The sequence below is a fragment of the Peromyscus eremicus genome, chromosome 7 (genome assembly GCF_949786415.1).
Source record: "Peromyscus eremicus chromosome 7, PerEre_H2_v1, whole genome shotgun sequence".
Taxonomy (NCBI): domain Eukaryota; kingdom Metazoa; phylum Chordata; class Mammalia; order Rodentia; family Cricetidae; genus Peromyscus; species Peromyscus eremicus.
In genome coordinates, this window is record NC_081422.1 from 114,389,408 (window position 1) to 114,450,912 (window position 61,505).

Sequence of the window (61,505 nt, forward strand, 5' to 3'; positions counted from 1 at the left end):
AAATCAGGTGATTAAAAATAGAGAGAAGATAATTAACACAGTGTGGGAGCCCGTTCTCGGGTTCCTCGTGGCTTTACCCAGCAGGTCCGCATAGAGGATGATTAGGACCACGGGCCTGAGTGCAGGTGTCTGAGATGGTCTGCACTTGGCTGTGCTGGGGGAAGAGGTCTTTTGCTCCACCCCTTGGCGTCTCTATAAAAACCCTGGGGCAGAGATAGTCGGCCCGTTGGAGTAGGTTCCAGGCCCTCTCGAGGCTATCCTTTATTTTCTATCTGTTTATCTCCGCGATATTCTCCGCAATAAATCCTTCTATCTAATATTTCCTGCTGCTCGCACTCAAGAAAACTCTGGGGAACTGTGGGGGTGGTTGGGTAAACGCCCCACAACACAGGTGTTCAGAACCACGGGAACCACTGTTTACAAAGTCAGGGGCACTAGAAGGCTTCGCTGGGCTGCATGTGCCTACCTGACCCACATTTTATAAAAGGGCTTCACGTGTGCTCATCTGTGACTTTGGTGGACCTTGTTTAGCCAGAGGGTCCTACAACCCCAAGAACTCCTGTTCGAATTTAAAAGTGGAAAACAAAAACTAGTTATTTGAAAATGATAATGTGGGGCTGGAGAGATGGTTCAGTGGCTAAGAACACTTGATGGTTGGGTTCCCAGACTCACATGAAGGCTCACAACCATTTGTAACCCCACCAAGGTGGAGAGAGGCAGGGGTCAGAGGTCAGCAACTGTGAGTGGTTGGCCTTAGGCAGCAGAGGAAGATTATCTGACACCTTAAGTTTCAGGTTTGCTCTGCCAGCTGTGTGCAGGTCTGCCCACTGGGTGCAGGAAAGCTGGTGGAGATGATGGCTCTGTGGGGCAGAGGAAGTGCTCAGTTTGGGACTCCATAGATGTGAGATGCCTGTGAGGCACCCAAAGGAAGTCACATTTGCAAGGACAAGGGGAAGCCTGAGAGGGGTCCATGTGAATAGAACTGAAGTGGGGGAGGGGAGGTTCTCTAGGGACAGAAGGAGGACCAAAGTGCCCAAGTGTCAGGGTGGAGCCTTGGAACATTCCCAGGAGAGGAATGCAGGCAGCTCACAGCCTCTGGAGGGTGCGGACACTTCCCCCCAGAGGATCACAGCTCACAGCCTCTGGAGGGTGCGGACACTTCCCCCCAGAGGATCACAGCAGGCCTGATGCTCTCCCTACACCTGCTCCAAAGCAATGCCTTGCTCAGCTTCTGGTCATTCATTGTCTTAGGTTGGCACACAGTCACAGGTTTTATGACAGGGTCATGTCATGATCCTTTGTTTCCACTCACTCCTTCCCAGTGTCCCCCTCCACCCCTAGCTGACTTCCTTTCTTCCTCCTCCTAGTCCCCCACTTCTGCTCACTTTCTCTTTCTTTTTGAGACAGGGTTTCTCTGTGGAGCCCTGGCTGTCCTGGAACTCACTCTGTAGACCAGGCTGGCCTGGGACTCAGAGATCTGCCTGCCTGTGCCTCCTGAGTGCTGGAATCAAAGGCGTCCACCACCACACCTGGCACTTCCTGCTTCCTTATAACAAGTATTCTATTAACCTACTTCCGGCTTCCCTTAGGGTCTCTTCCTCCCCTCTCCTGGTTCCCCTTCTAGCTTTGAGACTGACACACACATACATATACACATATAATTTTAAATCTAGGTTCTGATATGGAAGAATATATGCAATATTGGTCTTTCTGAGCCTGGCTTGTTTCAGTTAACACAATGTCTTCAGTGCCACCCATTTTCTTGAAGATGACATAATTCCATTCTGTAGTACATTTACCATATTCCCTTTAACCATTTAGCTTTTGATGGTCGCCTAGCCTGGTTCTGTTTCCTGGCTAGTGAGTATGTAGCTAGGAGCACAGATATGGAAGTGTCTCTGTTGTGTTAACTGAGAATCCTTCAGGCAGGCACCCAAGAGTGCCCTGGCTGAGTCACAAGGTTCTTCAATTGTTAAATTTTTGAGGAACCACCACACTGATTTCCATGGTGACTGAACAAATTTATGTTCCCACCAATGGTGTAGTAGAATTCCTGTTTCCTCACTAGTGTGTGTTGTCATTTTTATTTTCTGATTTTTTTTAAGTTTTATTTGCTGGAGAGATGGCTCAGAGGTTAAGAGCACTGACTGCTCTTCCAGAGGTCCTGAGTTCAATTCCCAGCAACCACATGGTGGCTCACAACCATCCGTAATGAGATCTGGTGCCCTCTTCTGGCCTGCAGACATAACACTGTATACATAATAAATAAATCTTAAAAAAAAAAAAAATTAAGTTTTATTTATGTGTGTGGGTGGTGCTCACAGAGGCTAGAAAAGGGGTGGGATCCCCTGGAACTGGGGTTAAATCCATTGTGAGCTGCCCGATCTGGTGCTGGGAACTGAATTTGGGTCCTCTGCAAGAGCAGCAAGTGCTCGTCACTCAAGGTTCTATTTCTTAATAATAGTCCTTGTGACTGGGGTGAGATGGAATCAAGGCCTCCTTACTCTGCATTTTCTTGTGGCTAAGGAAGTTGGACACTATTTCGAGTATTTATTGGCCATTTGCAATTCTTCTGAGTTCAAGTCCATCCTGACTTATACAGCAAGTTCCAGGCAGCCAGCATTACAAAGAGCTCTTATCAAAAAAAAAAAAAACAGAAACAAAACAAAAAAAAAAAAACCTGGAGCCGGGCAGTGGTGGCTCACGCCTTTAATCCCAGCACTGGGGAGGCAGAGACAGGCAGATCTCTGTGAGTTCAAGGCCAGCCTGATCTACATAATGAGTTCCAGGACAGCCAGGGCTATGTAGAGACCCTGTGTCAACAAACAAGCAAAATAAAAATCAAAACAAACAAAAGAAATCTTGTCTGAAGATGTTAAGATTTTAAACTGGGTAGGGTGGCTCACACACAAATACACACTCACACACATTTGTATATTTACTTAGTGTGAATTTCCTTAATAGGTATGACTTCCATAGACTAGTGTGTTTGAATACTTGGCCCATAGGGAGTGGCACTATTAGGAGATGTGGCCTTGTTGGGATGGGTGTGGCCTTGTTGGAGGAAGTGTGTCATTGTGGAGGTGGGCTTTGAGGTCTCATATATGCTCAAGCTATGTGCAGTAGTCGGTCTTCCCGGTTGCTTCTTGCGGATCAAGATGTAGAACTCTCAGCTCCTTCTCCAGCACCATGTCTGCCTACACACCTCCATGTCCTACCATGATGATAATGGACTAAACCTCTGAAACCGTAAGCCACTTGATTAAATGTTTTCCTTTATAACAGTTGCTGTGGTCATGGTGTCTCTTCACAGTGATAGAAACCCTAACTAAGACACTTGGCATACGCATATGTGATCACATTTTCATTGGAAACTGTAGATGAACGGTCTTGTTAAATAAGAAACACAGAGCCAATGCAAAGATGAAAGCCCAAGAGGTCAGAGCTAAAAACCTTACCCTTCACTGCTGCTGTTGTCCTCTTCAGCAGGAGAGCTACTTCCTGTCTGTTTGTCCTTTTTATTGACTTTCTCTTCTGCCTTCTCATTGGTTGTAAACCCAACCACATGACCTCCTCGTCACTGCCTGTCTGTACAGACATCCAGGTCTTCTATGGTTGGTATTGAGATTAAAGGCATGTGTCTCCATGCTGGCTGTATCCTTGAACACACAGAGATCCGCCTAGCTCTGCCTCCCAAGAGCTGGGATTAAAGGCGTGTGCCACCAACGCCCAGCTCTGCTATGGCTTGCTATTAGCTCTAACCCCAGGCAACTTTGTTTATTAACATACAAATAAAATCACATTTCAGTACAAATAAAATATCACCATAGGAAACCAGTGGAAACAAGCCTCTTTCCAAACTTACTGGCCATTTATATATTTTTTAATTGGCTGTTGTATGTCATTTACTTTTCTATTTTAGATATTCCTATTTTTCTACAGCTTAACATGACTTCACTCTATATTGTAGTGGGAGCTCTTTGCTATGACATTATTTTTTAGATTTCTTTAGTTATTTATTTTGTCTGGGGGATGGCGATTGCTCATGATGTAACATATATGTGGAGGGTAGAGGACAACTTGCAAGATTTGTTCTCTCCGTCCACCATATGGGTCCTGGGGATGGAATTCAGGTCAAGAGACTTAGCATCACCTTTACCCTGTGAGCCATCTTCCTGGCTCTCCAATCACGTTCTTGCACCTCTAAGCACTGTCTTTTCCCAGCTGCCTCTCAGTGCATCAGTTTTCCTGCTTGGGGGGTGGGGGGAGTCAATTTGATTGGCTTTATGTTCTTGCTTTGATCATATGCTGGAAGAGTTGGTTCCTCCCCAATGATAAAAAAAAAGTTCTGTATTTTCTTAGTACATTGCATTCTTCATTTATGTTTAATCCATTTAAGAATCTATTTTTGGACACAATGAGTGCTAAGATCCTTTCCCAACCAGCCAGCAGTTTCAGTGTTAGTCCTTGGATAACACATCATTCAGCTTCTCCTTCAGGATAGTCTGAACTCCACACCCATTAGTCTGCCATGGCTCAGTCTCTCTTGCTCTTCAGACAGTTTAATAGATTCCTGTATCCAATCCTGTCTAATCACTGTAGCTTTCTAACATGCCTTGATAGCAAGGAAAACACCTGTATTATTTTGTGATCAGAACTTTGAAGGCTTGTGTGTGTGTGTGTGTGTGTGTGTGTGTGCTCGTATTCACGAGTGGAGGTTGAGTGAAGGCAGCGTGCACATGTACGTTCCAGTGTGTATGCTTTCAGAGGATGGGGAAGCACCTTTGAATGACTAGGCTAGTCTTTGAGCTACAGAGATGTTTGTTCAGTCTGAACCTGGAGCAGGTTGTCCTGGGAAATCTGGGAAAACAAAGGAAGAGTTGAAGACACTCGGACTCACAAGGCTCGCAGACTGAGGCAAGCAAAAAGCAAAGCTGACCCAGTTATTTTTAGATGCATTGCAAGGTCCCTGGGTCCAAGAAGCTTTCACAGCTCCCAGCAACTCACTCAGATCTGGGTACAGTGCCAGCTGGGGTGAGTGGACTCCTGTCCCCCTGGATGCATAGGGACTTGAGGTTCTACCATAGGTGTTGTGTTCCAGTGCTCCATAGTGTTCAAAGAAAGTAAGTCTCATAATGTAGCCAAGCACTCCTGCCCAGTGCTGATCCTGCATCAGTCCCACCGCGGGGACCCAGCGCCACCCAACACTGCCTCTTGGGAACACACACACACACACACACTCACCACAGGGCTGAGGCTTGGGCTCTCCTCTCTAGGCTCAGAGGTCTTAAAGCAGGGAATTCCTGTCTTAAGGCTCTCTTGTCTCACAAGGACTTCAGCCCCACTTGCACAGGAGCAAACTGGTAGATCTTTAGGAGAAGGCAGGGAGGCCAAGGACCTTGCCCTTGGCTCTTCCTTCCTGACATACTGAGCAATAGGAGAGGTGGTCCGAGACCTCTACCCCAGTTATCTTTGACTGTCACTTTGACATAAAGTCATTTGAGAAGAAAGCCTCAATCCAGGAATTGCTGAGGTCAGATTGACCTGTGGACATGTTTATTGGGGATTGTCTTGATGTAGGAGGGCCCAGGCCACTATGGGTGGCATCATTCCCTGGGCAGGTTGTCCTAGATTGTATAAGAAAGCTAGCTGAGCATGAGCCTGAGAGACAGCCAGCCAACAGTGTTCCTTCATGATTTCTACTGCAAGATCCTGCTTGAGTTCCTGCCCTGGCTTCCCTCACTGATGGCCTGTGACCTGGAAGTACAAACCACATAAATCCTTTCCTCCCTTAAGTTGGTTTTGTGTTTTATCACGGCAACAGAAAGGGCAATAGACAACCTCCCACTCAGACTTTTTGTTAGGGGCCCTCAGGGCTGGCCCGGAAACGGACTCTGAGGTCCTTTGGATCTCTGTGGTCCCTGAGCTGCACCATTCTGCCATCTGTCCTATTTGACTTTTTCCAAGCTGTTCTTGTCCTGAGTGTTGGCCCAGTGACACTCCGGATGGGGAAGAACATCTCTCTGTCACCACTGAGGAAGTCCTTGAGTATTAACACCACCTATGAGCTACCATGTGAGAGGGTGTCTGCATTGCTCTGTGCTCCCCAATGTGCGCCCAAGTGACCCAGGGACCCATCTGCCTACTCACTATTCTAGGTGCTCTGCTCTAATCCACACCCCCCCCCCATATGCAGAAAGATTGGACAGGGCTGCAAGAAATCATGTGTGCTCTCAGAATGGCTTGTCCTGCCCTACTTGGCCCTTGGTCCTATTTTTCCCTCCAAAAAGGTTTGACAGGAAAACTAGAAAAACAGAGTTACTTTGTAGCAAGTATGGAGGCCCAAGAGTGACCTAGCACCAGAAGGCAGGAATAAGTAGAAGACCAGCCTTGGCTACATAGGGAAGCCTTGTCTCAAAACAACACACAAAAATGAGGCTGTTGGTGCAGTGGGAAGGGGCTTGGACCTGCCTAGGCTCAGTGTGCTGGGCTCTGCTGACTCCCCATGGGAGACCTTGATTTGGGGGATGTGGGGATGTGGGGTGGCTTGGGAGAGAGGGCTGGGGAATCTGTGGGTGGTATGTGGAGTGAGTAGAAAATTTCTTAGTAAAGAAAAATGAAAAAAAACATACAAAAACGGTGCTGGAGAAATGATCATCAGTTAAGAGCACTGGTTACTCTTCCAGAAGACCTAGGTTCAATACTCAGCACCCACATGGTAGCTCACAACTACCTATGACTCCTGTTCGAGAGGATCTGAAATCCCATGAGTACCTGCACACACAGTACCCATAAACTCATGCAGGCAACCACACAAATAAGCATAATAAAAAAACCTCTTTTTTTTTTTTTTTTTTTTTGGTTTTTCGAGACAGGGTTTCTCTGTGTAGCTTTGCTCCTTTCCTGGGACTCACTTGGTAGTCCAGGATGGCCTCGAACTCACAGAGATCCGCCTGGCTCTGCCTCCCGAGTGCTGGGATTAAAGGCGTGTGCCACCACCGCCCGGCCAAAAAAACTCTTCTTTAAAAAGGCTGTTTGTCTTGACAGTTGGAGGACTGGGAAAGGGTACTTCACTCCCTCTCAGGGCCCCTTGGGATGCGGGGCAAGGTCACATCACCTCCTCTTCTGTCTTGGGCTCAGGGGACTGCCCAGAGAGTTAGAAGCTAAAGATGTGGAGAGGTATCTGGCCGGGTCCTGGGGGGACACTGTGATAATAAACACTGTCAGTTTAATAGCATCTAGCATCACCTAGGAGACAAACCCAGCATGTCTGAGACTGGTTTTCCAGACTGGGCTAACTGGTGTGGGAAGACCCACCCTGAATGAGGGTGGCACCAATGCCTTAGGCTGGGGTCCTGATCTAAATAAAAAGGGGGAAGTGAGCTGGGCACCAGCATTCATCTCTCTGGAATCTGACTGCAGATGCCATGTGACCAGCTGCTCAAGCTCCTGCCGACGCGCTCTCCCCGCGGTAATGGATGGTACCCTACAGCCGTGAGTCACCTTTTCTTCAAGTTGCTTGTCAGGTATTCTGTCTTAGCAACGCGGGTAGTAACTAATACAGGGGCTGGCAAGGATTGGTTGTCCCCCACGTGGCGCTGACCCCCTCCATCCTCTTCCAGGGCCAGCTAGGGTGAAGTGAGAGGGAGGAGCCAGGGAAGGTGAAGAGGTCCTGGCCTCAGCGCAGAGGCGGTCCCCGCAGACTGCGCCACCCACGCCGCCTCGCCCCGCCTCCCGGACTCCCCGTAATTCCCGCACCCTGGAGGCGCCGCCGCCTTTCAGCGACCCGCAGCGAGCGAGCGCAGCGCGCAGGTGAGGTCTGGACCCGTAGGTGGTGGGATGGAGCAGGCTGCGGACGGCAGGGAGCAGGGAGGGAATGACTGGCCATCGCTTCCCGCAGCAGAGGGCCACAGGCAAGGAGACGAAACCCGGGGAGCTAGGCACTGTCATCTGGCTGGGAGGGGACACCGCATCACGGAGCACTCCAAGACCTGCAGATACGGGGGACCCGCCAACTCCCGGGTCCCCACACTGATTCCCAGGACCTGACAGCTGTCTGCTGGTATTCCGCTCCGGGAGCTGGAGACACCGCGCAGATCTTTAAGGGGTGACTGCATGCTGGCAGTCACCAGCACACCCCAATGCGAACCGGCTTTGCTGGTGTGCTTTGAGGTACAGCCCAGCCCGAGTCTGGTGAATGTTCCGAGGAGGAGGGTTTGTGGTGCCCCTGTGCTGTTCACAGGTGGAGCGACCTACAGGAGAAAAGAAAAAGAAAAAACACACACACGCTCCTTTGTGGTTTTATTTTCAAAACTGCTCTCTAGTTAAAGTTTTAGCATATCCACTCTTACAGCTTTACATTTGAGGAGAGGACGCTGGGGTTGAGGGTCCAGTTTCCATTGGTCCCTGGAGCTCTGGGTTTGAGTGCACTGTTCCCAAAGAGGCTCGATTTAGAGGAGCTGATGTGCGTTGGATATTAATGCCTGCAAGTTAGTTTTTGTACTTCTAAAGTCAGGGGCTGACCACACTCTTCTTCTGTATTCTTTCCCCCTCAGCCGGGAGAGAAGATGTTTACCGTGATGACCCGCCAGCCGTGTGAACAAGCAGGTAAGTGTCAGTCACTGGATGGCCAGCGTGACTTTGTCAGATCCCGGGAGAATCCCAGCTTTGGTTCGCAGCTCTTCATCCATACCTCCTGTGAATGGCTGTTTATCATTGTTTCTAGACGCCGTGGCTCACCTAGGTTTCACCCTTGGCATTCTTCAGATAAAGTCATGCTTTCCACAAAGCCACACGAAACAAGGGCTAACACAAATGTTGGCTTAAATGGTTTTTCCTGTTTGTATAATCCATTATTTTGGCTCTTGTGGTTTCCTTACCTAGCTATGTGTAAGGTGTGTGCTATGTATTGTTGACTTGGGGATGAAAACGGATAGAGTTGCATCTGGCACAGGGCTTGCTACACCCTCCATTCTTTGGGGTCAGTGATATGATAGGCTGCACAGGAATCCCTCCCCCTCCCGGGTGGGTCAGTCAGTCTGTCTGTCTGTCTGTCTGTCCCCCCTTCCCCCTCTTTCCCCCTCCCACACACTCCTAAGCCTGCCCAGCCTGGCTCCTTGGCTCCCCCTACCTCCTCTCCAGGCTCAGGTAGGCACCAGCAATTAACAGTGTTTGCCCAGCCCTAACTACTGCACAGCTCTAGGCTGTATTTCTTCATGAATGAGACCTAGCCTAGTCTGTTCACTTTGTAATAAGCTTTTTTGCTGGGTAAGTGTTTGCTGAAGGTAATCATAGCTTTTCACTTGGAAAGTGCTGAAGCCCCAAGGATTCTGGAGGCCAGCCCATGGTTGTGGTCAGGAGAATGCTTACATTTCACACACCCCTCCCCTGGAAGAGGTTCCCTTAGCTATGCCCTAAACTGCTGATTCTCGACTTCCAAAAGGGTATGACTTGAGGACATAAAGACTAATTTATATGAAATACTTTGGAAAGAGCAGTTGTGCTACAGGAGATGGTTTATATTGCATCGAACATGTCTCCCAAAATACATTGGAATTTTAACACACATACTGTAACATTCCACATACAAGCTAATTGGTTACATTCTTTCCTACGGAAGATTAAACTTGGCAGAGTAACTCTACTATGTCTTGTTGGGAAAAAAAAAATCCCTTAAACCCCTGTTACTGACACTGATGAGGTTTGAAAGTAGGAGTGAGTTCATCTCTGTGGATTCACTTGTTTCTGTCTGGCTGGGTAGGTTTTATCCAGAGCACAGAGGAGTGATTCAGGACCCCTTCTGATGCTCTGAGGTTCAAGGCCGCAGAGCTAGGTTCTCCTCCAGATTTATGATGGGTGCCTCCACAATGAGTAACTTACCCATAAGTCACCTCACATTTGTGGATTAAGTGGAGTGGGTTTCCAGAAGTGCAGTTTGGTCAGGTGGTGGGCATGTTTGAGCTTTGGTAAATACTGACAAATTGTCTTCCATGGATACCATACCAGCTACACTCCCGACAAGGGAGAGGAGGAAGGGATTAGGTGGCCACCTTTGACATCAGGAAGTGTCTATGACTTGTCTATATTGACAAGCAGGAGTTCCCCATCCCCACCCCTGTTCTCCAAGCCGCAAGCAAGGTAATGCAATTGGATATGGGCTGCAACTAATTTGATTAAGGTGGTGCATGCAGCCTTTGTTTTCTTCCAGGAAAAATCTAGAAATAAAGAGGAAGTAAATCATAGTCTGGGAACGTTCTGGAATAGGGCAGAATACACCCATGGCTGTTGAGGGGGTGGGGTGATGGAATTGAAATTGTAGCATCCTCATCCTACACAGCAACCACAGGGCCAACTGAGGGACCAAACGCTTGAAATATGACGGAGGAATTATTTATTTTAATTAATTTGCACTTAAGCAGCCAATTTCAAGAGAAATATTGATATTGTCTCATCTTCTATAATTATATCGTATTTCAGCCATTGGGCACCATTTGTATTTATGCCTTAGTATTTTACCAAGACTTTTTTTGTCCTGGAACTCGCTTTGCAAACCAGGCTGGCCTTGAACTCAGAGATTCACCTGCCTCTGCCTCCCAAGTACTACGATTAAAGGTGTGCACCACCACTGCCCTATTATTTAGTCAAGGTTTGGTTTGTTTGTTTTTCTAAAGTACAGGGTCTCAGGCAGCCCAGGCTGACTTTGAACTTTCTGCATAGCTAAGGCTGGACTTGAACTACTGATTCTTCTGACTCTGGGCCCTCTGCTTTTGGAGTACTATGATTATAGGCCTGTAGTTTCAAGCCTAGCCAACTTCAATGTTTTAATTAACTAGGTGTTATATTTTTTACACTACATATAATTGGTATAGAGAGAAATGGTTAGATTTTCATTGTACTCCCGAATTGGGTAGTCTCACCTTCTGAACGCACATGTTTTAGGATTGTGTATACAATTCTTTCATGTTTGTTTGAGACAGAATCTCCCTGTGTAGCCCTGGCTGTCCTGGAACTCTCTATGTAGACCAAGCAGGCCTTGAACTCACAGAGATCTTGCCTCTGCCTATTGAATGCTGGGTGCCACCAGGCCTGGCATGTATGCAATTATTAAGAATTACAGAATTCGCTGGGCGGCGGTGGTGCATGCCTTTCATCCCAGAACTTGGGAGGCAGAGCCAAGCGGATCTCTGTGAGGCCAGCCTGGTCTACAGAGCAAGATCCAGGACACCAAAACTACACGGAGAAACCCTGTCTCAAGAAAACAAAACAAAACAAAACAGAGAGAGAGAGAATTACAGAATTCAAAAGGTGAATTGTACAGAAGAAGCTAGTTCGATTGATTTTCAAGTTTGTCCCCAAAGGATTTTGAAGGGCTTGGTGAGTTTTGACAAATACAGGCACCCCACACCCCATAGTCCTGTGCACATGGAGAGCAAGTCCACCACTGCAGAAACGCCCATGTTTCCTTCCCATGAGCCCCCTGCCCCAACCCTTCAGGAGACCACTCTTCCCTATGTGTTCCCGCCTCACTTTATAGCTTTGTATAAATGAAATCATTTCCATTTGCTAAGATCCACAGTTCTAATTCCTTTCACTGAGATTAAGCAAAGAATCATATCATGTTTTAGTAGAAAACCCAGATTTTTTTTTTTTTTTCTGAGACAGGGTTTCTCTGTGTAGCCCTGGGTGTCCTGGAACTAGCTCTGTAGACCAGGCTGGTCTTGAACTCACAGAGATCCACCTGCCTCTGCCTCCTGAGTGCTGGGATTAAAGGCGTGCACCACCACTGCCCAATTGAAAACCCAGATTTTCAATCTGCATTTAAAATTTTCATTTTACATTTACATATTTATTTACCTGTGTGAGTGTGTGTGTGTGTGTGTGTGTGTGTGTGTGTGTGTGTGTGTCCTGTATATAGAGGTCAAAGAACAGCTTTTGGGTGTTGGAACTCAGGTCACCATGTTTGGCTTCCCACTGCAGGCTTCAGGGCCCTCTCCCGGACTCCAGCCATCGTCACCTTGGTAGTCTTGCTTGTGAGCGTCGTGGTGCTTGTGACACTCACACTCATCCAGATCCATCACCCTCAGGTCCTCCCTCCAGGGCTGAAGGTAAGCCAGAATGGGCCACAGCATCAGCCATCCTAAAACCATAACTTAAAGGAAAACTCTCTTTCCCTGCCTCCAGCTGGAGAAAGCAATATGAGACCCATCGAGAAGGGGGTGCTGGGCTTGTGATGTTCGAGGTGCAGATTGAGGAGTGACACTTTTTCCAGGGACTGGGTGGCCTTGCTTTGACTTCTACTATAGGATACAAAGATAGAATGTGTACCCAAGAATTGCATGTGTATAGTGCCTGCTCTTACTAGTCAATCAGTTTCTGGAAAGCATGCAATCTGATCATGAGTGAACAGCGGGGAGACATGGGCTCCTGGTTTTAAGTGTTGAGAAGTCTCTTTGAGCCGTATTTGTGCCATTTCTCTTGTCTAAGACATGTGTATGGCCCCTCCAGTCCCATCAGGACTTTGTATATAGGTCCAGTGACCTCTCTGAGTTCATCCCCAAATGGCCTGGTGCTTGATTGCTGGCCTTCACTCTGGGGAGATGGCTGGTAGGGTAGGGGGTGGGCCTTGAAATGAAGAGTGATGAGGAGTGATGATTCAGGGAGCCCTGCAGTCATTTTGGGAATCAGTCAGCAAACATTTTATGTAATACCCCAAACGGTAATATTTTAGGCTCTGAAGGCCACTTAGTGTCTCTGCTGCATGCTGTTGTTAGGTTTGGGGATCATTAAAAATGTACGAAGTCTTCTTAGCTGGAAGAGGCTCCATTAGGGAGCAAAGTCACTCAGCTGGGTTATTTGACTCTCCTTTAGTAGTTACACTTGGTCTCATGTCTTTTCTCCATCTTCTGCCACCAGCAACTGCTCAAGGCTGTATTTGGAGCAGACAGATTCAAAACATAAGGAAGTAATATTACCTGGGGTTCCATGAGCAGCCTTGCCTGGTATTTGGATGGGTTGGAGTAAGATCTTTTCATTGTGGTGGTTTTTTGTTATTTTTGTTTGTTTGTTGAGATAGGGTCTCTACACAGCCTTGGCTGTCCTGGAACTCACTATGTAGACCAGGCTGGCCTAGAACTCACAGAGATCCACCTGTCTCTGCCTCCCTAGTGCTGGAATTAAAGGTGTGGAATATTTTACTTAAGAATCTCAGTGGTCGCCAGGTGGTGGTGGAACATACCTTTAATCCCAGCACTCGAGGGGCAAAGGCAGGCAAATATCTGTGGATTCAAGGACAGCCTGGTCTGCAAAGTGAGTTCCAGGACAGTCAGAGTTGTTAACACAGAGAAACCATGTTTTGAAAAACAAAACAACAATAAAAAAATCTCGGTGGCTGGAGAGAGAGTTCAGTGATAAAAAGGGCTTCCTGCTCTTGCAGAAGACCTGAGCTCAGTTCCCAGAGCCCATGTTGAGCCACCTACTACCTCCTGTAACTTCAGGAGATCTGATGCCCTCTTCTGGCCTGCAGGGGTACCTGTACTTACATGCACATACCCACACACAGATATACACATATACATGTAATTAAAAATAAAATAAAATGTTTAAAAGAAATCTCAGTCCTTATGAAGAATGTAAAGGGGAAAAAATGTTTAACCTATGATGAGAGAAAAGCAAATGGTCCTGCCCAAGGCATCAGCTGAGGCAAGAGAAGCTGTTTTTCCATGGCTCTGCCTTTTTCTACAAACTATGAAAAGTCAGGACTGCAACAAAGATCATACCTTGTCTTCACACTTCTTATACTGCTGCTTGTTCGAGTGAGCACCACCTCACACAGGGCAATTTGTCTTTCTTAACCCTCGTGCCAACTGTGGAGGTGGCAGTGCCAACACTGGCTGACCACCATTTTGCAAAGAGACAGACATTTGTCTAGTGAGTCGCAAGACCAGACCGGAACTGAAATCAGCCCTCCCTTCCCACGGCTAGGCTCTCTTCCCTCCTCCTGCTTCCCCTGACCCTGAATGGAGTCCAGGAGGAGAATCTCTGTGGGAGCTGCCCTGGTTTGCTTTCTGTTGCCATGATAACGGAACCATAACCAAAAGCAGCATGGGGGTAGGAGTGGTATTTCAGTTTACAGTCTATCCTAAAGGGAAATCAGGGCAGGAGCTCAAGGCAGCCCTCGGACATCAAGAAAACAACCAAGAATCAAGAAAATGGTCAATAGACATGCCCACAGACTGGTCTGATGGAGGCAGTTCCTCCGCTGAGGTTCCTTCTTCTCAGATGGCGCCAGCTTGAGTCAAGTTGACAACCAATCCAACCAGCACAGGAGCACGGGGAGCAAGAAGGGGCGGGGCGCCCTGATGCAGGAAGCCCTGTCGAGCTGGGGGATGTGGGGGATGGGAGGGAGGACCGGGACCACCTTGGAATGCTGTAACTGTAGCCACATACCTGGGCCCCACATTTCAAAGGGACCAGCTCTAACTTGACTTCATGTTAGTATCTCTCCACAGGACATGCCTACCCTGAGCCTGTGCTCCCCTTTCTAGAATGTGCTGTGGTGCCTGGATCCTTAAGTCAGGGTCTCTTAACTGCTGGTCTGAGAGGTGGCCTCAAGGTGGCTGCTTGTAGGAGTTAGAGCTAAAACTTCCTGTCAGCTAGTGACAGGGCGCTATTGTGACATTGTGGGGTGGTTTGAAAGAAAATGGCCCCCAAAGGGTGTGACACTATTAGGAGGTGTGGCCTTGTTGGTAGGTGTGGTCTTGCTGGAGGAAGTGTGTTACTGTGGAGATGGGCTTTGAGGTCTCATATTATCTCAAACCACGCCCAGTGAGACAGATCACTTCCTGTTGCTTGCAAGCCAAGATATAGGACTGCATGCCACCATGTCACACTATGATGATAATAGACTAAACCTCTGAAGATATAAGCCACCCCAGCTATAGTTTCTCTGTAAGAGTTGTCCTGGTCATGGTGTCTCTTTACAGCAATAGAAACCCTAATTGAGACAGACGTCATGGTACAGTATTCATTACTGTACTCATTATGCATGTGTTTGTGGTGATGCTGTTGCCAGCAAACCCACGGTGCTGCCAGCTGAGTAAAAGGACAGCGTGATGCATGCTAGCACTAACAGAGGACTGTCGCTGGCTTGCATAGTGTCACACTGCACTAACAGAGGACTGTCGCTGGCTTGCGTAGTGTCACACTGCACTAACAGAGGACTGTCGCTGGCTTGCATAGTGTCACACTGCACTAACAGAGGGCTGTCGCTGGCTTGCATAGTGTCACACTGTACTTTATATTCTTATGGAGCGTGTCATTACTATTTACTGAACAGCTGGTAAGATTGCATATACCTATAATCCCAGCACTCACAAGCCAAGCTGGCCTGGGCTACATATTGTCAGAGAGAGAGAGAGAGAGAGAGAGAGAGAGAGAGAGAGAGAGAGAGAGATTCTTTTGGAATAGCTGCTGGCCCTGGCCACAGTCGCAGGGCACAGGAAGTTGCCTGGTTTGGATGGTCCATTTTGCTTGAGTGGGCGGATGAAATGTGAGAAGAGACAGATGCTCTGGGCAGAAGCAGGGCAGATGACTGACAGCTGGCAGAGAGAGCCCCACATGCAGCTTTGCTTAGGTTTGAGAGACCTCTGTGTTTCAGTTTTCCATGGTATGGCAGGGTAGGGCAGAGTGCTGCAGGGGTGCAGCTGAATGACTGTAAGGGCCCTATAGCTTTGGTGGTGTTTATGTTTTCATGCCACAAGCCCTGTTTTGCTTCCGTGCAGCTGGCTGTGGGCTATGAGGCACAGCTTCACCTGTGCCCGAAGTGTTTGTTGCCCCCATGAAAGGGTATGACACCTGCTCTTAAATCCAGCCTTGACTTGCCTGACCTTGACTGATGCAAGTTTAAGAGCAGAAGCATTAAAGAAAAACTCAATCAAGGGTCAGCAGTGTCCCCAGTTCCTTGCATGACTGGTCTGACCTGCTTGGCAAGCTTGAAGAGTAAACGTGATGTCATCACTCTTGGTTTTTTTCACCCAGGCCCCCCACCTGCTTTATTACCACAAATTCCCAAATCTTCCCTTTGAGAGTTTTCTCACCCTCCCTCTCTCCCATCATGGCCATCCATGTTTGAGGTTTCTCTGTCTGTTCCCAATACCCTAGTGCCACTCCCCTGTTTTAGCCACTGGTTGTCACCGTTGAAGAGGGTCCTGAAGAGTCTTAAGGGTTCAGGGATTGACTTCCCCTCAGAGCTGCTCGGCCACGGCCACGTTAGTTGGCCAAGTAGAAGATCACAGGCTTCTTAGTTCCCATGCCCATGCTCTACTGATGTTCTCTGAAGTACAGTCACTGAGCAGGCTGGGTGAAAGTCATCCCCCCTAGCCCTCAGGGAGCCTTGCCCAGTCTCCTAGATTTCTGGTACCATGCTATTCTGATTTTGAGGCAGCAAGAAGTGTATAAGTGTTTCCTCCCAACACAGGCTGGTTTACCTTGCCCGGAGCCAGCTTTGCTCCTGGAGTGTAGTCTGAAGGATCTTCTATCCAAACAAAGGCAGTATTTGATCACAGCACATTAGGCCTGTTACTCCACAGTTGTCTCATCAAACTTGATTTCCTGGGACTCCGTGACGCCTGGGGACTCTGAGTACCGACGGGTCTGAGAGTTGCTGCGGCTTAATCCTCAGTCTGTTCTCATGTCAAATAGGATGATTAATACTAGCCGTATGAAGGCAATAAGGCTTACTGAAATACCAGGTAAAGTTAGTTCCTAGGGTACATCTGCTCAGAAGTCTGTTACTGTCCCCTCCTCTGAGAGTGCTAGTAACAAATCTAAGACGGCTGACCTCACGACCCGTGACCCTCACGACCCGTGACCTGTCACCTGTACTTTTGCTTTCAGCAGAAGACCACGCAGTATTCAAATGTTGACCACCGGCTTCATTATGAAAGACTGTTCCAGCTAGGCTTTGGTAGTCCACGCCTTTCATCCTAGCACTTAGCAGGCAGAGGCAGATCTCTGAGTTGAGACTAGCCTAGCCTGGTCTACAGAGCGAGTTACAGGATGGCCAGGGCTACACAGAGAAACTGTCTTGAAAAAAACAAACAGAAAAACAAAACAAAAGAAGAAAAAGTAGAAGACTGTTCTCTGTTCTTTCTTTGTTTGTTTGTTGAGATAGGTTTCTCTGTGTAGTTTTGGCTGGTCTGGAACTTACTCTGTAGACCAGACTGCCTTCAAACTCACAATGATCGGCCTGCCTCCTGTCTCCCAAGTGCTGGAGTTGAGGGCATATATTGCCATGCCTTGAGGAACACACTGGATGTGTCACCAGAACCACATTCAAGCCATGCTTCCTTTTTGACAGCACACTGCCCATAAATAACCCATCACCTCCTAGTTCCCACCCCCTTATCATCAGAGCATCCACAGTGGGTCCAGTGATTTAAGCAAATAATCTCTAAATATGGGTTAAAATATTTTTTTCCACTTTGCGAATGTGGGCACCTGGGGAGATGGCTGGGGGGGTGGGAGGGGTGCTGCACAAGGGTGAAGACGAAGTACAGTGGCATCTGCCCCAGTTCTAGCCCTGGGAGGTGGAGATGGCCAGCTAGTCTTGGCAGTTGGTGAGTGTCAGGTACAATGAGAAACCTTAGCCCTAAAGACAAGGTGGAGCTGCTGGAGAGAGAGCTCAGCACTTAAGAGCACGGGCTGTTCTTCCAAAGGGTTCTGTTCAATCCCAGCACCCACATGGCAGCTCACAGCCATCTGTGACTCAGGGAATCTGATGCCCTCTTTTGACTTCCTGTGTGTACCACGTACCAGGCATGCACATGGTACACACAGACATACAGGCAAAACACCCATACACATAAAATAAAAATAAATAGATCTTAAAAAAATAAGGTGAAGAGTAATAGAGTAAGACCCCCAATGTCAGCCTCTGGCCACCACATATGTTCACCATCAACACTTACTGTACACACACATGCACAGACACCACATATGCCAATGAGGTGGGTCGGTGTTAGACGCGGAGCTGGGTCCTGTTCCCCCACCAGCAGGTGCTGGGGAGTCCAGACACTGTTAGAAGCCCAGTACCAGTTGGAGTTACAAAGAGTGGATACTCTACCTTCCTTCCAATCTCATCCTAGGATCAGTCCTGAGGCGTCACACTCTGGGAATGCATGCTTCCTTTTTGAAGGTTTGAAAACAGACTTGGGGAACGGCAGATTCCTCTCAGTCTCTCCGAACTCTTTTTTTTTCCCCCTGTGGGTTGGCACCAGGCATGGCAGGGCCAGTGACAGGGGTGGTGATCAGTTCCTCTGTAGGGGGAGGGGGAGAAATCAGGCTGATCCTCCAGAGGCCTTGGCCTCTTCAGTGCCTGGCTGCAGTTTCTACCTGCCCTTTAATCTCACTGGGAGTCTCTGCCTGGGACAGATCTGAACAAAGCCAGCCTTGTTTGCCACGGGAATGTCCTGTCAGGATCCCTATCAGATTCATCAGGCTGAAGGGCTGAGGTTAAGGAGCTGTCCGTGAGCCAACACCACTGATTTTCTAGTTCAGTAGACTAGAGAGGTGTGACCCAGGAGCTGGGGCTCATGACAGAAGAGACCTGGAATGCTCCTGCAGGCCTAGACCAGAGAGGTGCTTATGTCAATCATTCTGTAGTTCACAAAAGACATGATGAACTATTCAAATTGGTTTACTGAAGGGAGGATTCCATGGAGACTTGTTAAGGAAGACCATTAAACACATAAATCCTGTGTACAAATGTACAGTATAATCCCACGCTGATTTAGAAACGTAACTGGGGTGGAGAGATGGACTGGCTAAAAGCACTGGCTGCTCTTGCAGAGGACTTTGGTTCAGTTCCTAGCATCCACATGGTGGCTCACACCATCTGTAACTCCACCTTCAGGGGACCTGACACCCTTTTCTGGTCTCCATGGGCACTAGGTGTGCGTGTGGTGCACATACATGCAGGCAAATACTCATATATAAAAATAATCTTTAATATATATATATACATATATACATAACTGTAGCTAGGCATGGTGGCACCCCTGTGCAATCCTGGCACAGAGGAGGCTAAGGCAAGAGAGTTAAGAGTTTTTCTTTTTTTTCTTTTTTGGTTTTTCGAGACAGGGTTTCTCTGTGTAGCTTTGGAGCCTGTCCTGGAACTCACTCTGTAGCCTGGGCTGGGCTCGAACTCACAGAGATCCGCCTGCCTCTGCCTCCTGAGTGCTGGGATCAAAGGCGTGCGCCACCACCTCCCGGGGGATGTGCAACATCCTGTCTGGGACCCAGCTTCATCTTCTCCCATAGGTCAAGAAAAGCTAGACTAAAAGTCAAGAAATAGGAGGAAGGCTGCCCCCTGAAGCCCCCTGGGTGCCCCAGCTGACTCTGGCCTTAGGCCAGCATCCCTAGTTCCACACCTAACATGCATTGATAGTCCAGTTTGGTCTGGGTTGAGTGGCTGGGCTTGCAGGTATAGCTCCCTGGTGCCAGCCCACTTGCTCACACCCGTGTTACCACAGGGGGAGCAGCTGCCAATATTACATTGCTCTTTTGCCCTTAATCGTGTGTACTTCTCCTTCGGAGGGCTGATGGGAATCCTAACATGGCTCTTCCTTGTGTGAAGTTCCTATGGTGTCTTCCCACAATTTCTTTTGGTTGTTTATCTCCACAGTAAGCCTGGACATTCACTGAGACCCAGTGTTATCCCTGGGTCTGGATGGAGCCGGGATCTGGGTGCTCAGCTACTGTTTACCACCTCCTTCACATTCGCTTCTCAAAGTCATCTACATATTAGAATTACATGGGGAGGAGTTACTGTGCCTATTCTTAGAAATTCAGACTTAATTGGTCTGGTGTGGAGCCTCAGCACTGGGCATTTTAAGCTCCCTCCCTCCCCAGGGGAGTCCCAAGCACGACCAAGACTGAGAGCCTACCCACCTCATCTCATCCCTTCCCCAGAGTCCAGGGAGCTGCAGCTGGAGACAAATAGTTCTCTCGTCTTGATCTGCCCCTACCTAAATGAAGCATGTGCATTAATATGGCCAGGGTTCTCTGTAGGTGGAAGTTTCCTGTCCCAACCACCTGCTCCCCATTCTGGCAGCTGCTTCCCAAGTACTTGGCTCAGAATCTTAATTAAGAATATTACTTATAAATGCTCGACCAATAGCAATGGCTTATTACTAACTAGCTCTTATGCTTAAATTAACCCATAAAATTCTATGTTTAGCCATGTGACTTGGTACCTTTTCTCAGTACAACATTCTCATCTTCCTCTGTGTCTGGCTGGTGACTCCTGACTCCGCCCTTCCTCTTCCCAGAATTCCCCTAGTCTGCTCATCCCACCTATACTTCCTGCCTGGCTACTGGCCAGTCAGCATTTTATTAAACTAATTCTAGTGACAAATCTTTACAGTGTGCAAGAGAATCATTCCACAGCAGTTCCCCCTTCTGCTATTTTACTAAATGGACATAGTATCAAGCTGCCTTCAAAATACATCTGCGCTCATAGGTGAGCACAGCTCTCAATCCTTCTCTGGGAAGCTTCTTTTTGTGGTGGACAGCTATTAATACAGAGGTCCACAGCTGGTCAGAGTAAAGAGAATGAGTAACCACAGAGTACTCAGCCCTAAATGAGACATCTGTATCAAACCCCTTCCCAATATAGCTCAGGAAACATTGCAGAAGAGGGGGTGGAAGATTGTAAGAGCCAGAGACGGGGAGGAGCACTGCAGAGAAGTGATGTCCTCTGGGCACATCAGAGCCATTGCACTCACAAGCTCACGGTGGCACAGCACACGACACGTACAAGCTGGTCAACATCCAACATAGATGAAGGGAAGGTTCCAGGGGCTCCACCCTAGCTGAGGAGCTATGGGCAGGTGACAACTGCCGGGAAGAGAGAGAGGGTCAGTTTTCTTAGTTAGTGGCCTCTGGCAGGATGCCTGTGGTGCAGTAGATGTCCCTATACCTACACACAAGGATGGTACTGGACTCAGTGGTCTATGAAAAGACAGAATTACGGGGTGGGGGCATAATGAGGAAAAGCTGGAGAGGGAATTAGGAGTTGATATGACCAAAATAATTTCATGCATGTATGAAATTCTCCAAGAATAAATTGACATCTGAGTGCTCGTCTCAGTGGTCCACAGTGAGATGAGCACTCGGAAGGGCCCAGCCTGCTTCCAACTCTTTTCCTCTTCCCTTCAGTATGGAATTGTGCTGGATGCTGGTTCTTCCAGAACCACTGTCTACGTGTATCAGTGGCCAGCAGAAAAGGAGAATAACACAGGAGTGGTCAGCCAAACCTTCAAATGCAATGTGAAAGGTAAAGGGGGCAGGGAGGCCTGGGCTGGGGGTCAGGAGAGCCTGAAGTACCATGTTGCTGCCCATCTGTGGAGCCAGCTTGGCTTAGTCCCTTCCATCCCAGCCCTCCACCTTGGGGGGATGTGAGGGGCAGTGAATGGGCTGAGATTTCCCCGCTGCAGCGTTCTCCTAGGTGATGATGGGAATCATGAAACTTGTGTGTGAGAAATAAAGGGCCTGCTCCATGCGATAAGAGCAGTAAGCAAGGGTTCAACATTTTCTTGTGCAAATTTTCCAGCTCCCAGTTTGCATGGGATGATGTGAGAAAGCCAGGTGGTACGTGCTTGTAGAGTAGGCAGTGCTGTAGGAGAGGAATACACACAGCACATACACCAAGACAGACAGACAACACACATACACACACACACACACACACACACACACACACACACACACACACACGTATGCTGGGAAACAGGCCACTCAGGGTGACTTTCCCATAGCAGCCAGAGCTACAGACACTTAAACGGAGACCACCAACAGAGGCAAGGGTTGATACCCACTGAGGATGCCCTGAGGGTCTAGACCTCTGGGATGTGCTTGGGTTCACCATCCCTGTGGCTGGCCACCACTCTGAGAAAACAGAAACCCAAATTAGTGCTGGAGAAGCCACGTGTCCTCGAGGGTGTGACAGCTGCCGGACTTCTAGTATGTCATTTCAGCTGGAGTTTGCGGTCTCTGATCCCTCAAGAGTATATATGGATTCCTGAGGCAACATCAATCCAAAGAAAGATGGTTCATTTTTGGGTGTTCTGAGGGTTCTGTGAATCCATCTTGGCCCTTAGTCACAGATAGCATCCAGACTGCCAAGAACTCCTTCCAAGGGGCAGCTAGTCCGTGAGGGTGCAGAGGTGTGCACGTAGCAGAGGTGTGCACGTACACATGACTATGGCAGCCAGAGGACTCCCTTGGCTATCAGCCCTCAAGTACCATCCACCTAGGGTTTTTAATTTTTCTTTTATTCTCTTCCTCTATCTCTCTTTCCCTTTCTTCCTTCCTTCCTCCCTCTCTCTTTCCTGTCTTTCTTTCTTTCTTTCTTTCTTTCTTTTTTTTTTTTTTTTTTTTTTTTTTTGAGGTAGGATCTCCCACTGAGTCCAGTACCATCCTCCTTGTGTAGATCTACTGCACCACAGGCATCCTGCCAGGGGCCACTCACTTAAGTCTCCCCCCCACTCACCCCCCCCACCCCCCCCACCCCCGCGCCCCGCGCCCCACGCTGGGATTACAAGCACATACCATCACACCCGCCCAGCTTTTTACTTGAGTTCTGGAGGACAGAACTCAGGTGCTTGTGTTTACATTGCAAGTACTTTATCACCGAACCATCTCCCCATCCCCCAACTTTTTATTTAAAAGTCTATTTTACTGTTGTTTGTTCTAAGGAAAGCTAGTGAGTTCTGACTGCTTGCTCTTCAGGATCTGGAATCTCCAGCTATGAGAATAATCCCCAAGATGCCCCCAAGGCCTTTGAGGAGTGCATGTTAAAGGTCAAGGAACAGGTCCCGGAGCACCTCCATGGATCCACCCGCATTTACCTGGGAGCCACAGCTGGGATGCGCTTGCTGAGGTAAGGACTAAAGGCACAAAGCAGCCCATGTGACCAAAACAGCCAAGCATGTCACTGTTTCTGGGAGCAAGCCCAAGAGAAAAAAGCCCATATTCTGCTGTAAGTGTAGGCTTTGATGGCTGGGAAACTTTTAGCTATTATTTTCATAGCAAGAAAGAAATACTTCTAAAATTGGGTTCCTTCTCTGTGGTGATTTTACCAAGAAGTCTAGAAAAGGTCAGATTGGCATGACATCTGATCACCGGGTATCCTGTACTTCCTTGGAGAATAGTTATTGTTTTTGGCATGGGTAAACAGTCAGTTAAATTCTGTGGTAAGCTCAGCCCTTAGCCACGTAGGCTCTACCCTGTGCAGAATGTTCCAGAGACCTTTGTAAGCTAATGCAATGTCTAGTCCTCACCCAGGGCAAAGCCTTTGGAGTTTTTATGGAACAAACATCTCATTCCATCCACTGTTCCTGCTGAGCTGTAGAACATGACATTGATCCTAGGGACATATAATATTTGTGTGTGTGTGTGTGTGTGTGTGTGTGTGTGTGTGTGTGTGTGTAAAATCTTTGTTTTGTTAAGATAGGGTTTCACACTGTTGTCCATGTTAGTCTGCAACTTACTATGTAGCCCAGGCTGTCCTTGAACTTATAGCTATCCTCCTGCCTCTGCAAATTATAGGTCACCATGAGTCACCATGCCAAGTTTAATGTCTTTTTTGTTTTTGTTTTTGCTTTGTTTTGTTTTCCTGAGGTGGGCATTGAACCCAGGACCTCGCACATGCTAGGCAAGTGCTCTACCAGTGAGCTACATCTCCAGCTGTCTCCATTTCTTCATTGTAGTAGTACTTTGACCTTGAAATAGAATTTTTAAAATAACTCCAGAAAAAAAAAAAAAGGAATGTAATCTGTCCAGGGTACAAGCTGCTCAGGGTGTTGGAAGTAAGGTCCCCTGCTCATGATCCCAGCAGGAGAAAGGACCAGGCAAGCCTGGCACTTTAACACCATCACGTAAAGAACCCCAGAGCATCTGCTGCTGGGTAGGACCTTTCTGGATGTTTCTTTATCCTTACCATTGCCTAAAGCAACCAGGCCTTTTCCTCCTTCCCTCACTGAGCAACCAAGCACCCAGCTTCCTTTCCCCACTAACAAAGGGAGAGTTACCTCTATGTGAGCTTTCTCTAGAGCAGCGGTTCTCAACCTTCCTAAAGCTGCGACCCTTTAATATAGTTCATGTTGTGGTGACCCCAACCATAAAATTATTTTCGTTGCTACTTCCTAACTGTAATTTTCTACTGTTATGAATCATAATGTAAATATCTGATATGCAGGATATCTGATATGTGACCCATGTGAAAGAGTTATTTGACCCCCCCAAAGGGTCACGACCCACAGGTTGAGAACTACTGCTCTGTAAGATAACATGGCAGAAAGGAACTATGATGACATTGTGCCTGGATAACCTGGTGTTACTCTGCTGTCAAGCCTCTGAGGGTCACATGCTGGTGTTAGGGACATGAAGACATTCATGTCCCTTCCTGGTGAAACTCTTTCAAGGAATACAAAGGCTGAGCCTTTCCCTTCCCCTTCCATTCTAAGCTCATGTTTTTTTTTGGATAAATGAGGCTCCTTTCTATGATGCCCCCAGAGATTGTAGGTCACTGCAGTGCCCTCTCCGGTCTTACGTCCTCCACTGACCTGAGCCAGAGCAAAACAGATAAGAAGTCTTTCTGAGGGCTGGAGAGATGGCTCAAAGGTTAAGAGCACTGATTGCTTTTCCAAAGGTCCTGAGTTCAATGTTGCAACCACATGGTGGCTCACAACCATCTGTAATGAGATCTGGTGCCCTCTTCTGGCCTGCAGGGATACGTGCAGACAGAACACTGTATACACAATAAATAAATAAATAGACAGATAAATAGATAAATAAATAAATAAATAACTAAAAAGGAGTCTTTCTGATTGCCTACCTCCTGGCAGAAGGACCAGCTGGGGCAGGGGAGGGCAATGACAAACGGGGCTTCCACCAGAAGCTATTCTCCTACCTGGCAGTCCTGCAGGTAACCAAGTGCACCCCACCTCCCAGCCGCCCTGGGAGAGCTATCTACTGAATGGGCTGGGAGTTGATGGGAAACCCACCCTGCCTCGATGCTCAGTCTCTTGTGTTCTGTGCCTTGCATAGGTTGCAGAATGAGACAGCAGCTCATGAAGTCCTTGAGAGCATCCAAAGCTACTTCAAGTCCCAGCCTTTTGATTTTAGGGGTGCTCAAATCATTTCTGGGCAAGAGGAAGGGGTGTATGGATGGATTACAGCCAACTATATAATGGGAAATTTCCTGGAGGTGTGTGGAAAGAAATGCATGGTTTCTTATCTCACCATTTACCCTGTCCCTGTGGGTGATAGCTGAGGTGGAGGTCCTTGCTCGGGGCATTCCTTCCAGGTAATGCAATGGGAAGCACTCAGGGACACCAGCTCAGGAAGGCATTTACATACTGAACCAAATGCGTGGATGAGGCGAGAAGTCACATCACTTTGCCGGTCATAAGAAATTTGGGAGGGATCTAAACTGAACCCTGGGCTTCGGATGTTTAGAAGGGTAGCTTGAGGATGACCCTTCCAGGAGGCTTATAATCCCCTGGAGATTAGAGTCCTCAATCTTTGTCTAGAATCCCCAGGGAGGAGTCTTCATTATACCCCTGGCCTCCTTACTGTCCCCTCCCTGCAGAGGACGTTGAGACCACATCCCAGACTAGACTTTTGATTCCCCCACAAGTATATTTTGAATTTTCAAATTAATTGGCATGATTAATCTTTGGGAAATCTCACGAGACTCCACCCTGAAAGGCCATAGACACAGGGGACACATTTCCCTGCAGGTGTGTGGGGCAGCACACAACCAGGCCCTCTATGTGACACACAGCTTGTGAGCTGCATGCATTTGTGTTACTGATTTAGCTTATGATCCCTCACATATGAGGAGAGCGCCCGCCCTGAGTGCTGCCACCTTTCCTAGCAGCAGGACTTGGAGCTTGGGTGGAGAGCCCTGCGAGTGGAGACCGTGTCTTCGCCTTTTCTTCTCATTTCCTTTCCCCACCGTGCAGAGGAACCTGTGGCACATGTGGGTTCACCCGCACGGAGTAGACACCACAGGAGCCTTGGATTTAGGAGGCGCCTCCACCCAGATATCCTTTGTGTCAGAAGAAAAGATGGAGCCGAATGCCAGTGACACGGTGCAGGTGTCCTTATATGGCTACACGTACACGCTCTACACACACAGTTTCCAGTGTTATGGCCGGAACGAAGCAGAGAAGAAGTTCCTGGCGATTCTTCTGCAGGTACTGAGTGGGAGGTCGGAGGTCTGCCTTGAGTGTCTATCCTCACTCCAGTCTGTAGAGTAGATAGAAATAACATCATAGTCTCATGGGATCCTGGGTCTCTTCTCCCTTCTTCTCTTCCTGTCTCCCTTTCCTCCTCTGTTGGATTAACCACTTGCAGCAAATGTAAGAAAAACTAGGGAGGATTGGACTTCAGTGATAGCTCAGTTGGGGAAGAGCCTGTTGTGAAAGCGTAAGGACAGGAGTTGGATTCCCTGGACAGGCACAGCCAGGTGTGCTGGTGCACATCTTTAATCCCAGCGCTTATGAAGTAGAGGCAGGAGAATCTCTGTTAGTTCAAGGCTAGTCCAGTCTACATAGTGAGCTCCAGGCCAGCCAAGCCTACATAATGAGAGAAGGCCAGCATGGTGATGTGGGTGCTCTGGGGCAGAGGCAGGCAGATCCCTTGGGCTTGCTGCCCAGCCAGTCTGTCCTACTGGGCCAGTTCCAGACCAGTGAGAGAACCTGTTTCAAAAAGCAAGGTGTGGAGTGGAAAGATGGCTCAACAGTTGGAGGATGGGCTGCTCTTCCAGAAGACAGGAGTTCAGTTCCCAGCACCCATGTGGTGGTCACAACCACCTACAATTCCAGTTCCAAGGGATTGCACACTCTCTTCTGGCTTCTGTGAGCACCCAGATGCTCACATGTGCATGTGTACATATGCATACAAACACACACACACACAATAAATACTTAAAAAGCCTAGGTGGAGAGGCACATACTTTTGATCAGAGCATTCATGAGGCAGAGGCAGGTGGATCTCTGTGAATTTGAGGCCAGCCTGGTCTACATAGTGATTCCAAGCAAATCAGGGTTACATAGTGAGATCCTTTCTCAAAATAATAATAAAAATAAACAACAACAACAACAACAATAATAATAACAACAACAACAATAAACAACTTACTAAAAGAAATGAAAACCAAGTGGATGGCACTGGAGGAACAACACCTAACATTGACCTCTGGCCTCCACAGGTGTGTGCACATATATGCACCTGTGAGACACACACACACACACACACACACACACACACACACACACACACACCAGGTCTTCAAGCTTGAGCAGCAAACACTTTACTGACTGAGCCATCCATCTCCCTGCCCTCCCAAATTGTTTTAAAATAAATCTTTATAAATTTTATTATCAGCCAACGTTTGATTCACCTGCCTGTTTTATACATGTATATACCAGGTCACCTGAGAAGGTTCTTAGGATTCCCGCTCTCTGGCAGCAGTGTGCACTGTGCCTCTCTTTTGGCATTGCAGGGTAGTGGTGGGGAGAATCTTCCAGAAGGAAGCTGTTCCGTCTCACACTTCCCCGTTGTCCCTCCAGAACTCTCCCACTGGAACCAATATCAGCAACCCCTGCTACCCTCGGGGTTACAGCACCACCTTTGACTTGGGCCACGTGTTCGGCAGCCTGTGCACTGAGAAGCAGAGGCCGGAGAGCTACAGCCCCAGTGACAAGGTCACCTTCACAGGAACAGGAGACCCATGGCTGTGCAGGAAGAGAGTGGCTTCTGTGTTTGACTTCAAAGCTTGCCAGGAGCAAGATGCTTGTTCCTTTGATGGCGTTTACCAGCCCAAGGTTCAAGGATCATTTGTGGTGAGACCAAAGACCAGTTGGCAGGTGGGGGGCCTCTGCACCCCCGGGGAGTGCCCCCTCCCTCCCTTTCCTTCCTCTGCCCTGCCGTCTTTATTCCCTCCCCAGATAGCTCCATAGCACACTCCTCTGTCCTGCTCACAGGCATTCGCGGGGTTCTATTACACGGCCAGTGCACTAAACCTCTCCGGAAGCTTCTCCCTTCCCTCCTTCAACAGCAGCAGCTGGGAGTTCTGCAGACACACTTGGATGGAGGTCAGTATCAGAAAAGAGAGTGAGTGAGCATCAGGACAAACAGTGTTGCAGAATGTGTGTGTGTGTGTGTGTGTGTGTGTGTGTGTGTGTGTGTGTGTGTGTGAACATGTATGGGTGCATATATTTATGGATGTGTTTCTTTATGTATATGCATGTGATTACCCCTCTAGTGGTGGTGGGACCTGAGAGAATGGAGCTGATAAATCAGGTGGACTAGCCAACTTTATTCAGAGCATCGGAATAATTTGTACTCCGAGGGTTAGGAAAAGTCACCTGAGTAAAGTGTACAATCACAAAGACAAGCCACATGTGGCAAAAACATGTTTTTCCATAGAGGCATGTAAATAAATAACAACGGCCAGTTGTGATGAATAACATGAAATAAACTCACTCCTCTCCACTACACCTGGTGGGGAGCATGAAAACAAGTTCCAAAAACAATTCTGTGTTCTGAAGACACTGAGGTCACAAGACTCTTGTCTGGTTTTCTTGGAGTCTCCTTATGAGCACTCAGAATTCCCTCCACACGACTCCATTCTTGGACAGTGTTCTGTAATGCATCCACGGATATATATGTGATACATAGGTGAGCATGTGTGTACCTATGCATTTATGTGTGTCTATGTGCGTATGTGCATATTGTGTGTTCAAGGTTAGCATGGGCTATATGACACCCTATCTGAAAATAAAAAATGAAAGAGAACAGCATGGTAGGTTGAAGCTGCACGTGGTGTAGATAACCTCCGTGACCTTTGGATTATGGGCAACACTGGCTCCATATTTTGGTTCTTGTGCAATCCTGTTATTTGTCATTTCCATGGAATTCCCAGTGATGGGTTCCGAAACACTGCTGTCACCCTCCAGTGCTCCCACATGCACACTTTGGGATTCACCTGCCCGCTGCCCTCTCAGGTGTCTCTACCTCCTTTCCAGCTCCCGTCCCTGCTTCCCAGGTTTGACGAGGTGTACGCCCGGTCCTACTGCTTCTCAGCCCACTACATCTACCACCTGCTCGTGAACGGATACAAATTCACGGAGGAGACTTGGCCTAAGATACACTTTGAGAAGGAAGTAAGTCAAAGCACAAACCCTTTTCTCTTTTTCCTTGCCATAGAAAGGTTTATATGCATGGATGTAGAAGAGAGGTCAAAGGTTAAAGGATGACCTAATCTTGCTGGTCACCTGTGAACACCCCAGGAAAAGAAGTGAAAGAATATGTAGCCCAGCCTGGTCTGGAGCTTACTATGTAAGTACTAGGATTAAAGATGTACACCTGCACTCCTGGCTTATAATTTGTTTTATAACAGAATAGTTAAGTGCTCTCTGTTATACAAAAGACAATGTAAAATACAGCATTGAGGGCATGAGGGGCTCACATTAGCTCCTTCTCATTAAATAAGAATTTTCTCTTTAAAGTAACCTGAAGTCACTGTGTTTACAGACAAAACTTAGGCCTTCTTGTCTCGGTAATAGAATGATGGTAATTGGCAGATGATAGATGATAGGTAGATTAGATGGATGATAGATTGGATGGGTGGGTGGATAGTAAAATGGTAGGTGATAGATGATACAGATAGTTGAAAGATAACTGGACAGAGGTGGACAAATACATTAGACACATGGATACATAGATGATAGCTAGATAGCTGGACAGATGTTGCCTAGTGACTAAGATGTTTAGGAAGTGGAAACTCAGCTGTTTCAGGCAGGACTTGCCATGTGAATCTGTCTGGTCACAACTGTGTTCCCCAGTTCCCATAGGATGTTCTCAGTTCAGGAATAGTTAGAATAAAGCCTGCAGGATGTCTGGAGCCGTTCTGTCCAGTACCAGCTCTGGCAAAATTAGATTAATCCAATCAATATCCTGAATTAAGCCTGGGACTGTCTATTTTCATGTAAGTTAAATTGAGTCATCTAAAAAAAAAAACAAAAAAAATATGAGGATGTCTGGAGGTGTGGACTGTTGGTGGCCTATGTGCTGAGTCCTTTCCTAGCAAGTGCAATCATCTGCCAAGCACATTTTAGAATGGAGATCTCTGCGCTGAGGAGACATTCTTGGTTTAAATTTCCTTCCAGGGGCTGGCCAGATGGCTCAGTTGGTAAAGGCACTTCCCAGTGAGCTCTATGACCTGAGTCAGTCCCCAAAACACATATTGGAGAAAACAACTGACTCCTGCAAGTTATTGTCTGACCTCCACACAGGTGCTGTTTCATTGTTTCATGTATGTTCAAACACACACACACACACTGGAAATGTTTAAAATTTTACTTTCCTTTAATCAAAAAAAAAAAAAATTCACTCTTGGCCAAGGGGTTATCTATTTACAGTCTAGTTTCTTGAGACAGGATCTCCCTATATAACCTTGGCTAGCCTGGAATTCATATAGACCAGCCTGGCCTTGAACTCCCAAAGATCAGCCAGTCTCTGCCCCCTGAGTGCTGGGATGCTGAGATGCTGCCACACAGGGCATGGTGTGTGTGTGTGTGTGTGTGTGTGTGTGTGTGTGTGTATGTGTGTGTGTGAGAGAGAGAGAGAGAGAGAGAGAGATGGGTGATAAGAATGTTACATATAAGAACCCCCTGAAAACAGGGGTTGGGGATTTAGCTCAGTGGTAGAGTGCTTGCCTAGCAAGCACAAGGCCCTGGGTGGTTCGGTCCTCAGCTCCGGAAAAAGAAAAAAAAAAATGTAAACAGCCAGGTGGTGGTTTAGTCCTAGCACTTTAGTCCTAGCACTCAGGGAGGCAGAGGCAGATCTCTGTGAGTTCTATAAAGTGAGTTCCAGGACAGCCGTGACTATACAGAGAAATCCTGTCTTGATAAACTAAAAAGAGAGAGAGAGAGAGAGAGAGAGAGAGAGAGAGAGAGAGAGAGAGAGAGAGAAAGAAAAGGGAACATACCGGATTTCCTACACAAGCACTGAATACATTTTAAAGACAATAGTCAAATAAGAATAGAATAGACCCAGGAGATACTACAAAAATATAGAAAGCAAGAATGAACAATTTTTAGGAAAAAAAAGTAACACTCAAGAAAAAAGAAGAGCCAGGTATTAGTGCCTGTGAGCCTGTGAACCTGTGAGCCTGTGACTCTGACCCTGTGAACCTGTGACCCTGTGAAACTGTAAGCCTGTGAGCCTGTGAGTCTGTGAGTCTATGAGTCTGTGACCCTGTGAAACTGTAAGCCTGTGAGCCTGTGAGCCTGTGAGCCTGTGACCCTGTGAACCTGTGAAACTGTGGAACTGTAAGCCTGTGAGCCTGTGAGCCTGTGAGCCTGGCACTTGGAAAGTGGAGGAAGGAAGATCTAGAGTTCAAGGCCAGCCTGAACTACATGAGACGCTGTATCAGAAAAAAAAAAAAAAGAAGAAGAAGTTTAGGAGATGGCTCAGTTTAAGTGCTTGTCACACACGCATGAGGCCCTGAATTCGATCCCCAGAATCTATGTTAGAAAAAGTCAGGCATGGTAGTGTGCCTGTGGTCCCAGTTCTGGGGAAGCAGAGCCACAAGGGTCCCTTGGCTTGCTGGCAGTCCAGCCCAATCCAGCCCATTGAGCCCCAGGGCCCATTGAGAAACCCTGTCTTAAAAGGTAAGGTGGACAGCTCCTTAGGAACACCAGAGGTTGACCTCTGGCCTCTATACACACACACAGCTGTGCACATGCATACTTGTCTCCCCAAAAATTAATTAAAAAAATAAGAAAAATCTATCCATCCAGCCCCAGGATAGAAAACACACTACCTGATAGCAGCTGGGGACGGAGTTGGTAGGATACAGTATTTAGCACAGACAAGGAGTCTCATCTTGTCAAATAAAACACAGATACCATGTTTAAATGTGTGTGTGTGTGTGTGTGTGTGTGTGTGTACATGAGTGCAGGTGCTGGAGCATGAAGGGCTGTTGGGGCCCCACGGTGTGGGTACTGGAACTGAACTTGTGTCCTCTGCAACAGCAGTCTGCACTCAACCGTTTACCCACCCCGCCTCCCGCCGCCCCCCCCCCCCCCCCACACACATACCATCTGAGGCAAGAAAGGAGAAAAATGAATTCAGGGAAGTAGCACTAATGGAGATCGTTAAAGCAGGACATTAGAAGTCAAAATCATCAACATCATCAGTCACAAGGCTTAGCCTGGGCTATGGCTCAGTTGGTAGAATGTCATCTAACATACATTGTACCTGGGTAGAACCCTAGCTTCCTCAGTACCCCACAAAACCAGGCTTGGTTTTACACCCCTAGGCCCCAGCACTCGGGTGGCAGGAGATGAGGAGTTCAAGGTCATCCCAGCTACAAAGTGTGTTTGAGGTCAGCCTGGGAAGCTAAGATTACCAGTTCAGTTATGAGACAGACATGGTCAGATATTTAAAACTCAACAAGCCAGGCTGCTTCTCTGGTTATTGCTTGGGGTCATTGTAGCAAGAACAAAGGGGGTGGTTTGGAAAGGGATTCTGACATGTGCTGAAGATCTGTAACATCCTGTGCTAGCCAGGCTTGGTGTCAAACACCTATAATCCAGTACTGGGGAGGTGGGAGCATGGGGACTGGGCGTTCAAGGTCATCTCTGCTACATAGTAAATTCAGGACCAGCCTGTATCTCATGATAATATACAAATTAAAAGTTTAAGAAATAGAGCTGAAGAGATGGCCCAGTGGTTAAGAGCACTGACTGCTCTTCCAGAGGACCCAGGTTCAATTTCCCAGCACCCACATATAGCTAGAGTTTTCCTGCCTGGCCCACAGTCAGGACAAATCTCTGTCACCCACCAGTCCCACAGCCGCTCAGACTCAACCAAGTAAACACAGAGACTTATATTGCTTACAAACTGTATGGCCGTGGTAGGCTTCTTGTTATCTAGTCCTTATATCTTAAATTAACACATTTCTATTAGTCTATAAGTTGCCATGTGGCTCATGGCTTACGGGTAACTTACATCTCACTTGTCATGGCGGTGGCTGGCAGTGTCTCTCCCACTCAGCCTTCCACTTCCCAGAATTCTCCTCTCTCCTTGTCCCGCCTATACTTCCTGCCTGGCCACTGGCCAATCAGTGTTTTATTTATACAGAACGATATCCACAGTACCCACATGGCAGCTCACAACTGTCTATAACTCCAAGATCTGACACCCTCACACAGACACACATGAAGGCAAATGCCAATGTACATAAAATAAAAATAAAGTTGTTAAAAAATAATATACAAATTGAAAGTTTAAAAATTTTTTTAATATCAAGCAAAGGGCCAGTGAAATGGCTCGGTGGATAGAGGCACTTGCCTCCAGGACTAACTAAGTTGATCCCACTCTAGGATACACATGGTGGGAGGAGAGAATCTATGATCTTTACATGCATGCTGTGGCATGCATATGTCCACATGATGACACACACACACACAAAGTAGAAGTATAATATGAATAAATGAATAACAGGCAAATACTACCCACAGAGGAAACCAGTGCTGTCATTTAGTATCTAGCTAAACAATTTTGAAGAAGAGCATCACTTGAGATTAAGAGTACAGATGATAAATTTGGTTCACTATCAAGATTGCAAACTCAAAATATGGAGATGCCTAAAAAAAACAGCCTCAAAATGTGATAGTAAAAAAGCAGATAGAAGACCAGATGTGGTGGTGTTTACCTTTAATCCCAGTACTCGGGAGGCAGACAGGAGGGTCTCTGTGAGTTTGAGGCCAGCCTGGTCTACAGAGTGAGTTCCAGGCTGGGAGGAGTCACCTAATGAGACCCTGTATTTAAAAAGAGGCAGAGGAAAGGGAGGAGAGGGGAGGGGAGGGAAGGGGAGGGGAGGGGAAGGAAGAGAAAGGAAGGGAAATGGACCTACCAGAAGAAATGAACACAGTGGGCTTCTCATTTGGGGGGCATGCTGTTCCTAGGAATCAATCTTGGGTTGAGTAAAGGCCTTCTAACCCTTTCCTTCCTTAACCACAAACGGCCTGTCTCCCTTCAGTATGGGGATGCTCTCACTGCTGGGACTGTGCCTCAGCTTAGCTGGGCTTGTAGGGAACTCAGTTTTCTGATTGTCTGCAGTACTGAAGGGGGGACCCAAATTCTTTGTGGCTGTGGTGCAGTATCGGAACATAGGCAAACCCTTGACTTCTTAGACCATAGTTCTCTTCAGAGTGCCCCATGGGGCTAACAGTAGTGTAGGCTGGAACCAGCCTGCAGCTCTGCCTGAGAACTGAGCCATTGCTCTCCTCAACAGGTGGGGAACAGCAGCATTGCCTGGTCCCTAGGCTACATGCTCAGCTTGACCAACCAGATCCCAGCTGGAAGTACGCTGATCCGCCTACCCATACAGCCACCGGTTTTTATGGGAGTCCTGGCCTTCTTCACGGCCATTGCCTTGCTGTGCCTGGCATTTCTTTTGTATCTGTGTTCAGCATTCAGGACAAAGGGACGATCTGAGAATGCCTTCGACCAAGCAGTGGATTCTGATTGAGCCTTCCAAGCAGCAACTGGAGCCTGAGGCTGCCTATAACCCTCCAGAATGACACCAGGCAGTGTAAGCAAAGTGGCTGCCACTTGGACCTGCTCCATGGTTAAATGCCAAGGTCATGTGCCTCTCAGCTACTGGTTCCTGCCAGAACACCTCCTAGGAGCCCCTCAACTACCCAGTGAGAGTTGCCCTGGCAACCCCTCCCCACCTGATTGTTTGTCCACTGGGAATCAAGGAGACACAGGCAGTCAAGGTCAGGGTCTTCACTCCATAGGAAGTTGAAAATATAATCATTTAATGTGGACGAACTGACCACAGGGCTCAGTTTCCAGTTTCTCTCCCTCACTATTCTTCCTAGCAAGGCACCCATGAAGGCTCTGACTGGGACATCTCACCCATGCTGTCCTGTAGATCCTTTCTAAGACCTTCTTGTCTTTTAGTTTTGAGTCCAGCCCCAGCTCAAGCCACTGATACTTTCTTTTAGCAATCCCATAAGCATTAAGCTCCCTAACTGGTAGGATGTATCATTTAGTGGGGAAGATGATAGTGTAGAGTCTCAAGTAGCCCAGGCTAGCCTCCAACTCACTATGTAGCCAAGGATGACCTTGAACTTCTGATCTCCTCCTGAGCACTGCAGTTATGGATATGAGTCACTACACTCAGTTTATGGGGTGCTGGGGCTAGAACCCAGGGCTCCATGCATGCTAGGCAAGTGTTCTACTAACTGAGCTGGATCCCTAGCCTCAGAAGACTCTGGAGCTCAGGACACATGGAAGTCCCTAACACAGTAGCTGTTCTCATCGTGGAATTCGCACTTGGGACTCTGGTCATGAGATTGCTATTCGGTGTGCATCCTCCTCCTTATGTAATTGTCACACTGCTGTGCCCTCTTCTAAATCACACCCAGTCGGCTGCACTGACCCGGCAGGCTCTTGCTCCAGGCTGCCTGTCCACTACCATCATGGCATATGTTTCCCCACCACCCTCACATGTACTCAATCCTGCCCTAAGACACCCCAGTCTGGAATTTCTGACCAATTACTTACCCCAATTACAGTTCTCCCTGAGCAGCCACTACACATCTTGATTTGGGGGGAAACTAAAGGCAGTCTTGGGAATATTCACCTCCAAAGTGGGATAAGAAAGGGCTTGAGCAAGTCCATTTGCTACAAGCTACAGATCAACGCTGTTTCGTATGGCTGGTTGTGGACACCATATGGAATAAACTCTTATTTTTATTTTGTAATGTGTATTTGTTAAATATAGATGCCCTTTCTCCTAAGGAGATAGGATGGTATTTTTAAAAAGAAGAAAGAGTCTCACTATGTAGCTCTGTCTCTGCCTCCTCGGTGCTGGGATTCTATGTTTTATTTTTTATTGACTAACTTGAGTTCTGGGTACTGAACACAGCTCTTCAAGCTTGCATGTCTTTTACTGACTAACTGGCCATCTCCCCTGCCCTTGTTTTGGTTTTGAGACAGGGTCTTGATGCATAAATGAGAAATAAAAATAGGGGCTGGAGAGATGGCTCATTGGTTAAGAGCACTGGCTGCTCTTCTAGTGGACCTGGGTTCAGTTCCCCACACCAATATGGCAGCTCACAACTGTCTGTGTCTCTAGTCCCCCGGGGTCTGGTTCCCTCTTCTAGGCTCCTCCAGCACTGAATGCATGTGATACACAGCCAGACATGCAAACCAAATGCCATATACATAGAAGTTAATAAATAAAAAACCTTTTTTAAAAAAAAGATTTATTTATTATGTATATAGTATTCTGCCTGCAGGCCAGAAGAGGGCACCAGATCCCATTATAGATGGTTGTGAGCAGCCATGTGGTTGCTGGGAATTGAACTCAGGACCTCTGGAAGAACAGCCAGTGCTCTTAACCTCTGAGACATCTCTCCAGCCTGACATTTTTTTAAGATTTATTTTACTTTTATTTAAAAGTTTTTTTTATGGGCTGGAGGGATGGCTCAGAGGTTAAGAGCACTGACTGCTCTTCCAAAGGTCCTGAGTTCAATTCCCAGTAACCACATGATGGCTCACAATCATCTATAATGGGATCTGGTGCCCTTTTCTGGCATGTAGGCATACATGCAGGCAGAACACTATGCATAATAAATAAATCTTTAAAAAAAAGAATGTCAAATATTTTTATTTTACTTGCCAATCTCTGACTTCTAGAAGCCTCCCAGCTTATTAATTTAAAAACAAACACGTGTCTAATAAAACCAGAACATTCTCTGTGCTTACTTCAAAAAGCACTGAGTGTTCAGGATCATGGTTAAATAACAAGTTCGTAGTTGTGTAGGTAAGAAAGCCAGCTGAGTGTCTCTCCTCTTGCCAAAGACATGTCTCCTTTGATATGCCTGTTTCTTACACCTGTGAGTGAGCTCTTTCAGATAGATAACCCTCACTCAGCTGTGTTCCACACGTGTTATATACACCACAGATATCTCAACCCTGCTTGTGTCTACGCACTGATAAAGCCACACCTGTCCCATACCCATACACTGTCCCAGCTATCCGAACTCTCATGGCCCCTACATCTGTGCTCCTCGTACAGATACCCAGACCCTGTGCCATACCCCCAAATGTCTACCACCCAGACACACACACACACACACACACACACACACACACACACTACCACCATTGCTCACACTGAGGTACTGTTTTTCACACATTCACACCTGATCTCAACTCAGACCTGTGCACATTGGTACAGCCCAGCCTGTTGCTCCCGCCTCAGCCTCTGGAATAGCTGGGATTGCAAGTGTGCACCACCACACTCAGCGTGCAAACAGCTTTGAAATTTCACAGTGGAAAAGAGGTTAGAGGCTAATCTAGCCAATACCACACAGCCAGAGGGGCAGAGGGAAGAACTGACTGAGCCAGCCTGCAGTGTGCGTGGGGCGGAGGACAGAACTACTGAGCCAGGCGCGGTGTGTGCGGGGCAGTGGGAAGAATTACTGAGGCAGCCTGTGGTGTGTGCGGGGCAGTGGGCAGAACTAACTGAGCCAGCCCACTGCATGTCCAGCTGGCTGGGCCATGGAGCCCAGGGATTCATCAGCCTCACACTCAACCCCCAGCACTGGGATCACAAGTCTATGATGCCTGGCTCGCTCGCTCTCTCTCTCTCTCTCTCTCTCTCTCTCTCTCTCTCTCTCTCTCTCCCTCCCTCCCTCCCTCCCTCCCTCCCTCCCTCCCTCCCTCCCTCTCTCTCTCTCTCTCTCTCTCTCTCTCTCTCTCTCTCTCGGGTTCCAGGAGTTGAACTCAGGTCCTCATGCTCATGTGGCAAGCACATTCCCAACTAAGTCACCTCCCCAGCCTGCCAGCCTGTGTTTTGGTTTTGAGAAAGTTGCCATGCAGCCCTGCTGGTACTTGCTGTACATCGCAGCCCAGTCTCAAACTCTTGGCACTTTCTACCCCAGCCTCCTGCATGCTGGGATGACAGCCGTGCACCCACCGCCACACACAGCTTATACACAATAGTTTTGCTTTGTAAAAAGAGAACTTGAGATTTCACCTAAAGCTTTCTTCCAAAATTTTTACACTCTAATAATAAAAATCAAGGAACTCTAAAGGGCCACTTGTGTTTGTTTTGTTTTTTTAAATATGAAGTCTTTTGGGTTTTTTTAAGATTTATTTATTATATATATACAGTATTCTGCCTGCATGTGTCCCTGCAGGCCAGAAGAGGGCACCAGATCTCATTACAGGTGGTTGTGAGCTACCATGTGGTTGCTGAGACTTGAACTCAAGAAGACCTTTGGAAGAGCAGTGGGTGCTCTTAACCACTGAGCCATCTCTCCAGCCCCATAAATAAATAAATCTTAAAAAAAATAAAATAAAATAAAAAAGAACAACACATGAGAGCCGGGTGGTGGTGGCGCACGCTTTTAATCCCAGGCAGATCTCTGTGAGTTCGAGGCCAGCCTGGTCTACAGAGCGAGATCCAGGACAAGCACCAAAACTACACAGAGAAATCCTGTCTGGAAAAACAAAACAAAACAAACAAACAAAAAAACCACACACGCATGTTTTCTTATGAATCAACTGTGACTGGCTTTAAATGCAATAATTTGGGCAGTGTTTGAGGTTTGAACCCAGGTTTTCGTGTATCTCTCTTACCACTGAGTCACATTCCTAATCCACCTGCTGCTTTTTTCCAGCTTCATCTCTCAACCCTCCTGCAGGAAAGCTTCCCAGGACCCAGTTCTCCTAACAATCCAGGTTCTGTATGCTCTGTCTACACCAGACTACAGGGTCAGGACAGCCACTGTGAGCAGATAACAGAACTCAAAACAAGCTTCTGGGTGCATTGGAGCTAGCCCAGTCAAGTCCCGTCAGTCTTCCGGAGCACCTCTCTGACCCCCACCCTCTCCCCTGCCCTCTGGGTATGACAAACAGGCCCAGGCCCAGGATGGAGAGGGCCTTGTGCATGCGTTGCAGGGTGGCAGGATTCTCAGTCACTCTTGCCTGTAATATTCTTCCCTCAGCTCTCTGCCCTGCCCTGCCAGAAAGCTTTCCCTGGGATTTCTCACACAGCACCACTTCACTCTCCAGTCTTGTTCTCAAGATGAGGGTTCTTCAGAGGGGCTGGAGAGATGGCTCAGTGGTTACTATTCTTTCTGCTCTTGCAGAGGACCTACAGAGCAGCTCATCACCTTCTATAAAACTCCAGTTCCAAGGCATGTGATGCCCTCTTCTGGCCTCTGCAGGTACTACGTTTGTTTGCACTTAGTGCTCAGAAATACATGCAAACAATCATATACATAAAATAAAATAACAATTAAGGAATTGTCTGAAATGGGACTTGTTAGGGCTGCAGAGATGACTCCGAAGCTGAGTGCTTTCTTGATGCTCTTGCAGAGAATTAGTTTACTTTTCAGGTCCAATTACTTGTACCTCTAGCCTTAGGGGATTGGATGGATACTCCAAGGTGTATCTCAGGCCTCCAAGGTGACCTCCCCCACCCCACGTTAGTACAAAGTAGGTAAAGTGCTTGATATCCATAAAGGCCTGAATTTGAATCCCCATCACACACATGAAGAGTTACTATTGGTGGACTGAGTGGCCATGCTCATGCCAGAGAGGTGGAGGTAAGTGCATTTCTGGGGCTCAGTGGCCAGCTAGCAGAACTGGCAAACCGGGTTCAGTGAGACACTCTGTCTCCGAAAATGGAGTGAAGAACGACTGAGGGAGGTACCCAGTGTACTGTTTTGTTTTTGTCCACTTGACACAAGCTAGGACCATCGGAAGAGAGAGCCAAGTCTGTGGAACATTTTCTTAATCAGTGTTAATTCGGGAGGGCCCAGCTCACTGGGACTGCTTCACCTCTGGACAGGTGGTCCTGGGGTGTGTGAGAAAGCAGACTGAGCAAGCCAGGATGATGTTGTGTTCCTCTACAACATCTGCTTCAGTTCTGGCCTCCAGGTTCCTGCCCTGGCTTCCCTTCAAGGTGGACTGTAAGGTGTCAGCCAAATAAACCCTTTCCTCCTCTAGCTGTGTTAATTCCACCGGCCGAGAAAAAGACCGCTACCACATTTTAAAGCCAAATCTGAAGCAAGCTTTAATTCAATACTGGCCAGGTTGATGGGAGTCTCTAGCCAGGTTCATCTCTGGGTTGCCAGAAAATGGCCACGAGTCATGCCTTGCAGAGGCTTAAAAAGGCCACTGTGTTTTCCATCAGGTCCAATCAGGGGCAAGCACATATCCTGACATATCCGCCTACATACACATGTGATCAAGCACATCTGCGGTAGTTGAGTCAAACAAATCTGTTTAGGGGAGTAAAAACATGTGGTTTGTTATCTCCCATAAACAATAGCCTCCAGCATTTCAGGAAGGGTCTGTCCTTTGACAAGGGACTTACATGTTACAGGCATTTTTCTTTATGGAGCTCTTAGGTACAGTAATTAAAATGTAAAATGTAACTTTGGCTCTTAACAGTTGCTTTTGGTCACGTGTTTTCTCACCACACTAGAAAGCAAACTGGGGCACTCTGCACTGACCTCTACCTTCCAGGTGCACAGATGGATGTGCACAGCTGTTCATGATAAGTACACATCTTTTAAAGGAGAGCAGTCAGGGCAGGGTAACTTTGGGTTCACTTCTGGCACAGGCTTTTTTTTCTCTTTGAGGCTTCAAATATTTCCTCCATGCGCAGCAAGTAGGAAATCTGGGGTACACCCCCAGAGCAGCCGTTGGCAGAAGCTTTGGGGCATCAGGCCTGTGATAAGCTGGGCAGGGTGCCTGCTGTCTTCTACCTGGACCTCTTCAACAAGCAAGGCATGGGACCAGATAACAAGGACAGCTGCTGAAATCTCCTGAGCGCTCCCAGGGGTTCCCTTGTAGTAGGTGCCAGCCCCGCCAGCCTTTCTTTCTTTCTTTCTTTCTTTTCTTTTCTTTCTTTCTTTCTTTCTTTCTTTCTTTCTTTCTTTCTTTCTTTCCTCTTTCCTTTCTTTCTTTCTTTTTCTTTCTTTCTCTCTCTCTCTCTCTCTCTCTCTCTCCCTTCCTTCCTTTCTTTTTTTTTAAATTTTTATTTATGTGCATGTGTGGTTGGAGGCCAGAGGCGTCAGATCCTCTGGGGTTGGAGGTGGGCTATCTGATGTGGATACTGGGAACGGAATTCCACTAAGCCATCTCTCCAGCCCCTCGCCTGCCTTTTGATGGGCATCGGGCAGAGGTCCAAGGAACCAGAGCTTGGTGGCCACCATCTTGACTCCCGGTGTAAACTTCATATGCTCTTCCTTACAGTGACTGCGCATGCTCTGTCTGGCTAGCTGGTTCCAGAGGGCTGTAGCTGGTGTCTTGATTACTGTCTCACTGTAGTGCAGCCGTTTGCAACCTGTAGGTCTTGGGGTCTGGGTTGAATATCAGATTTCTTGCATATCAGATATTTACATTATGATTCATAAGGTTCTCAACCTTCTTAATGCTGTAGTCCTTTAATACAGTTCCTCACGTTGTGGTGATTCCCAACCATAACATTATTTTTGTTGCTACTTCATAACTGTAATTTTGCTACTGTTATGAATCGTAATGTAAATATCTGTGTTTTCCGATGGTGACCCTTGTGAAAGAGTCTTTCAGTCTCAATGAGGTTGTGACCCACAGGTTCAGAACTGTTGCACTAGAGCAAAGGTGAGAGGTACTTGGAAAAAGTTACCTTGTCAATGAAACAGAGCTTGGAAGAAATCTGAAGCAGACTGATGCTTCTTGGCAAAGGTCTTGAGACATCCCTTCAAGGATGTGCTCTGGTCTTTCTTGAAGGAAAAAAAACAAAATATTAAAACAGCAGAGGGTGTCCGGGTGAAACGATGGAGGGCCTTGGACTCCAGGCTCTGCTGTCCCTGCTGTAGGCCAGTGGGTAGAAGAGAACACTGAACGGATGAGAACAGAGTGACATAACCCAACTGCATCATCATGGAAAAGTCCTGTAAACTGAAGGATTTCCCCAGTGTTTCCCAAAGTGTGTTCACTATACCAATGGATGTCACCATCTCGGCCCTCCCCTCCTGAGTTTCATTCTCTGGTTACAGTAGGGTCAGGGAACTCTCATTAAGAAGAAAAAGGTTTTTTCTCTTCAAAAAATTTTTTTTAAGTTAATACACACTTGGAGAAAAAAGGACACAACTACCACGGGGAGATCTTTGTCTGCACAAAGTAAACCCTCCTGTATCGTACTGGTGGGATGAAGGGACAGCATGACCAGAAGCCTGCTACCTCCACGGAGAAACAAGACTGACACTAGTTTGTTTTGTTATTTTGCTTGCTCGTTCCCACATGTGTGCACCTGCACGCTCAGTTGTTAGCTGTAAAAGCCAGCAGTTGCCGACAGGCATCTTCTTCATTGCTTTCCACTTATTTGTTGAGACAAGGTCTGTTGTGGGACTTAGTGTGTCATGCTTCTTTTACAAATCTTACCCTCACACAGCATACATAAATAAATGCAAAAGGAACAACATGAAAGGGTGGAGGGGGACGATTTCTTCCCAAATGACCCAGCCTAAGATTTGTAAAAGAAGCATGACACACTAAGATCTGGAGATCTGGGATTCTGGGCCCCAACCACCGCCGCCTTGTGTTCCCAGCGTCCCGTATTTTTGTTTTTTAAAACAGGGTCTCACTATATAGCCCTGGTTGGCACAGAACTCAGTTTGCAGAGGAAACTGGCCTGGAATTGTTTCTGCCTCTGCCTTCCGAGTACTGGCATTAAGGGCGTGTATATATATCACTCGGCTGATTTTATATAAGAAAAGTGGCCGGGCGGTGGTGGCACACGCCTTTAATCCCAGCACTCGGGAGGTAGAGGCAGGCGGATCTCCGTGCGTTCGAGGCCAGCCTGGACTACAGAGCGAGATCCAGGAAAGGCGCAAAGCTACACAGAGAAACCCTGTCTCGAAAAACCAAAGAAGTGGGGTGCGAACAGTTTGAATAGAAAGCACAGGCCCTATGTCCTTCCTGTCCCTAAAGTTCTCAGGGGTGACCGTCCTGTCATGCCAGCATTTGGGCCTGCCTAGACTATATAGAGTAGAAGGCCAACACTGAGAGACCTTGTCTCAAACCAAACCAAACAAACAAAAAAGGAAAACTAGAATGCCAACTTCACTGCACGTGTCCGAGAAGATGCAACCGGAATGGAGACGCCACCGCCATGTTTTTACCCACCGAGCATGCGCAAACGCACGCACGTCTCCCTCGACCAATCGGTGGCTACGTTAGACGTCGGGGCGGAGCTTCCGCCGACACATGCGCACGACCGGGCGGGGCCTCTTCCTTCTCGCTGAACGCCGCCAACATGGTGAGTGTGTCTGCCGAGCGCTCCGAGCACGGCTGTCCTGGCGCTCGTCCTCCGCTCCGGGCAGGCGAGCCGCGGCGTGGGGTGGCTCCGCGTGACCCAGGCCGCGCGCGGGGAGGCGGCGGGGCGTGGAATCCAGCCCCTGGGGAGCGCGGCTCGCGGTCGCGTGGAGGGCCCCGCCGGGCGCCTGGGCCACGCGTGCGCAGTGGCGGGGAGTTGCCGGGCCCGAGGCTCCGCGGAGGCGGCGCTGCTGCGGCCTCGGCCTTTTTAAAACTCAGAAAAAAGTGATCCGGAGAGTGGGTCAAACTCGATCAATGAGTTTATCACACGGACATTAAAAGGGACGTAGAAGGCGGGAGAGTTTCGAGGATGGGTAAGAGCGAATCCGGGGAACTTGTATGGTGGGAAAGTGGCTACAGGATGTTTTAGGCCGAGAAGAAAGGCTGCTTATTAAGTGCAGATCCGGCCTCTGGGTGGCTCTGAGCCTTACGTTGCCGGTAAGCAGCGGACTTGGAATCTTTAAAGCCAACCCCTTTTCTTCCTGTTTTAGGTGTTCAGGCGCTTCGTGGAGGTTGGCCGGGTGGCCTACGTGTCCTTTGGGCCTCATGCAGGAAAGCTGGTCGCGATTGTAGATGTTATTGACCAGAACAGGGTAGGTGTGAGAAAGTGTTTCACGACTTTTTATTTAACGTGGCAGTAAGTTGGACGGCATGGTAGATCGCCCTCGGGTGGGGTTCTTTAGGCTAAACCTTTACCTTTGAGGAAACACTGGACACAGGGGTCTGAAAGCACAGATTAGAGTTAGCTCATCTTAGATAACCCCTCACCAGATCAACTAGGAAGATGTTTTAGTCATGACCAAAGTGCAGGCGAGCTTAAATGAGGTAACTGTAAAAGGAGTTCAGAGGGGCTAGAGCTGAATCTCTGTTGGTAGAGTGCTTGCTCGAGACCCTGGAGTTGATTCCCAGCCCTGAAGTTGTTAGGTGTGGTGGCTTCTGAAGTCTTAGCCTCTGGGAGGTGGAGGTAGGGGAACCAAGAGCTTGCCATCAGCTTGGGCTACCTGTTATAGTTTGGGGCCATCTTGACTTTGAGGCGCCCATCTGAGATCCTTGGTTTTGTATTCTAGGCTTTAGTGGATGGACCTTGCACTCGGGTGAGGAGGCAGGCCATGCCTTTCAAGTGCATGCAGCTCACTGACTTCATCCTCAAGTTCCCACACAGGTAACACCCTGCTCTGTCTATTTTTCCCTTTGAGAATATACAGACAATACAGAAGGTTCGGAACCAGCTCAGAAAATGGAATTTACATTTAGCAAACAGACCTTAATTACTTAAAATCACCCAGTCATTTTACCATCGTGGGAGTTGTCCATATTTGCTTTCTTTCCTTTCCTCTGTTTTCACAAAGCTCAATGAGAATGCCTACTCTTGTTCCCAGAGTCACTTTGCTGTGTTATTACTGCTGTTGGCAGAACAGAATTGTACCTGTGGCTCCATTCATGCTGGGCAAGCACCACATTGGCCTGTGGTGTTTTTAATTTGTATGCTTTTGGTGTTAAGGTAGTTTTCTGCTGTGTATAGCCCAGACTTGGCAGTCTTCTGCCTTGGCCTCCCTTGGTGATGGAGGTAGTGTGTGCTACAATGCCCTGCCTGACAGTGCAGAAATCTTGCCAGTGATTTGATGGACTTGTGGTGTGCCAGTTACTAAGTATTTGACATAAGAAATGAAGGCAACAGAACTGGGTTTTTGGGGAGGGGGTGGAGAAATGTAAATTAGAACCCTGTCCTGCCTTGCTGTGTGGTTGGTGCACAGAAACATCCTCTGTAGTGTGCCACAACAGTAGATCAGCAGTGTGGTTTGGGAGGCAAGTGCAGTTCAGGGTGGGGGTAGTTACAGTCACCATACACTGGAGTGATTACAGGGGAGTCTAAGGGGTAACAGCAGTGATAGAGTTTTGGTGGGTAAGAAACTTGGCCAAGTTAATGTACACAATATAAACAGGTGTAAGGAGCAGCTTTTGTTCATTACAAAAAGACATGGTTTTATGCACATGTACTATGTTTTATGTACTATGTTAAGTAGTAAGGTGTTCAGAGGTGATTTTTCCTGTCTTGGAAATTTTTTTGGACGTTGTCTAGTGTGCCTATGTGTTATGAAGATGGCTAAAGTTGGGTGTGACAGGAGGGCGGTGTTGTCCTTGGGTTTGTAGCTATGGAGCTGATTCATTAATATGTACGTGGACTTGCTCTTTGTAGTGCCCGTCAGAAGTATGTACGAAAGGCTTGGGAGAAGGCAGATATCAATGCAAAATGGGCAGCCACAAGATGGGCCAAGAAGATTGATGCCAGAGAAAGGGTAATAGCATAAAGCTTTTGAGTTCTGGAGGGTTGGGTGAATGCTGATGAATGACAGGAGAGATCATCTTTTTTTTTTAAACAGAAAGCCAAGATGACAGATTTTGATCGTTTCAAAGTCATGAAGGCAAAGAAAATGGTGAGTTTTTAGATGTACATTTGTGTTCTGTATAGGGTATAAGGAGACAGTGGCCAGTCCCTGTTTGATGGTGCTTTGTGCAGTTGAATTTCACAGTTCCTGAAATTGTCAGTTGGGGCCAGCAAGAGAGCTCAGTGGGTAGAACTGCTCAGGGGAAGGGCGCTGGCCTATGACCTGGCTTTGAGTGTGGGGACTGCGTGGTGGAAGGAGAGAACTGGTCCACAGAATTGTCCTTACGTCATGCACACACAATAAAGACTGTAAAATAGTATATTTAAATTTAGTTGTGTGGAAGAAGCATTTTAATTCTTTTCTAAACAATGTGCATAAAGCAGGTTGTGTGTGTGCCTGCCCTGAGTGCTCTCACTTGTCCGTCCCCCCCCCCCCCCCCCAGAGGAACAGAATAATCAAGACTGAAGTGAAGAAACTTCAAAGAGCTGCTCTCCTGAAAGCTTCTCCCAAAAAAGCACCTGTTGCTAAGGCTGCCATTGCTGCAGCTGCAGCGGCGGCAGCAGCAGCAGCTAAAGTTCCGGCCAAGAAGGCGACAGGACCAGGCAAGAAGGCTGGGGCCCAGAAGGCTGCCGGCCAGAAGGCTGCCGGCCAGAAGGCAGCTCCTCCTGCTAAAGGTCAGAAGGCTCAGAAGACTCCAGCCCAGAAAGCACCTTCAAAGGCAGCTGGCAAGAAAGCATGAAACTGTGCAAAGGAATAAAGGTTCTTTTTGACATGTTGGCAGATCTCGTGTGGACTCAAAACTTGTCGCTGAGTGGGTATTAGAAGACAGGTTGATGGGGTGTAAATAAGATCAGTTAAACTCACTCTACCCAGGCCTTAATAGCATACAACCACAGTCACACTGAACCTGTATGCACAGGTACCATGACAGAACAGTGTGGCTGTCCCTTGTGCATATAAATTATTTCTCACAAACAGGTGGAATTCCATCAGTTTGAGTCAGTCTAGTAAGATTCGTGAGAGCTAGTGGGGCTGGGTAGAGTTCTTTTCCTGTCTTGTTTGGGGGGGATGGGTGGGAGGGTTCTTTTCATTGCAGGATTTTGATAATTTTGGAGTGTAAAATAAGCTTGCATATTTCTAGGAAAGTTGCTGATTGGAGGGAAGCTTGATCATTGTAAAAGCAGGACATGGAATCTAGAAAAGCATCTGTAGAAAGTCATTTGTAAGAGAAGTGGGTAGGTCATTTGTAGAATTATTTACAGCAGGCTGGGGGGCTTTTCAGTCTGTTCTCCAGTGTTTATACCTAGGCAGAGTGGGGTACTGGAATACAAGTTGTAAATGACTTGGGGTAAGAGGGTAGTTCTGCCATTTTAAGCAGCTTTTGAAGGCTCTGGTTCCACTGCATGAGGTGGCAGATTCCCCTAGGAAATGGTGCAATTTGGAGCAGTTTGAGTAGCCTTTTAAGAAAGGGGCGTGAGCCTGGTGGTGGTGCACACCTTTAATTCCCAGTGCTCAGGCAGGCAGATCTCTTGGGTTTGAGGCCAGCCTGGTCTACAGAGTGAGTTTCAGGACAGTTTGTTTTCAAGACAGGGTTTCTCTGTGGAGCCGTGGATGTCTGGAACTTACCCTATTTACTAGGCTGGCCTCAACTCAGATATTCACCTGCAGGGATTAGAGGTGTGCATCATCACTGCCCAGCTGAAACCCCATCTTGCAAAGCCAAAGGAAAGAAAAAGGGTATAAGCTAGACAGAGGCAGGAAGACCACACTGAGACTTAGCATCTTATAAAAGCTGGCAGTTGGGTTTAGCCAGCTCTGATTGGCTTTCAGATGGGAAAGATCATGAAGATGCTCCCGTCTAGGCACTTTGGAGTAGACATTGGGGCTAGCTGCTAATCAGGACGGTTGATGGCCTAGAGAAAAGACGAGCTCAATTCGTTGGATCCTATATGAGTGTATGTGTCTCTAGGGTTGACGATTATGGGGAGAAAGGAGTTAGAACATGGATAGAAAGTAGAATTGAGATTAGTGCTATGATTCTCCAGTCTCAGCCATCTGAGCACACCCCACCGAATTGAGTAGAAAAAACACAAATCTGGCTGAAATGGTACCCTCTTCAGAGCTTGCAGGCAGGGAGGTATAGTGGATAACTAACTCCATGGAGTTGCCTTAATAAATCCCCACAATAGGGAAGGGGTCCCTCTGTGAAGGGTTGTGGGAAAGTGGACAACACGGAACCGTAATCTCCAGCTGTGCCATTACTGGATTCCTGATTCACACACTGAGGGTGGGGACGGGATGTGTATTGCTTTCAACTACTAAATGATTTGTTACAAAGGAGCAGGTTGATTCCTGCACCAGAGCAGATACCTACATATACTCAGGCTGGCTTCTCTGGCTGTTTGCAGGAGGGGCCAGTTCTTTACTGCATTGATCCTGGTGGCTAGGAATTTAGCACCTCAGACGGTTTAGTAGAATAACCTGAGGTCAAGGCAGGTGGGATGAGTGGTCGTGGAGAAGAGGTGCCTGGGAGCAAGCAGTTTCAAAAGCAGGTCTTTAGTGATTTGTTGTCAGGGTCATGAAGATTGGGTTGAGTATTAAGGATTTCTTAACCTTGGGACTGCAGTGGACCATATAACTTTCAGAAAATGGGCTCACACTTGGTTTGCTTTTCTGGCTTCCAACTTGAGCTCTAGCAGACATCTGCCTTAGCCTTCAGCATAGGCTCTCAACCACCACACATGCTTTTTCCTTGAACATAAAATAGTATACTTGAGGAAGGGTTTTGTGTAGCCTAGCCATGAACTCCTCATTCCTACCTAGGCCTTTGAAGTTCTGGCATTACAGCTGTATACCACCATGCCCAGTGAGAAATAAACTCTAATTTTCTGCTTTATAATTTCTACTACTTTACCATTTTAAAGAAAGGTTTATTTTTCATGCATATGAATGTTTTGTTTGTGTGTGTGTGTACTTCATTCCTTTCTGGTGTCCCTGGAAGCCAGAAAAGGGCGTTGGGTTTCCTGGAACAGGAGTTATGGATGGTTGTGAGCCACCATGTGGGTGCTGGAATTGAACGCTGGTCCTTTGCAAGAGCAGGTACAAGAATTGACTCCAGGTTAGTAGTTAGTAGCAGTTAGTGCTACTAACTGCTGAGCCATTTCTCCAACCCCATCATTAAAATACTTTTTGAAATTAACGTATCTGTGTGGGTATGTGCTCATGAGTGCAGTGCCAGGCAGTCCAGAAGAGGGCGTCAGATTTGCGGGAGCTGAATTGAGCCTTCTGGACTCAGGTGCTGGGATCCTTTCCTGCCACATCAACTAAGAAACTGCACTGATGGTCCAATTTTTATTTGTAGAAGTGTGGGTCCCCCCCCCCCCAATGTTGCTATTTAAAATTGGTGCCAGAAGCCGGGCGGCGGTGGCGCACGTCTTTAATCCCAGCACTCAGGAGGCAGAGCCAGGCGGATCTCTGTGAGTTCGAGGCCGGCCTGGGCTACCAAGTGAGTTCCAGGAAAGGCGCAAAGCTACACAGAGAAACCCTATCTCGAAAAACCAAAAATAATAATAATAATAATAATAAAAATAAAAAAGTAAAATAAAATAAAATAAAATTGGTGCCAGAGAAATAGCTTGAGCGAATTTGTATAATTTATGTGCAGAGCCTCCTGCAAAGGTGTGCCACTTGCTGTCCCAGTGCGCATGCGCCCAGATGTCTCAACACCTACCCCTCAGACCTTCCCAGTGCACACGCTTCGGAGCCCGAGGGGCGTGTTAGCCCTCTCAAGTGCGCACGCGCTCAGGCACACAGCAACCAGTCTACTCCGCCAGAACGTCAGGTGGTGGGGCCACGGTACCACCGAGATGAGGCCTCCGGGCGGCCTAGAGAGGCCTGCGTGCGCTCGCGCTTCCGGGTTGGTGGTGTGGCGGGCTCTGGGGTGTAGAGGGTTCCGGCGAGTTGATCGTCAGTTTACTGCTGGAGGTACCCGGTCACGGTGGGACCTTCTGTGCTCCCAGCCTGCCACAAGCGGACCGTCTTATGTGAGTTCCCCCGCGCCCCGGGGTGGAACTGGGCCCTGGGGGCGCTCCCGCCAACGGCGCTCCCAGGACGCGGGGCGTCATTCCAGGGTTCCTTAAAGTCTCCCTGTGCTGTCAGACCCACGTGCCCTGTGAGCGCACTGCAAACCCTGCAGAGTGGAGACCCGGTAGCCCTGCGTGGGGGACAGGAAGGCTCTTGGGTGGGGGTGTCACGGTGGGAATTATGGAGCCCGAGCATCACAGGCTTCAGTGAAACAGGGAAGGGTCCCCAGCACCCCGCTGTTCTCTCGGCTTCTAAGGTCTCGCTTATCCAAAGCCGGAAGACAGAGTGCAAGAGCCAGGGACACCAGTCATGCTTCAAACCGCTTGGCCTCAGGTGAGTTAGCGTCCTTTCTCCTCAGACTGGCTGTCAGTTATCCGAAAGCCTGAAGGGTTCCTTTGACCAGGCTGTATGTAGCCTATGTAAATATGTGATGGAGGAAATACGTGTCGGGAGTGATAAGGCTCACGTTGCAGATACTAGTGGAGGAAAGGATACCCACGCCTATACATCCCTGAGTGTGGAAGCTCAGATCGTGTCTGCAACGAGAGTCACTTGCTGAAGTTGGAAGTTCTTCACTGAGCTGGTTGTGGTTCCGTCGCCAGTAGGGTATGCTGAAGAGGCGGAAACAGGAATGTCAGGAGTTGGGAGCCAGCCTGGGTTGCACCTTTGTGTTAGAGAGATGTTTAAGAGTACTCCCTGCTCTTCAGAGGAATAAGTTTGGTTCCAAAATCCCTGCTGGGCATTTCAAGTCACCTGTAAGGCCAGCCGTTTCCAGGCGAGCTGATGCCCTCTTCTGGTGTGTGGGAGTACTGCACGTGTATGACAGACCCCATCACTCATCCATCCATAAAAAACACAAAACCTTATTGAAGAGTTTGCTTCATCCATTGTGGATGTGTCCTCAATAGACCAATGTTCTGTGTGTGTGCGTTTTCTTTTAACTTTTCCCCCCCACACTCATTTGTGTGTGTATACATGTGTGTGTGCCACAGAGGGTGTGTGGAGGTCAGATGACAACCTCCAGGAGTCAATTCTTGTACCATGCGGGTTCAAAGGAGCGAACCTAGGTAGTCAAGCTTGGCAGCAAGTACCTTTACCCACTGAGCCCTCTGGGGGAGGAGAGGGGCTCAGGAAGATGGAATTGGCTGGGAGCGAGGTTTGTTGTGACCTGTGGATGCTCTCTACACTTTGAATGTTGAGTCTACTTTTTGGGTTTTTGTCATGCCGTGTTCACAGCTGAGGCTGCAATGAAGTCATTACAACATGTGGGAAAACCTTGGGCTTATTACGTGTTTGATTTAATATTAACTTTTTGGTCACCGAATTCAGGAAACGTTTGCTGTTGCTGTTTTGTGACTCAGATTTAGTTGTGTGACACCATTGGGGTCAGACCCACAGTTATAAAGCTGTTGTCCCAAGGAAGCAGAACACACATACTTTTTTGAAGAGAGCGGGTTTTCTCGAAAGGCAGGAAAATGCCGTTTGCAAAGCACTGGCTTTTCTGATGTCATTTGTGCTCCACAGTGGTGGGTCTGGGGAATCTGAAAAGAAGCTAGGGGACAAACAAATGAGGTTGAGTTCCTGCATGGTAGTGGGTGGAGTCAGGGTAGTGATAGCCAACTGTAATCAATCCTATAGAAGAACAGCGGCAGCTTTGGTTACAGGGCATGAACAGATCAAGGTGGTACTGATCAGGAAGCTTACTTCCTGCTGGCTGGTTTCCTTGGTACCAGAAGGTACTATGTAGGATGCTTGGGGTAGGGGGTGTGGTCATCAACAGTCTTACCCAGTTGTGAGCTACAGTAATGATCAGCATGGCAAGATATGCCCATGTCTGCAACAGTGGTGTGATGGTATGGGGGGTGAGGGATGGGTGGTGGTGGTAACCAACTGCTTTCTGATTGGCTGTAAGGGTTGCTCCACAGGAGGAAACACATGCCTAGTACCACATACCTGGCCACAGACCCAGGGAATGAACCTCACCAGAGAGTGAAACTGCCCTCTAAATGTATATATCTCTGCCCACAGATTAGTGCAGCACTCAGACTGTATATGAGGAAGTACTTTGTGAGGTAGTGGTGGTGAGTGCAGGAGTTCACAACTGGTCAAAGCTCAGCTTTGGGACATCCAGCTTGCACTCAGGATTCAGGGACCATCACGGAAGATGTGGAAAGATTGTAAGAACCAGAGGTCAGGGGGAACCAGGGTGAAACCCTCTTTTGGACATGACAGGGCCACCTTAGTGGTGAACCCGTGACAGCTTTAGTGACCCACACAAGACCTGCACAAGATCTCCAGCCAATCAGCCATCTAGCGTGGAGGAGGGAGGCGCTCATGAGCTCCCTGACCCCTAGCTGAGGACCTATGAACAGATGGTGCTTTCTGGGGTAGGGAGTATCAGTTTCTTCAAGGGTGTGGCCCCGATAATCAACCACACCGTGAACACATGAGCAGCACAGATCTGATTTGGAGGGAAATACACAAACATGATAGGACATTGGGTTGAGGTAGGGGTGAAGAGTGGGTCTAGGAGGAGTTAGGGGAGGATTGAGGAGGGAATATGATCAAAATACATGGTATGCATTGCTGGTGGCCATGTCAGGAGCAGCAGATGGCAGTTGACTTCAGGGTGCCCAGCCCACTAGGGGGTGAATCCCTGATGGGTGAATCTCAGATAGGCAAGGCCCGAGACCACAGACTCCAGAATGCCTTTTGCTTCTGCTGTGCCTTTTCTCTGGTATCTGGTATGGTGTGAATGGGTGTGGGGGGATCTGCCATCTTTCTCTGGAATCTGGTATGGTGTGAATGGGTGTGGGGAGATCCCCACTGCCTTTAATGGAACTTGTTTATCTCATGGAAACATCTCATTCTACTGGGACTTTTTACCTGTGGATTATTATGAAGATTACTTCTTCCTAAGCTATACTGTCTAATTAATAATAATGTTAGTTTAAATAGAGTTTTGATAATTAAAAGTAAAACAAGCAAGTGTCATACAGCTAGAACACATGAGTTTCTACTGAGGAGCCACACAGACTGTGGCTTAGGTTAACGATTAAGAAAAACAATTGAGTTCCAGTAGTCCAGCTAGCTTAAATTCTTTTAATCTTAATGTTGGGTGTTCACAGATTTCAGAGTGCAGCATAGCTGAAACAAAGCTTTGAAAATAACTTAAAGTTAAACTAAGATGTTTTTGTCAAATAGCTGTGAGGTGAAAAACCCAAGAAGACAATCTAAAGTTTTAGAAAGGCGTGTAGTTGAGTGTGGGACTCTTTTTCCAAGACAGAATTTCTCCCTGTATTTTTGGTGCCTGTCCTGGATCTTGCTCTGTAGACCAGCCTGGCCTTGAACTCACAAAGATCCGCCTGGCTCTGCCTCCTGAGTGCTGGGATTAAAGGCGTCTGCCACCACCGCCCTGTGAGTGAGGAACTCATTAAGATCAGGGAACAAGAACAAAGCAGCCTGATTATCGTTAGCTGATATGCCTTTCTTGCTAGGATGGGTTGATGACCAAAGGCGATGATTAATTCCTTATACCCATTTCTGCCCTCAATTTCCTGATATAAAAAACTATTGATGAGTGGTATGCACCCTAAAGATTTAAAGTAGAGCTGATTGATTGTTTTTCATGTATAAAAATTTAGGTTTGTGATTCCTCTAAGATTCCTTATAAGATTACCTTTCAAGACACGTAATAAAGTGATTGGTCCTTTCTTTATAACTGCAAAACATAGCCTGCAAGTAAAAAAATATCTTGCTTGCTTACACACTGTTAATCTGTAACAAGTTGCTTGGGTATGAATATACATGAGTTCTTGGGATAATTTGTTTTTCACCTGTAATGCATAAAATGTTTAATCATGTAAGGGGTATGGAAAACATGCTGTTTTTTACTTGTATTCATTGTAATCATTCACTTGAAAACCAGAATGTAGCCACATTGTGATTTCTATATTGCCTGAAAGAGTTTGCTGAGGTGTATAAGGTGTCATAAAGAGTTAAATGAGTTAAAGAAAAACATCAAGGCTGGGCGGTGGTGGCGCACGCCTTTAATCCCAGCGCTCGGGAGGCAGAGCCAGGCGGATCTCTGTGAGTTCGAGGCCAGCCTGGACTACCAAGTTGAGTTTCAGGAAAGGCGCAAAGCTACACAGAGAAACCCTGTCTCAAAAAACCGGAAAAAAAAAAAAAGAAAGAAAAACATCAATAACAAGAGAGAAGGAAAATATCAAGAATGATAGACTAGCCGGCGCTGGTGGCGCATGTCTTTAATCCCAGCACTTGGGAAGCAGAGCCAGGTGGATCCCTGTGAGTTCAAGGCCAGCCTGGTCTACATTGTGAGTTCCAGGACAGCCAGGGCTACACAGAGAAGTCCTGCCTCGAAAAACCAAAAGAAAAGAGAGAGAGAGAGAGAGAGAGAGAGAGAGAGAGAGAGAGAGAGAGAGAATAAGGAAGAATATAGATAGAGTTAGAAGGAAAACATCAAGAATGAGAGAAGGAAATCACCAGGAAAATAAAGAATAAAAAATGCAAAAGAAGAATAAAGAAAAGATCTGAAGGAAACCATCAAGAGAGTGTGTCTTTTTCCCTAATCCCCTCAGATTAAAAAGAAGTCATAGTAAATGCCAACTCTGTGGATTCCCTTTGAGCCCTGAGTTGCTGGAGGCTGGTCCTCTAGCAACAAGAAGGCATGTATGAAATTCTCAAAGTATTAATAAAAAATTTATTTTACATAAGAAACACCAGGTAGCTAGGCGGTGGTGGCACACACCTTTAATCCCAGCACTCAGGAGGCAGAGGCAGGCGGATCTCTGTGAGTTCAAGGCCAGCCTGGTCTACAGAGTGAGATCCAGGACAGGCACCAAAACTACACAGAGAAACCCTGTCTCAAAAACAAACAAACAAACAAAAAACAAAACAAAACAAAAAGCCAAAAATAAAACAAAAAGCAAAAAAAAAAAAAAAAAAGAAAGAAAGAAAGAAAGAAAGAAAGAAAGAAAGAAAGAAAGAAAGACAGACCAGCTAACAGACAGGAGCACACCAGGATGGTAGTTCCCTGGGGGTTCGTCTGTAAATCCAGAAATATATTCCTTCTGGTTGCTGTGGTCACCAGGAAGAGAGCACTCCCTGGGTATTAGACTGTGGGTTTGGATAGCAGTGAAGACCCCAGATTGTGTAGATGACGCAGTGCTGGGCTCCCCATTTGAAAGTGGGAACATTGGTGCGTGGGTTCCTGTCTGTGGTGCTGGCTGCTCTTCCATGAGGCCTCCTCAGAGCCCTCTTGCCCTCACTCATGCTTGACCGGGAGTTTGCTGTTTCAGGAGTTGGTGACCTTTGAGGATGTGGCTGTGTACTTTACACAGAGTCAGTGGGACAGCCTGCAACCTGCGCAGAGGGCCTTGTACAGGGATGTGATGCTGGAGAACTATGCCCATGTGGCTTCTCTGGGTAAGACCTTGTCAGAGCCCAGTCTGGGAATTCTCAGGTCCTGAGGTTGGACGACTGTAGTAAGGACTTAGATCCCAACTTGGTGAGGTAGTTAGGTTGATGGGTATCTCTGGTAACCTTGGTTTTCTACCTGGACACCCTCTTACTCCAGGTGAGGGTGTGACTCAGTTACTTGAGGGCTGGGAGCCTTCTTGGAACCCCAAGGAGTCCTCTGTCTAGCTTTCCACCTGGGGTAGAGAATTGGTGTCCACAATCCCCTACTGGGATGGGCTCTCCCAGGGGAGCAGCACCAGCATCCTTCCTGAGGGTGCTTCCTTTCTTGAGGCCCAGGCCCAGGTCATTGCTCCTTCCTGAGACAAGTCATATTCCTCTGACTGTATTATAGAGCCCAGGTTAGACCCCTCTGTGCTGCTCTGTCATCTGGAGTCACTTCTCTCCCAATCAAGCCCGAACGGAGGTGGGCTGATAGAGGTCTCGGGAACCCATTGAGACAGCCAGTCTGTCCTCAACCTATCTTTCCTCCTTTGCTTCTGTAGTTGAATGTCCAGCTCCCAAACCCATTCTCATCTCCCAGCTGGAGAGAGGAGAAGCGCCCTGGGCCACAGATCCCTGGGCCTCAGAGTGCCTAAGAGGCTGCAGTCCGGGTAAGTCCTAGATGCTCTATGGAAAATGGTTTCTGTTGCTCTAGTGAGGGGAGTGCCTAGTGAGCCCAGGTCTGACCTGAGCATGGAGGAGCAGCCCAAGCTGTGTGCAGCTCCTGTAGCCGTTCCCTGGCACAGGGTTCAAAGGCAGCCGTCTAGGAACTCCCACGCAATTTTGTTTTCTTTTAAAGATTTATTTATTTATTTATTTATTTATTTATTTATTTATTTATTTATTATGTATATAGAAGAGGGCGCCAGATCTCATTACAGATGGTTGTGAGCCACCATGTGGTTGCTGGGAATTGAACTCAGGACCTCTGGAAGAGCAGTCAGTGCTCTTAATCTCTGAGCCATCTCTCTAGCCCACAGTTTTGTTTTCATCTGCCACTTAGAGTTCCTTGTGCCTTCATAAAGCATGGCAAAGACATGGATTTCAGCAGTGTTAAGGAAGGTATTACCTGGTGAGCCAAACTGATTTTTGCCACAGGTGAGGGTTTCACATTTAAGCTGTCAGCGGTGGAAACAGTGGCTTTGTTTTTAAACTTCCACTTGCTGTGCTCTTTAGAGTTGCGTTGTATTTATCACAGATGGGACAACAGAGGACAGGCTGGGGATGTCCTTCCTCCGTAACCGCCCACACAGCACCTCACTTCCCATCTCCCCTAGACCTCCCAGCCTGGATTTCCCTGCTTGAAGACTGGAGTTCCAGCTCTGCTCCCGGTGCATGCTGGGATTTTGTACGCCCAGCTCCCTTGTCAGGGATTCCACAGACTCACAGCTGGCAGGTCAACTTGTATTCAGCCGCCTTTCCAAGAGAAATCACTTTTCTCCCAAAGCAGTATGTAGGCTTTTGAAGACAAGATTATTTAGTGTCACTTAGAATTTCCTTCATTTGGAGAGTATCTGGTCTGTTGGCGCTGGGAGTTGTATTTCTCCACCTGAGGCCTCCTAGAACGATGACCTGTCCCTGCTTTTCCCAGTCCCTTATTTCTTCCTGCTCTTCTGGGCCTTGGTCTCCATCCAGCTTTTCTGTCTATTCAGGTGGTTTGTGTGCTTATGGTGACCCCTCTTACCCCTCTCACCCACCCACCCCCGCCCCCCATTGCCTGCTTCCCTTCCCATTTTCCTTGCCATAGCTCCCTTTCCGTCCCTTCTGTGGGGGCAGATCCTGGCCACCCTGTCCTGGTTGCTTCTAGTGTTTCCTCCATTGTTTATCAGTAAGGTTTACTGTCTCTCATCCTCTCTCTCTCTTTTAATTTCTAAAAATTTATTTTCATTTGTTTTGTGTATGTGTGTATGTTTTAAGTACATACCACATTCTGGGGTGATGGCAGAGTCCAGTTATGAGCTACCTGACGTGGGTGCTGGGAACTGAACTTAGGTTCTCTGGAGGAACCGCAGGTGCTTTTAACCGCGGATCCATCTCTCCAGCCCCTCATTCTTTTCTGTCGGATCTTGTAGCCATTTCAAAGGTGTGTCCCTCAAAATCACCCTGCCAGGGAGATTATTTACGAGTCCTGCTTTCTTCCTGGACACTGGCTAAGGACTGCCATTCTTGTGCTTGAATTGGTTAGATGCTGAGTCTTGGACCAAGGACGAAGAGCCCTCTTTGAAGCAGGAAGCCTCTGGAGAGAGAGCAGCCTGCAGGGTGCCCAGGGGGAGGGTGCTCAGAACGGATGCTCAGCACTGTGCCGGTGAGGACAGCAGGACAGTGAGGCAGATGTTCAGTTCCAAACCAAAGCTGGCCCATCGAGGAGGCATGAAGTGCTATGAATGCAAAGAATGTGGGAAGATCTTCAGGTTCAACTCCAAGCTGCTTCGCCACCAGATGAGTCACACTGGGGAAAAGCCCTTCAAATGTAAAGAGTGCGGCAAAGCATTCAAGTTCAGCTACGAATGCGTCATCCACGAGAAGAATCACCTCGGCGAGGGGCCCTATGAGTGCAAGCAGTGTGGGAAATGTCTGAGTTCCAACAGATCCTTAACCCAGCACCAGATGGTCCACAGCAGAGAGAAGCCCTATGTCTGCCAGGAGTGCGGCAGGGCCTTCGGGAGGAGCTCGTCCTTCCTCCAGCACCAGAGGCTGCACACGGGGAAGAGCCTCTTCCAGTGCCAGGAGTGCCACAAAGTGTTTGGTTACAGGTCCCAGTTACTCATCCACCAGCGAGTCCACACAGGGGAGAAGCCCTACCAGTGCCTGCAGTGTGGCAAGGCCTTCTCGTACAAAGTGGCTTCCCTTCAGCACCAGACAGTGCACACTGGGGAGAAGCCGTATGCGTGCAAGGTGTGTGGGAAGGCTTTCAAGTGGTACAGGAGCTTTGCTCAGCATCGGAAACTGCACTCCGTGGAGACGAAGCCGACTCAGGGTGATCCAGCCTTAGCTCAGGCTCCTCTGTGGGAGCCACGTGCCTTTCCTGCAGCTGTGCCTCCCCTGGCCTTTCCTCGAGCTGTGCTGGTTCAGACTTCCAGCCCTTTGCTCATGCTGCTGCCAGCATCTGGAGGACCCTCCTCATCTGCCCAGATAACACTCATCTTCCAGGGCCTTCCTCCGGCAGTGAAGACTTCCCCGGGTTGAATTCCTCCTCGGCCCTCTGCAGCTTCATCTTAGCACTTTCCTGAGTCCTTCCACCAGCAGCTGGTGCCACATAAGCTCATCTTGATGAATCCACTTGAGGACTGTGTGGGTAGAGAACAGAGCACTGGCCCCTGCACTCACAGCAATGGCTGGGTCTGCACTGTAGGTCTGTTGGGCTTAGAGAGCTGGCAGGTTGATTGGGAACCCCTGACTGGCCTGTTGTAATGAGAAGCAACCTGCCTGGGGGCCAGTGAGATGGCTTGCAAGCCATACAGCCTGAGTTCCATTCCTTGGGATCCACACAGTAGAAGGAGAGAACTGACTCTCTCAAGTTTTCCTCTAACCCTCCACATGGGCACCCTGGCACAAGTGCCACCTTACACACACACACACACACACACACACACACACACACACACACACGAGGAAGAAGCATGCTAGGAGACATGTAACACATGCAGGAGTAGAGAATTGGAATGAGCTTCTGATAATGCATTTTAGAATTTAATACAGATTATTTTTTTCAAGTTTTCTCAGTTTTGTTTTTATGTGTGCACATGCATGCGAACGCAGGTGTCCTCAGAGTCCAGAAGTAGGGGTCAAGTCCCCACTTACAGGTAGTTGTAAAGAGCCTGATATGGGTGCTGGCGACTGAACTTGGGGTCCAGGAAGAACAGCAGGTGCCTTTAACTGCTGAGCTGTCTCTCCAGCCCCTGACTGCAGTGGCGGTGATGTGGGGGTGCGGGCATCAGTGATAGTGTGGGGGGGCTGCCACCACTGGCCATGTGCTGCCTCTCAGAGGTTTTGAGGACCCCCTGCAGTGCAAGCGACAGTGAGAATTCAGGGGTGCATTAACGCTGCCATAGCCATTGTGCACAGTCCTATCTTTACATATAAAGGCTTTTCCTTTGGTTTTGTGCCTTATGTCTAGCTGTTTCTCTCCAGCTTTTGTTTTCATAAATAAATATGCAGAAATGTCTTAGTCTTTATTGTCTCCGTTGTGTGAACTTTTCTTAGAGAAAAATTGTTATGTAAAAATTATGTGTTTGTGCATGTTCATATACATATATATGCACCTGTGTAGATGTGCATGGATATGTTGCACGTGTGTTAGAGGCCAGAGAACTGCCAACCTCGAGTGCCCTTGCCCACCTCTTGGGAGCCAGGGTCTCTGGCCTGGTGCTCACCACTTGACTGGATGGCTCTGAAGCTCCAGGTTCTTGCTTCTGCCTTCTCACCCTGGAATTACAAGCACAGGCTGCCACACCTGGCTTGCTTTGTTTGTTTATTACTTATTTATTTATTTTGGCGGGCCCTGGAGATCAAACTCCCAGTGATCCTCATGTAAGGCAGGCAGGCACTTTACTAACGCAGCTGCCTCCCCACCCCCGGGTTTTGTTGTGAAAGCACCAGCTTCCACCGTGTGTACCCTCCAGGGAGCAGGAGTTGTTACACAGGAGTTTGGTGGAGAACTGGGGAGTGTGGGCAATAATACAAAGCCACGCTGGAATAAATCTAGCTGCTTGTGTGGAATATCAGTGAAGTGTGCCTTGAGTTCTGTGTGTTGGCCTTTAAGAGAAACCTGTACTACCATGAACAGGGCCCAGGAAAGGGGACTGGTAAAAGAATGGCTATGTGTTTACTCCCTTTCATGACCTTCCTGGACATTGGTGGACCCGCCCCTTTGTTCTTTACGGTCATTCATATCTAGACACTTGTCAGAAGCAGTGGGTAAAGAAAACTTTATATCCACATTTAAACTTCAAGTTTCTGGTGTGCTTGCAAAAAAAGGAGAAAAAAGTAGTTTTCTGATGCAATTCCATAAATTCCTGATTTAGGGTGTCTGATGCTCCCAGGTACCGGCGTGGTGAAATGTGCCTGTGGGCTCCTGGGAAAGCCATCTTGGTATGGGACACGGGCATGACCACTTGTAGTTTCTGTCTTGGCTTGTGTCGCCTCCTGTGGAGCCCGCAGCTGTCCCAGACAGGCCTGGAGCGCTCCAGACCTTTTGTGGGCATGCGCAGTGTGCATGCAGCCTTATTGGCCACCGGAAACTTCAGCGCCTCTCTGATGCTGCTGTGCTCATCTTCCTGTAAGTCTTTGGCTGGCCTCCTTTCTGCTGGTGCTGTAGCCCAGGGCAGCTCTGGGGCTGAACTATGTTACTGACTGTTTTTGCCAACGCTTCCCTGCAGAATTAGATGGACAATATCCCCAGAATGGGAATTTTCCAAGATGTAACACAAGCAAGCTAGTGCTGTGGGGGCCAGTGAGACGACTCGGTGGGTAAAGGAGCCGGCCGTCAGTCTGACGGACCGAGTTTCACCCCGGGATCCACGTGGAGAAAAGAGAGAACCCCAGCTTCCGCAAGCAGTCCCCTACACACACACACACACACACACACACACACACACACACACACACACACACTATACAACTAAAATGGCTGGGATGTGGCGCATGCCTTTAGTCCCAGTACTCATGAGGCAGAGGCAGGCAGATCTCTGATAATAAATAAATCTAAATAAATGAGATGTAATAAAACTTCCTTAAAGAATAGGGGAAATGACTGAAATTTAATAACAGTAGCATTTTTTTTTAACGAATGCTCTGCGTGGAGTGGGAGGGGTGGATAGTGTGGGAGTCAGCCAGCTTAGACCTTGTCTCTGTAGAGAAGGGCAGAATTTGGCATCATTTACAGCTCTGTTTTACCTTTGCCCGGATCTTGAGGAAATTACATTTCTAAGAAGAGTAAATGAAGCAGGGTGTCTTTCATTTCTGAATTGACAGCTGTCCTGTGGAAACAAAGATGATGTGAGTCATGATTTGTTCGGCTGGACACAGAGACTCCAGGACAGTCTGATCTTCCTTCTCTCTGTGCCCCAGAAGCCAAAGTGGGCT

The 61,505-nt window shown here is 47.8% G+C and overlaps 3 protein-coding genes across 3 annotated transcripts; all 3 read left to right on the forward strand.

Annotated features, from left to right (window-relative positions):
* The first annotated feature begins 8,567 nt into the window (after positions 1-8,567).
* On the forward strand, positions 8,568-35,851 carry Entpd3 (ectonucleoside triphosphate diphosphohydrolase 3). Its single transcript, XM_059267184.1, has 10 exons — positions 8,568-8,607; positions 11,977-12,104; positions 21,217-21,334; positions 22,789-22,939; positions 25,108-25,267; positions 26,028-26,261; positions 27,639-27,911; positions 28,053-28,163; positions 29,097-29,234; positions 34,376-35,851. Exons 1-10 carry the CDS (start codon positions 8,568-8,570, stop codon positions 34,610-34,612), a joined length of 1,590 nt encoding a protein of 529 aa, XP_059123167.1. The 3' UTR covers positions 34,613-35,851.
* Positions 35,852-43,312: 7,461 nt separating this feature from the next.
* Rpl14 (ribosomal protein L14) lies at positions 43,313-46,632 on the forward strand. The gene is made up of 6 exons (XM_059268913.1): positions 43,313-43,417; positions 43,965-44,066; positions 44,541-44,635; positions 45,671-45,770; positions 45,855-45,908; positions 46,303-46,632. The coding sequence occupies exons 1-6, from the start codon at positions 43,415-43,417 to the stop codon at positions 46,597-46,599; spliced, it is 651 nt and encodes a 216-aa protein (XP_059124896.1). The 5' UTR covers positions 43,313-43,414; the 3' UTR covers positions 46,600-46,632.
* A 3,059-nt stretch (positions 46,633-49,691) lies between these two features.
* Positions 49,692-59,325, forward strand: Znf621 (zinc finger protein 621). The gene is made up of 5 exons (XM_059268912.1): positions 49,692-49,903; positions 50,200-50,276; positions 55,262-55,388; positions 55,925-56,032; positions 57,607-59,325. Exons 2-5 carry the CDS (start codon positions 50,253-50,255, stop codon positions 58,605-58,607), a joined length of 1,260 nt encoding a protein of 419 aa, XP_059124895.1. The 5' UTR covers positions 49,692-49,903; positions 50,200-50,252; the 3' UTR covers positions 58,608-59,325.
* The last annotated feature ends 2,180 nt before the right edge of the window (positions 59,326-61,505 follow it).

Excerpts from the sequence above, each read along its gene's own strand:
- Entpd3 (XM_059267184.1), top strand. The coding sequence starts at position 8,568 with ATGTTTACCGTGATGACCCGCCAGCCGTGTGAACAAGCAG. Across the intron at positions 22,940-25,107 it reads GCTGGGATGCGCTTGCTGAG|GTTGCAGAATGAGACAGCAG; the intron begins GTAAGGACTAAA and ends TGCCTTGCATAG. Across the intron at positions 28,164-29,096 it reads GCAGACACACTTGGATGGAG|CTCCCGTCCCTGCTTCCCAG; the intron begins GTCAGTATCAGA and ends CCTCCTTTCCAG.
- Rpl14 (XM_059268913.1), top strand. Across the intron at positions 44,636-45,670 it reads ATCCTCAAGTTCCCACACAG|TGCCCGTCAGAAGTATGTAC; the intron begins GTAACACCCTGC and ends TGCTCTTTGTAG. Across the intron at positions 45,771-45,854 it reads AGATTGATGCCAGAGAAAGG|AAAGCCAAGATGACAGATTT; the intron begins GTAATAGCATAA and ends TTTTTTAAACAG.
- Znf621 (XM_059268912.1), top strand. The coding sequence starts at position 50,253 with ATGCTTCAAACCGCTTGGCCTCAG. Across the intron at positions 50,277-55,261 it reads TTCAAACCGCTTGGCCTCAG|GAGTTGGTGACCTTTGAGGA; the intron begins GTGAGTTAGCGT and ends TTGCTGTTTCAG. Across the intron at positions 56,033-57,606 it reads CCTAAGAGGCTGCAGTCCGG|ATGCTGAGTCTTGGACCAAG; the intron begins GTAAGTCCTAGA and ends TGAATTGGTTAG.